At 47.1% G+C, this 72,089-nt stretch overlaps 1 protein-coding gene across 1 annotated transcript; it reads left to right on the top strand.

Annotated features, from left to right (window-relative positions):
- Window positions 1–6,188: 6,188 nt before the first annotated feature.
- On the top strand, window positions 6,189–48,544 carry TUBB3 (tubulin beta 3 class III). Its single transcript, XM_078671135.1, has 4 exons — window positions 6,189–6,299; window positions 43,980–44,088; window positions 44,959–45,069; window positions 46,834–48,544. The coding sequence occupies exons 1-4, from the start codon at window positions 6,243–6,245 to the stop codon at window positions 47,907–47,909; spliced, it is 1,353 nt and encodes a 450-aa protein (XP_078527261.1). The 5' UTR covers window positions 6,189–6,242; the 3' UTR covers window positions 47,910–48,544.
- Window positions 48,545–72,089: the final 23,545 nt, after the last annotated feature.

The following is a 72,089-nucleotide window of genomic DNA, read 5'->3' on the forward strand; positions in this document are numbered from 1 at the left end:
AACGTCAGTGGCTGGTTCCAAGATGTCGGCTTGTGGACGTGGGATGGAGCTGTGGGCGATGCTGCTGTTATGCGGGATGTGGGCTTTGGCGGTACGTGGGGATGGCATAGCTGTAGACGCCCCGAAGGCAGGGGGCGCGGCTGCCCCACAGCCACAGCAGCCGCAAGTCGTCGTGTCCCCCGTGAGGCGTGGGCCCGGCGGATGGAAGCTGTCTGATGATGAGGCCTGCCGGGAGGACGTGAGCCGTGTCTGTCCAAGGAAGACGTGGAACAACAACCTTGCCGCAGGGGCGTAACACAAGCCCCCGCAACCCCCGCGTTGCGGGGGGGCCTCGCGCTCCAGGGGGCCCCGCCGGGGCCCCTCACTGTACATTGATGACGAGTCTGATGACGTAATGTATCAAGAATTATTTTAAAATTATGAACGGACCCGGCCGGTGCCCCGTGAGCCTGGCAGCAGCAGGAATGGTGCGCCCCCCCCTGCCGGGGCCCATGTGAGCCTGATGCAGTTCGGGCAGCAGAATGGTGCGGGGCCCCAGCCGGGACCCGCGTGGCTGGCAGCAGGAATGGTGCGGGCCCCGGCCGGGGCCCGTGTGGCTGAGGCTGAGCGGCTCTGACACTAACTGCTGCTCTCTGCCTCTTGATCCTGCCTGCAGCCTGACTGGAATGGTGGGGGGGGGGGCAGACTCAGTCCTGGGTGGGCTGGCACTGGCAGCACTACTGCAGCAGGCAGTGGCACTCCAGGCAGGAATGGTGCGGTGCGGGCAGCGGGGCCCCCGTGAGCGGCTGAGACTGAGTCTGTTGAGCTAGTGGCTGCTAGTGGCTACTGGTGCCGGTGCGCACTGAGAATGGGTGTGGGGGCCCCGGCCGGGGCCGGTGAGTGAGGCTGGCAGCGGCTGAGGGTGAGCGGTGGGCTCTGCTCTCTGCTTCAGTGCCTGGACTGACTGGTGCGGGGCCCCGGCCGGGGCCGGTGAGTGAGGCAGCAGCACAGCACTGCACTCACTGCAGGAAGGCTGGCTCAGCTGCTGGCACTGCCCCTCACTGACTGGCAGCACTGCAGTTGCTGCTGCAGGAATGGTGCGGGGCCCCTGCCGTGGCCCGTGAGTGAGCCGAGGCTGGCACACTGCCACTGACTGGCAGCCGCAGCACTGCAGGAATGGGGTGCGGGGCCCGGGCCGAGGCTGGCAGCAGCAGCACTCACTGCACTGCACTGGGCTGGGCTGGTAGCTGCAGCCTGCAGGAAATGAATGGTGCGGGCCGGGGCCCCGGCCGGGGACCGTGACGTGAGGCTGGCAGCGGCTGAGGCTGAGCGGTGGGCTCTGCTCTCTGCTTCAGTGCCTGGACTGACTGGTGCGGGGCCCCGGCCGGGCCCAGAGTGTGTATGACAATTATTTGCAGGAATCAGTGGATGGTGCGGGGCCCCGGCCGGCACTTTTTACTAATGAAGCACTGGTGGCTGGCCCGGTACCACCTGCAGGGGCAACTCTAGGGGAAGCCTTGGGGCAAATGTACTGAAAAGTCCTGCACAGCAGTCACCAGAGCCGCCGTGCTGCAGGGAGAGCGCAGGACAGCGCCTCAGCCTCGAAGACACGGGGCTCTGTCCACCCCCCTGACCTGGCACACTTAGGTCGCCTTGCACTAGTGCAACGCATTGCACCTGACATCCAGGCAGTTGCCTTCACCCCGGACAGCGCTGCTGACACCATGCCCATGCCCCAAGGGTGCTGGGGGTGAGTCACCAGGACATCCCAGGACTTGTCTGGAGTGGGAGCCGCGTGTCGTGGGGGGCCTCCCCTTTCTTAGAAGTCATAGCGAGGGTGTCCGTCCGCCTCCTCTTCCTCACACCCCTGCCTCACACATGAAGCCTTCAGGGCGCTTCTCTCAGGAGGCTTGTGTTTGCACGTCATGTCCAACCCCTCACAATCTCATCATTTGCTCGGATCTGCGCCTTTACTCCTGTATCTACAATATTCACAGTTTTCTCGTGTTGGTCCCATTTCAGGCCTGCTCGCACCTGGTCATCTTCGGATGTCACCCACCTCCCTCCTAAAGCGTGGGGTCTGTGCCGCCTGGACGCAGTGACGTGTGCACGAGGGTCCTGGGGAGACCCCAGACTCGGTACGAAGGACTCTGGGGCTGGGGAGAAGCCTGCTCAACCTACACCCCGGCCACCAGGACTCACTGACAGCTTGTCACTCTCTCCACAATCTCTGCCTCTTAAAGTTCATTCAACAGACCTCACTCTGGACCTGAAAGTGCAAGGTGGCACTCTGCCTCTTTAAGTGTTGTTGAGCGAGCCATGACACTGCAGCCTGAGGATGAATGGTTATGGTGCGAGGTGCGTGTGGGGTCCGTCCCTGCCGGGGCCCCTGGAAATTGATACAAATGGGTAGGCGGGCCCCGGCCGGGTGACACGGTGTGTGACTACTACTACTACTAGTAGTAGTCTGGTCTCTGTCTTAATGGTGGTGGGTGAATCAATGGCGGCGGGACAGCAGCAGGGTTGTTTACTCCTCCTGCTAACTTTCACTTTCCTTTCCACCCCTGGCCCCGGCCTTGCTTCCGGGAAGCGTATGCGCGCCGCGCGGGGGCAGGGGGCAGGGGGTGCTGGCTGGTAACCAAACGCCAGGGACAACACATGCGCATTGCGCAACGAGGCTCATCACGAGACACACGCAATAAGCGCGTTACACTAGTAAGGAGGTGTGGCATCAGGGGCGTGCTGCGCAGCAGAAGACAAAGGAAGCCACTCTGACCGTTGACGCTCAGAGGTCAGGACTCATCACCGGCGGGGCCTTTATTTGCAAATTGCAATCATTGAAAATTGAAATTGCCCGGCCCCTACTACCACCTGACTTATAGCCTTGAGGCTTGCGCTGCCCCCCCCCCCGCCCCCTCAGCTGCCCTGCTGCCTGCCTCCTGCTTCTGCCCACCGTCCCCTCCAGCTCGCCTTGCGACGCACGCAAGGCCCAGCAGGCCCCCAGCCTGTGCTGCCCGAGTAGCACGGACTGGAGCACAGGGCTGGAACCGTCACAGCCTCACATCAGAGCAGTGATTGGCGCACTAAGAAGGAAAGGGTGGGCATTTCCTGTTAGTCAAAGCCCTGCCAAAGAAGTGCAGGCTGCCTCGAGCCTTACCCATAGGTGCTTCAAAAGAATAGGAAGTGTCAGAGATCGAGCTCCACCCCTTTTATAATGAACTGTAAAAATGTACATAAACTTCAAAACAGCACGGTACAGCCCCATACTGTCTGCGAACCACTGTTACCCAAGTAACCGATGACCCCCTGGCCTCTGAACTTCAATTACGAAGTGTGTGTGTGGCTCTGGGTGTGTGTGGCTCTGGGTGGGTGGGTGTGTGTGTGTGTGTGTGTGTGTGTGTGGCTCTGGGTGTGTGTGTTGCTCTGAGTGTGTGGGTGGGTGTGTGGCTCTGAATGTGTGGGTGTGTGTGTGGCTCTGGGTGGTTGCGTGTGTTTGGCTCTGGGTGTGTGGCTCTAAATGTGTGTGTGGCTCTGGGTGTGTGGGTGTGTGTATGACTCTGGGTGTGTGGGTGTGCGTGTAGCTCTGGGTGTGTGTATAGCTCTGGGTGTGTGGCTCTGGGTGTGTGTGTGGCTCTGGATGTGTGTGTTAGTGTGGCTCTGGGTGTGTGTGTGTGGCTATGGGTGTGTGTGTGTGTGTGTGTGGCTCTGGGTGTGTGTGTGTGGTAGTAATTGCTGTCTGCTGAGCTCGTCCGTAGGGTACAATAGGTCTCACATTTGCAAGAGATTAAGCTAATGGCAATGTAAATGACAATGCCATTTATTTATCTGTTTTCAAAACCAACACATAAATACAACATTTGTCATTTACAATGCCAATAGCTCTAACTTTTTCCAAAGGCGAAACCATTGCATTGTAAATGCTTGTTTAGAAGGTCTTTTCAGGAGGGAAGGGGTTTGAACAGAATATTAACAGATAATGCAGGGAAGTTTTGCTCCAGGATGTAAAAGATTTTCTGGTATCATATGAGGTGGGACGTAAGAGATCAGCCTTATACTATCCCAAAATTGCAGAATTGTGGAAAGATTTCACAGGACACTGAAGGAAATTGGCTAAGAACAGTGGGTTCGACTGGGAAAGGGAATCACAGAATTGTCTAGTATCATATTGTCTTTCCCCTCATATGATGACTGGTAAGTCTTCATTTGAACTGTTTAGAGGATGGAAGCCCAACTACAAGTTGGTATCAGGATGGATGGACTGGAATTAGAGATGGGTGAATGTATCAGTGAATGATAACTGGGGAAGCAAAGGTAGTTGCGAAGTTTGCACTACTTCGCACTATGCAAATTGCACGTAGCACAGTGCAAACACCCGTAGCGTAGCAGTCATTTTTTGCTTCCTCGCGGTCCTCAACATCAAGTTGGCGACAGCGAGCTAGCAAAATGACATCCCGACGAGACTTTTTCCTTGTTCGCGATCAGCAACATCAAGTTGCCGATCGCGAGCGTGGAAAATAAACCTCCCCGTAAGATTCTCAAGGCGGGGAGGTCAGGTTTCTCATTGCGAGTGGTCGCGTATGCTCGCGACTGCTCGCAATGAGAAACTACCAGTCCGCGTTGAGAAAGCTGCCACTCGAGTAGAAATCTACTCGAGCGGCAGAAAACGAATGCTTGCACTGTGCAAGATGCAATTTGCACTGATTACACACTGCGAACAAGCATCCGGCACTGTGCAATCAGTGCGAACAGCATTTTGCACAGTGCACTACGCAGTTCGCGTAGCTACGCATAGCTCGCGTAGTGCACTTCGCTTAGCTACGCGTAGTGCTACAACGCGAACTACACCCAGGGTTAGTTAAAAAGAAGAAGGCTGGTGATACAAGAAATGTAGTATAGAAATGGATGTTGTTGAAGGTGACTGGGTGGAAATAAAAGCTGTGGTGCGAGCTCAGCCTGGGTCAAAATATACTGAGCCAAGGAAAGTGATCAATCTTTTCAGAAAATGCCATTAAAATAGAGGATAGTAGGATGTGAAATCTTAGTAGAGTGGTGCAGTTGAAAGATCATAATTCTTAACACACACTTTCCGATAGTGAACCTACATATTGTGAATGATCTGCAGAATCTTTTGGCAAGTCATTCAAAGGAATAGATGATCATCATGCTAGTAGTGGCAAGTAGTTGCCAGGAAGGTGGCAAGCCAAAGAGGTTCTGTAGAATTCCTGATTAACTCAATGATTATATAAGAATATATAGGTTCATTCATTAATATATAATGTGTAAAGGTTCATGCATTTATATAATATCACGGTAAAATTGTTTGTTACATATTGATGCTAATACATTTTCTAATTTGGGTCATTAATTTGTATATATGCTCTTTTTCTGTTAGATAGCATATTATGCTTTGTCAATTGTCTATTCTTTGTTTTTCATTTTGTATAAAGGGAAGATGTGTTGTATTGGCTGTGTATAAGAAGCTCGTGTACATACATGTTCTGCCTTTCTCTGATTTTACATGTATGTGTCTATATGAACGTTCACACACAGGAACGCTATTCATTTAATGTTATATGTCTCTGAAGTAGCTCCCTTCTTCTACTATCAGCCCAAAGCTTCACTGCTTGGGAGTTCGTGTACATGGCCGCTTTTCTGTTCTTTTGTTGTCAGGGGAGCGCGAGGCTGTTGTCCAAGGGTCACCAATTTGTATTGCTCTTCTATTGTCGAGGATTTGTGTGGACTTGCGTAGACCAGCTGCTGTTATATCACATGTTATATAATTCCACTGACTGTGCAGTCTCGTGCATAGGGATAGAAGAGCCATTCTATTGTCCTTCCTATGAACTAATTTGTGTGAGAGGCGTTTTCTATGTCTATGACTGTGGAGATGCTCGTTCACAAGGAGCTGTCATTCTATTGTCCTTCTTAAGCTCCTGTGCCGAATTCCGTCTTCTATGTCGGTAGCTTTACCAGACTGGTAAGGGTTACATCTGCCTCTTGGGCACTGGGGGCGCGCGGAGCTAAAAGCGGGCACGCGCTCGCCGAACAGTGACAACGCCCTGCTCGCGCCGGCTCCCGGGTGCTGATGCTGCAGAGATGCTGCAGCATTTCTCAGCAGACCGCCTCTGATTGGCCGTTGGCGGGCGTGACGTCAATCTCCTTTGCACAATCAGCCTGGTATAAAAGGCATCGGGACTGGAGCAGCCCACCTTTTGCACCGCGCAGCACCCACTGCTCACCCCACCACCACCACACCAGGCACTATGAGGGAAATCGTGCACATCCAGGCCGGCCAATGCGGCAACCAGATCGGGGCCAAGGTAAAGCTGCAGGGACGGAGTGTAGTGCAGGGGCGGATTGTGGCTGCACGACTGAGCTATTAGCTGCAGGAGTGAGACGTGGAGGGCCGAGGGGGCGTGACGCAGTGCTGGAGGGCGCTAGGTAGCGCCATGCAGCGTTTGAGGGTCGGAGCACTGGAAGGAAGCTAGTCTCTGGTGGGGGCGTGGCATTTTGTGCTGGAGGGAAGAGACGTGCAGTCACCAACTGAGGGGACTTGCAGTTCTATAGAGGCTATGCGAACAATGCATAATCGACATGAAGTGAAGACCGAGTGCTATGCAGGCAGTGCTGTTGGGAAGAGGCAGCGTTGATTAAAGATCCCTGGGGCGTTGATTAAGGGTCCCTGGGGGTTGGTGTTGATTAGAGATCCCTGGGCGTTGATTAAGGGTCCCTGGGGGTTGGCGTTGATTAAAGATCCCTTTGGTTTTGAAAGAAAGTGTATTCAGGGTGTGGGAGGGATTAAAGGTCCGTGAGGTTAATTAAAGCTCCCTGAGCTTCTGTGAAGATCTCTTGTGTTTATGCGGTTGTTTTAGGATCCTTGGGGTTTTGCCGATGATGAGGTATCTCTGGGGTCCAGAGGTTGATTCAAGATCCTGTGTTTCGGGGCTGAGTAGAGATGCCTGGTGGACAGAGGTTGATATTGGGTGGCTGGTTTTCTGGGCGTAAATGGACCCTGAGGTTTTGGAAATGATGAAAGACCCCAGAAGTCTCCAGTGGACTTACAAATATTATGGCCCTGGAGTGGAGCGGACATCCCTGGGTTTCTGGGTTTTAATAAGTATCCCTGGGGTATTCATGGTGATTGGGAATCCCATGTGTTCTATTATTGATTTGTGGTTATTGAGGGGAGCCTTTGTTTGTACTAAGGTGGATTACGAATCTGCAGGGTTCTGTGGTTGGTGAAGAACCCCCTGGGGCACAGGGGCTGGTTAAGGGCCTCTGAGGCTCTGACTATAGTTATGAATCCCTGGAGTTCTGGCAGTGATTTTGATATCCCTTGGGCTTCATGGTTGATTGAAGACTTCTCAGGTTCAGAGTTTCACTATCAAATCCTGGGGTTCGGATACCTATTAAGAATCCTTGGTGTTCTATGGCTGGGCAAGGCCCCGTCGGGTTCTGGAGTTGCTTGAAGATTCCTGGAGGCACACAGGTCGGTCTGCTGGGTGACAGGGTTTTGGGAGAGTTGAGTCGCCAATGGAAGACTGAGGGTGTTAACAAAGCGACTGGTCAGAACTTGTGTGAATGGGTAGTGGTGGACGGTAGGGGCTGCGGGTACAGCTTGGATTTGATTTAACTGGAGGTAGTGATAGAAGGTGTATTTGTGAGCTAGGAAGTAGTAGGGCTCATGTGCCTGGCGAGCTGCAGTAGCAGATCTGTGGAAACTGAGGAGTGAGAGGCCTAGAATCACACATTGTTGGGATAGAGTGGATGGTTTGTTGGTGCACCTGGACTCTAGGAGCTAGGGTTTAGAATCGCTCTTTGTTGCGTTGTTTTGACTGTGGTGTCTGGGTGTCAGGTCTGTGGCCTTTGGGATGGAGGTTGCATGGAATCACAAGATCTGTGGGGTTGGTGTGACTGGGGTGCTTGTGTGTCAGGCCTGTATGTGGGTACCAGGGTGAAGGGTGCATAGAACCATCACAGCCTGTGTGGGGCTAGTGGGGCTTTGGGTGCTTGTGTGTCAGATCTGTGGGGACTGGTGCAAAGGTTGCATGAAATCACCAGCTATGTGAGGATGGTGTTGCTGGGGTGCTTGTGTGTCAGGTCTGTGGTGTGACTGGTGTGCTGGTGGACACGCTGGAGTGTAGTGCTTTGTTAGTTAAAGTTGTCTTGCTGTTTTGACGTTTCCTGGGTGTGGTGCTTGCTTTGTCTTAGTTGAGCTGCCCATGCTGATTTTCCAGGCAAATCTGCTGGGCCGTCTCCATGCTGGGCTGGGCATGGAGAGGGCCCTGTGACAATATTGGAAGGAGATGATGTGTTTGAGACACGCCTAGTCTGGGTGGTATTTCGTCTGACACTGATTTGTCATTGACGGTGGGCGGAGCCAGCCTTTGTGCCTCTCTGAGCGTCAAAGCTGTTTCTACAGAGGGTGTGAGGGCTTGCAGTGTGATCGCCTCAGTATGGAGACTGGCGTGTTGAGGCCTCGCCCTAACCGTACTTGATGTGCATAAGGAAGGCATATTGCAGTGTGCACTGTCTGCAGATCAGTGCTTGCCTCGTGCGGACGTGCCTGCTCAGCAGCAGTGATCTGGGGAGACAGGCAGACGATCGCCACACCCCCTCCATCATTCCATGCTCCGCTGCTTTATAACGAAAGGTATTCAGGCCCTGGCCCATGACGTCATCCTCATCCCTAGACAACTCCTGGTGCTGGTGAGAGGGGAAGACTTTCTACATCTTTCTCATAACCATGAACGTGCAAAATTCACATAATGTGTTTTCGCATAATTAAGCCAAATTCCACAAAAGTTAAGCAAAATAATGCAAAACTGTTATTGAGAGCTAAATTTTGGTGCGAAATGTGTCCTTCCATTTTGGAAGTGAGGTTGCATTTCACGCTAGAAAAATTGCGCATAAAACACAGGTGCCGCAAACAAGGGCAGCTCACTTTTTGGTTGTTTCCGCTAAAATGTAGCTGCGAAAGCAGCGCAATTAACCCACTCGCTTAATGGGGTGGTTTCGGAAATGTTGCTTAACAAGCATAAATCAGAATTTTCGAATCTAAGTGAGATTACGCGGGTGTAATTGAAATTTCGCCTGGGCCTACTCATAGCTAGATCTCCTTTCACAGTTCTAGACCCGGTCTCCTGGTGCCCAACAATCACCTGTCAATCATCCTCAGCTTTGCTATGCACTCGCGTACAACACCCACAATTTTGAAACGGTCTGTCCCTGTGTCGGGGCCACTGACACACAGACCACCTCCAATGCTGTGTTCAGCCTCCTTGTAATGAACATTCACATACAGACCACCTCCTACTGTGCTCTGCCCTGTCTCCTGGTATCCACCATTCAGATACAGACCACTTTCTACAGTGCACTGTCTCAGTCTCCCAAGACCCACTATTCGCATACAGATCACCTCATCCAGTGCTCTGCCCTTTCTCTTGGTATCCACCAATCGGACACAGACCACCTTCTACAGTGCACTGTCTCCCGGTACCCACTATTCGAATACAGATCACCTCACCCAGTCCTCTGTTCCCCCATTATAGTCCCCTCAATCACATACAGACCACCTTCTTGTATGCTCTGGCCTTAAGTAGTAGTATCCACCCATTCTCGCACAGGCCCACTATTCACATGTAGGCCACGTCCAAAAATCTGTTGTCCCTTGGTTACAAACCCCATTCAGTACACAAAATGTCCTGCCCCTTTACCCCGGTACCAACCATTCTCCAAAAGTACACTATCCACGGGTTATAAATTACCCCCTCCCCCTTCCACACACAGACCACCTGCTACAGTGCTCGGCTTCTGGCTTCTGTCTACCTCTCGCCATCTCTAACATACAGATCACCTCATACAATGCACTCCATCTGTGTTGTAGCCCCCACCCATAGTCACACCTTCTGCAGTGCGTTGATGCTGTCTTCTGGTACCTACACTGCCTTCTCCATGGGCTCCAGATTCTGATCTTTCCTATTGTGACCCCTCCCGGCCCACCACCACCACGAGCTTCACCCATCCTCCCCTTCCGAGGAGCCGGGCCTGCCGCGCGCGCTGGTGCAGTGGTGAGCCACACCCTGAGACTGCAGCAGAGGCCTGAGAACAAAGGCCTGAGCTCAGCTCTGCAGCAGGCTGGGCCCGGCACGGTGCAGGCCGCACACGCAGCCCTCGACCCCGGGCCTGCACGGACATTAGACAGTGCAAGAAGCACTGTGCAGTCCCGATGTAGCACCCCGAATAAAAGGCTTGGGGTCTTTTTCAAGAAAAGGTTTGCCCTTCTCTCAGCCTTGATGTTTTCACATTTTGATATGGATGAATTTTGATTTTCTGGCCTTGTATGGGCCCAACATGTATCACGTTCACCCCAGCTCGTTATTGACATCAAGGAGAAAGTATGGCTCTGGACAGGAATTAAATATTTTATAAGCTCGTTTTGAACTGTAAGGCAACTTGTTGATTCTACTGTTCATGTGTGTTACCTCGGTATTGCTGCGATGTTTTCATTCATACACACGAGGTAACTCGAAGTGGGTCTATTTTTTAAATGAATAAAGCCCCGTTTGGCACACATTCTTTTTCTAGGTCTGTCAGATGACGACAGCGAATGACGTTCAAATGAATGATGTGTTTCGAATATTAAACTACGAGGCTTCTTTCAATGTTTTGGGAGTCGCCTCTTGAACCATGAAGAGGGCTGGCACGGCCCTTAGTGTATAGGATTATGTGTGAGTGGAAAAAGGAGGTCGGGCATGACAGAGAAGGACAGGAGGCCTCTGCATAAAATAACTCTATAAACACAAATTAGAAGGAAATGTGTATCTTGGAACACATCTGGACGATTTATAAGTAGGTATGCAACACACAGGCTGCGGCAGGCCTGCTCCTTGCTGCTGCTCTGCAGGTGCTTGGACACCTTCTTTTGGAATTGTTCCTCACTCTGTAGCTCTTTCACCAGTGCAGTGGGTCAGTGCTCGCCATGCATTTCAAACAAGGGAGTAGCTAGAAAAATGAAATACCCTCCACTCTGAGTCTCTGAACCATATCCAGTTTTGAGCAAGTGAGGCTAGTGAGACCGGCATTCGCTTTTCTCTCTGTTTTTTTCTCTCTTCCAACCATCCCTTTCCTGTCTGTCTTTTTCTCTTTCATCCATCTTCTATTCCACCTGTCCATCCTTTTTCTCCTCCATCCTTCCTTTTCCTGCGACATTTTGCTTTCCATGTAACTGCCATTCAACCATCATCCATCCTTCCTTCTCTCCATCCGACCATTCATCCATCTCTCTTTCTGTTCCCTCATCTATCTTGTTTCCTTTATTTTTCTTTTACATTAAACAGATAAGCCCAATTACCCTCTCCGGAGAGATCAGTGGCAACTCTGTGCCTCTCTGATGTGATATTACTAGCTGCCACTGCCTTACGGTTCACTCCCTGCCTATCTCATGTCATATATAGACCAGCTCCTGATATGGGATGTCAAGTTTCGTGCATAATTTTCCCCTAGGAAAGAGGCCTCTTTACCTGCAGCTTAGGCCTGGGCGTCAAATTCCACCCCGCTCGTGGAGTTTGCAAAGTTCTTCCCACTCAGCACTCTGCGTAGCGCGCGGACTTCAGAAAAACTCGGTTTCGAACAGCAGAGTGAAGTTTTTTCCAAACTCGCCAACTTGGCGAGCGCACTCGAGGAAAATCTTAATCCAGACCACCTCTCGCCGAAATTTCTCACTGCGTTCGGTCGACAATGGTTGCTACCGCTCACTTTGAGAAACCTTCTGTTCGCTATGAGAAAGCTGCCGCTCGAGCAGAACATCTAATCAAGCAGCAGAAAGAAGCAGTGCCCTCTTGCGCTGTGTGTGGTGCCGTTCTCGCTGATTTTACAGGACGGGACAAACACCTGGCACTAAAAAGCAGTGCAAACGGTGCAGCGTAAAACACTCCGCCACTTGTGAACTCCGTGTACCGCTGCAGTGTTTTTTGGTCACTTTGCAGCAGAACTCCGCAAACTCCGCCCAGGCCCACTGCAAATCCTAATCACACATTATCACCCCAGGAAATCGGAGGCATTCCCGTGCTTCACACCTCTTCCCAAGCAAGTCCAGGGAGGAAGATTCCTTAACCCCTTCCAGGCTGATGACGAGCTCAGCTCATCATGAGCGTAACCTGCCGTGCGCTCATGACGAGTTGAGCTCGTCATGTAACGCGGTATTTTAAAAATTACCGCGCACAGCGGGAAAAGCCGCCGCAGCGATGCGGTTAAAGTCAAGGCTGGTCCCCCTCTCGTTAGATTAAGAGGTATCTGCTGGTGTGTGAGCTCTTATCATCCATGCAATGACTGACAAGTGGTGCGGTCTCTTCCTAGGATGGTTCTTGTTACAGAAGAAGCAGTGACAGTGGTCCATCAAGAGACGTGCATAAGAGTCAGGTTCTTATCTGCACTCAGTGATTGAGAGATGTCGAAGTGTCTGATTGTTTATGTTATTTTCTACAGGCCGTCAGTGATCGTGACACTCAATGATCTATATGCCTGTGGATAGTGTTCTTTGAAGTCTACGCTGTGACTGTGACATTTGAAGTACGAGCCGTACGTCATATATTTTACAGATCATGCAGTAATCAAGCCACTTTGTGCTTGTGGACAGTCTTTGTTACAGGCCATGCAGTGATTGTGACACTTGAAGAGGTAGGAGCCTGTAGATAGTGTTTTAAGAGACCATGAAGTGATTGTGACCCTTAAAGAGGTAGAAGCCTGTAGATAGTGTTTTAAGAAGCCATGCAATCATTGGGACACTTGTAGAGGTGGGAGGTTGTAGATAGTGTCTTAGGAGGCCATACGTGAGTGTGACACTTGAAGAGGTAGGAGCCTGTAGATAGTGTTTTAAGAAGCCATGCAGTCATTGGGACCAGGGCCGGACTGGGAACCACAACCGGCCCTGGCAGAGTGCTCGGCCGCCCCCCCACCCCCGGGGATTTGGAAGTGCTGCCAAGCTCTTTGCCAGGGCCGGTTTCCCCCCTATTTTGGTACTGGGACGATTTTGCAGCTATGCTGCAAAAACGGCCATGTGACAAAAACAGCCCCCAGGGGCCCAAAACCGGCCCCCACAGTGTGGCCTACCAGGGGATTGCCCGATTCACGCTACGGCCAGACCGGCCCTGATTGGGACACTTGTAGAGGTGGAAGGTTGTAGATAGTGTCTTGGGAGGCCATACAGTGAGTGTGACACTGGAAGAAGTGAGAGCCTGTAGATAGTGTTTTAAGAGACCATGCAGTGATTGTGACACTTGAAGTGGTAGGAGCCTGTAGATAGTGTTTTAAGAGGCCATGCAGTGATTGTGACAGAGAAAGAGGTAGGAGCCCGTGGATAGTGTTTTACCAGGCCATGCAGTGATTGTGAAAGTTGAAGAAGTGGGAGCCTGTAGATAGTGTTTTAAGAGGCCATGCAGTGATTGTGACACTTGAAGAGGTAGGAGCCTGTAGATAGTGTTTTAAGAGGCCCTGCAGTGATTGTGACAGAGAAAGAGGTAGGAGCCCGTGGATAGTGTTTTAAGAGGCCATGCAGTGATTGTGAAAGTTGAAGAGGTGGGAGCCTGTAGATAGTGTTTTACCAGGCCATGCAGCGATTGTGAAAGTTGAAGAGGTGGGAGCCTGTAGATAGTGTTTTACGAGGCCATGCAGTGATTGTGACACTTGAAGAGGTAGGAGCCTGTAGATAGTGTTTTAAGAGGCCCTGCAGTGATTGTGACAGAGAAAGAGGTAGGAGCCCGTGGATAGTGTTTTAAGAGGCCATGCAGTGATTGTGAAAGTTGAAGAGGTGGGAGCCTGTAGATAGTGTTTTACCAGGCCATGCAGTGATTGTGAAAGTTGAAGAGGTGGGAGCCTGTAGATAGTGTTTTACCAGGCCATGCAGTGATTGTGACAGAGAAAGAGGTAGGAGCCCGTGGATAGTGTTTTAGGAGGCCATGCAGTGATTGTGAACGTTGAAGAGTTGGGAGCCTGTGGATAGTGTTTTAAGAAACCATGTAGTGATTGTGAAACTTGACGAGGTAGGAGCCTGTAGATAGTGTTTTAAGAGGCCATGTAGTGATTGTGACACTTGACGAGGTAGGAGCCTGTGGATAGTGTTTTAAGAGGCCATGCAGTGATTGTGACAGTTAAAGAGATAGGAGCCTGTAGGTAGTGTTTTAAGAGGCCATGCAGTGATTGTGAAAGTTGAAGGGGTGGGAGCCTGTAGGTAGTGTTGTAAGAGGCCATGCAGTGATTGTGACACTTGAAGTGGTAGGAGCCTGTAGATAGTGTTTTAAGAGGCCATGCAGTGATTGTAACAGAGAAAGAGGTAGGAGCCCGTGGATAGTGTTTTACCAGGCCATGCAGTGATTGTGAAAGTTGAAGAAGTGGGAGCCTGTAGATAGTGTTTTGAGAGGCCATGCAGTGATTGTGACACTTGAAGAGGTAGGAGCCTGTAGATAGTGTTTTAAGAGGCCCTGCAGTGATTGTGACAGAGAAAGAGGTAGGAGCCCGTGGATAGTGTTTTAAGAGGCCATGCAGTGATTGTGAAAGTTAAAGAGGTGGGAGCCTGTAGATAGTGTTTTACCAGGCCATGCAGCGATTGTGAAAGTTGAAGAGGTGGGAGCCTGTAGATAGTGTTTTACGAGGCCATGCAGTGATTGTGACACTTGAAGAGGTAGGAGCCTGTAGATAGTGTTTTAAGAGGCCCTGCAGTGATTGTGACAGAGAAAGAGGTAGGAGCCCGTGGATAGTGTTTTAAGAGGCCATGCAGTGATTGTGAAAGTTGAAGAGGTGGGAGCCTGTAGATAGTGTTTTACCAGGCCATGCAGTGATTGTGAAAGTTGAAGAGGTGGGAGCCTGTAGATAGTGTTTTACCAGGCCATGCAGTGATTGTGACAGAGAAAGAGGTAGGAGCCCGTGGATAGTGTTTTAGGAGGCCATGCAGTGATTGTGAACGTTGAAGAGTTGGGAGCCTGTGGATAGTGTTTTAAGAAACCATGTAGTGATTGTGAAACTTGACGAGGTAGGAGCCTGTAGATAGTGTTTTAAGAGGCCATGTAGTGATTGTGACACTTGACGAGGTAGGAGCCTGTGGATAGTGTTTTAAGAGGCCATGCAGTGATTGTGACAGTTAAAGCGATAGGAGCCTGTAGGTAGTGTTTTAAGAGGCCATGCAGTGATTGTGAAAGTTGAAGGGGTGGGAGCCTGTAGATAGTGTTTTAAGAGGCCATGCAGTGATTGTGAAAGTTGAAGAGGTAGGAGCCTGTAGATAGTGTGTTTTAAGAGGCCATGCAGTGATTGTGAAAGTTGAAGAGGTGGGAGCCTGTAGAAGGTGTTTTAAGAGACCGTGCAGTGATTGTGAAAGTTGAAGAGGTGGGAGCTTGTAGATAGTGTTTTAAGAGGCCATGCTGTGATTGTGAAAGTTGAAGAGGTAGGAGCCTGTAGATAGTGTTTTAAGAGACCCTGCAGTGATTGTGACAGAGAAAGAGGTAGGAGCCCGTGGATAGTGTTTTAAGAGGCCATGCAGTGATTGTGAAAGTTGAAGAGGTAGGAGCCCGTAGATAGTGTGTTTTAAGAGACCCTGCAGTGATTGTGACAGAGAAAGAGATAGGAGCCCGTGGATAGTGTTTTAAGAGGCCATGCAGTGATTGTGAAAGTTGAAGAGGTAGGAGCCTGTAGATAGTGTTTTAAGAGACCCTGCAGTGATTGTGACAGAGAAAGAGGTAGGAGCCCGTGGATAGTGTTTTAAGAGGCCATGCAGTGATTGTGAAAGTTGAAAAGGTAGGATCCCGTAGATAGTGTGTTTTAAGAGGCCATGCAGTGAGTGTTACACTCAAAGAGGTGGGAGCCTGTAGATAGTGATTCAAGAGGCCGTGCAGTGATTTTGACACTTGAAGAGGTATGTACCTGGGGGTTGTAGGGCAATGGCAAAGTTCCATCTGGTGGTCAAATGTGATGAGGCTTTCGATTAGTCAGCTTACAGGAAGAGAAGGTAATGGAGGGGGCTTGGGGCGTGGCTGCCAGCCTCTAAGAGCAGCACTCAGTAGAAATCACAAGCCCCCAGGGGCGGCCTAATGAAGGTGACTCATCGCTGGACCCGGCCCGGGTGAGGTCATTTCATATTCTCAGGGACCTTTAAAGAGGATAACTCCTCCTCCTCCTACCCTCCAGACTGAAACCCAATTTCACATCTGTGGCCACTTCTTATAATGACCTCGCAGCTGCCTCACCCTCAGACTGCTGCAAGCAGTGCTTTGTGTTTGACAAGGGGGTGCAAGGGCAGGGCCAGCTCTGAAGAGCTGGGCTCAGGCGCCCGAGCTCCTCCCCTGCTGGACCAGCATTCAGCCTGAGATGGCGCCTACGTCATCCCCTCGAGCCTCAGGCTACCCTCGAGAACAATGGTAATAAATGAATCCTATGGTCTGGCTACAGGGGACATATGCTGCACTCGCCTCTGCCACACACACCCAACCTGTGGCTAATACCACAAGGCCACAGCCACAATCAAAATGCCATGTTTTTAAAAACTCTTCAGCTGCTCGAGGGTTTGGCTCCAAGCTTAGTCTCACGCCTTCCTCCTGCACTGCTAACATCTGAGCTCAGCACCATCAAATGCATGCACGATGGGGCAGAAAATCACTGTACAAGGAGAGCTGGCACACATTCTCATAGGCGGCAATGCACCTTGGAGTATGCTTGTAACAAGCCGGTGACATCTTGGTGAAGGTTTGAGTGGCTCTAACCACAAGCATCATACTTATCTCGACTCAAAAGTAAGGGTGAAGTCAAGTGTTTAAAGGGCGATCCAATTAAGGCGAAAGAATGGACACCTTTTTGGCAGATTGATATATGTTTGAAAAGCAGGTGACCCCACTAAAGTCTAGGGCTGCATTTTGATTGTCTGGTGAGGAATGGATGTAAAAAGAGGGTGACATGCGGCTGATTTGACATTTATGAGACAATGTACATATGAGCGCATTGAAAAGGGAAAACCACATTACACGCCTTGTCGTTTTTCATTAGGTCGAGCCTGGGCAGCGCATGCCCTGCTCCGTTAGGCATGCTGTATTCAGGTATGGAATAGAAGCTCCGCCCAGTTCCCGCCCATCTTCTCAATTGGCTCCTGTTACTGTCCTTTGGAAATTATTGCTTTTCATTTGTGAATAGGCTTAGTAGCCCCTCCTTGGTACCACCTTGTCTGCATCTGTAATTTCCCATAAGGACTGGACTTTTTACTTGTGTTACACGGTCTGCTTTATACAATCGGTGAGCACTATTTTCTTTAATGATCTTCCCCTACTCCACCCACGACATCGCAGCACGCCGCCCACTTTTATATTGTTATTAGTAATGTATTTATTTAAATTACAGTGTGGTCCACTTCAACTATAGCAGCTGTGCTTATTTAATTAACGGTGCAGTGCGCTTTCACTTTAGCAGCAGCACTACAGAACCCTTCTTTCTTTTTTTCTTTTTGGGTGAAAGCGTCCCATACCGCGCTTTCACTTTAATGTTGGCCGCGCCCCTTCTTTAGACGCTGCTCACTGTAACCTGAATAAGATGAGCAGCGACTAAAGAAAGGGGCGCGGCTACTATTGAAGAGGTATCGCATTTGCGAGAGTTTGAGCTATTGCCATTAGAAATGACAATGCCTTTTACATGTGTTGCTTTTAAAAATACATAAATAAAAGGCATTGTCATTTACAATGCCACTATCTTAAACGCTCGCAAATGCAAGACCTATTGCATTGAAAATGCTTGCAGAACGGAAATAACCTTATGATATATCCTGTCACAAACTGTGATTTTCTAAACCTAGAGTTGGCTTGATATCTCATGTGTTTATAGAACCTAAATCAAATAATCTGGGGTCCACCTCAGAGAGAGTATATGCGAAAAGTGAAAGTGCACACAGGAGAATAATAACCTCGTCCTCTGTCAGTGTGACATAATTTCTAACAGCCTCACCAAACCGTGTGATGGTTTCATTCCTTTGCTTATTGGCATTCTCGTGTAAATTATGTCATAGATGAAGTGGAGGGCAAGATAATAAGTAGAACTGTGTCCGAGAGGGCGTGACATGATATTCCTCAATCTAGCTCATTATATTTCTGTCGCCCTATTCCGATAGGTCTTGGCTTACTAGTCTTTCTTCTATTTCCTTGGAATTAAATTTGCTTTGTATGTCTTCTGTTTCTGTTTTCTGGAACCTATCATTATTATCCTTTTACCATTTCTATGAATGAATTTTACCCAATTGGTGCATCTGCCCCACCGATGCAATTTTAGAAAGCTGTCGTGTTAGTCTTTGTTATATTTCTATGGGTAGGAACAAACGCTACAGCCCTCCAGACTGAGAAGGACTTGAGTGGGATGCAAGCATCTACCAATGTCATATTGGGTCATACTTCCTTCTGGGGTAGGTTGTGCAGAATCCTGTGTTAGAGAAGTGAGATTATATGTAATACTTGGTTATGTTAGATCCTCTGTTTGGGTAGTGGAATAAAGATGTTAATGTAAGATGGATGGTTTGGGGGGAGGGTCTGGGGACCTGCCCTGATGGTGGGTGGAGCTTTGTTTTTGCATAGGGACAGATGCTAGAGCGGGAGAGGTGTGAACCACATGGTGTTCCCATGGCGTGAGTTGACTCTAAAGCTAGCGAGGCGCTTTACTGTCAATTCAGTCTATGGGAGTGAAGGACTGGCGAAAAGGGAGCGATTTCCACTTCAGCTGTTGTCCTGTGAGATGCATGCTGTTGGCCAAAGGAGTTTCTACTTTGGGTCAACGAGGGTGCTTTTGTGGCTAATGGACAGTATAACGCCCTATTGCCACATGCAGTCTGGGGAGTCTGGGACATACTACACGTCAGTAAGTGGGGCCAATATAGTGTGTGGAATCTTGGACAGCCTGCGTGAGGTTACTGGGGCACTTGGGTACAGCTCTGCGAGCTTGGGTCACATGACCAGGATGAGGCGCTTGGGGCACGTGGGATGTGTGAAAAGCTTGGAGGACACCAGTGTGAGGCTCTGACTGGAAAGGAATGGGAGCAACTGGCGCTATCATGGCGATACAGTAACATGAGGTATACCTATAGTCTGAGAAATGTGTTGATAGGCATAGGTGGTGTGTCGCTCAAAATGAACCACAAGTGAAAATGTTAAGGGGGAGACATCCCTTAAGGATAAGAACCCTCACTCACCCGAAGGTGACATGCTTCATCATATGGGTCCTCCTTACCAATGCTGAAAACCTAGTCAACATTGGGAGCTACTACTTCGGGATAATTAAAGAAGGAGCTCAGAGATGTTTTGGTTTGTAAGGAGTGGGATGGTAATCCCATATGAGGGCTGTGAGGTGTAGTGAGGTATGCAGCGCTGTGAGAAGAGAAGGTGGTGACTTAAAACTATCTAGAGCCCATGAGAGCCAGTCCGGGACTGGCTCACGTGGGCGCCGAGGTACCGACGGAAAGCGCGGGGCCTCCTTCCAGAGCAGTTCGCCAGGTAGAGGTGAGGCAGGAATATCCTACACTTGCGGATACCTGGGTATGACCTGACAGACAAAGACAAGCAGGAATACCGGTTCTGTATAAATAATCTTTATTATCTCCTTTTATGATTTACACTTTATTGTGCAGCAGCATTATCACGTAGTCAATCTGGTCCTGAAGAAAGCCGCTGATACACTAGCAGTGATCAACAGGCTGAAACATGTTGACCATAAAGTGACGGTGGTTTTAAATCAATACCACTGTGCTGTTCCTTTTTAATCCTGTCAGGTACAACACACTATTAAAGCATTCTCCTGTGATTCTACCTAGATAGTTTTAAGTCACCACCTTCTCTTCTCACAGCGCTGCATACCTCACTACACCTCACAGCCCTCATATGGGATTACCATCCCACTCCTTACAAACCAAAACATCTCTGAGCTCCTTCTTTAATTATCCCGAAGTAGTAGCTCCCAATGTTGACTAGGTTTTCAGCATTGGTAAGGAGGACCCATATGATGAAGCATGTCACCTTCGGGTGAGTGAGGGTTCTTATCCTTAAGGGATGCCTCCCCCTTAACATTTTCACTTGTGGTTCATTTTGAGCGACACACCACCTATGCCTATCAACACATTTCTCAGACTATAGGTATACCTCATGTTACTGTATCTATATTAGGGAATATATACCTAGTGGTCTTTAAACTTTCCCTCTTGACCCTCAATCTACGGTAGTGTTTGGGCTATCATGGCGATACCAGCCCTAAGCACCCTCAGTGCGTCACCTGATAGGAGCAACGTAATCCAAAGCGCCTCGCAGCGGCGCTACATGCAAAGTATAGTCTCTGTATTGTAAGGGAGGCGTCAGTGTTGCGCGGAAGAACACTAACCCGTCGGTAAAAGCTCTTTGTATATAACTCTATAGATATATCCCCCCCCCCCCTTGCGGGCGGGGTGCCTGTCTCCTTAAGATGCAGACTTTCCCCCAAAGCCTGTAATTGCCGCACCTGCTGCCGCCGAGCGGCTAATCATCCTATCTCCAGGGCGACATCTGCGCCTCCGTGATTACAGGGCGCGCGCACAGGCTGAGGAACAGAATGTTTCCGGCCTGGTCCCTGATGGGGCGGGGGCAGAGGGAGCGTCTGGGAGGCGGAGAAGGGCCCTGCCGATGCCAGGTCGGAAAACACTCGCCTGCTTCCTGAACACGGGACCCGAGGGCAGAGCAGGCCCCACCGGCCCTGCCAGTGTGTGCATCATCCCCTGTCTGCGGTTGGCACGCAGGCCCTCTGTCACCAGCTTTACTCCTGCTGGTTCAGGCGGTGCAGTTGCTCCTTAGTGACTGCTGAGGTCCCTCCCACCGGTTTTGTGTCTGCGGCACCTTTGTTCCCATCTCTGCGAGATTGATGCATCCCTTCAATAGGGGGGCGCACAATAATAAACACATATGTACTATATATATGTGTGTGCTGGGAGCGAGGGACTTGAGTCAGGCACATGGCAGGGGCCCTTGACACGACTCTCCTTGAACTTCTTTTCAAAGGTCCTGTCCTGGCACATCTCCAGAAACTACCCATAGGCAGTATTGCTGGGAGTTGGGCAGGCCCGATTTTAGACTCCACTGCCCTATCTGGACTAAGAAGGAAGAGCTGGCTGCTGCTTTTTGGCCGTGATGGAGCGAGAGAGGGGTTGGGCGCTGTGTCATCCACCCAGTGGTACAGTCAGAGATGGGGGCATTACTTTTTTTCACTTCCCACCTCCCCTAAGCAACGCAGGGGCTGATTCCTTAACCCCAAGAAAAGGAGGTGCTCACCCATCAGGCTCCCTCCTTCTGACCCCCTCACCTCCGTTTTACACAGGGGGGTGGAGGGGTTGGTGATGTTGCTGCGCCGGTAAGCACAGCTCTCCAGGGACCGGGTCCAGCCGGGAGGACCTGTTACCGCCTCTAATGCGGAGATGGACAGGCAGCGCGCGCGTGCTGGAGGCAGACTTCTGAATCAGCAATTAGCGGTGAGCGCGTGCCAGCATCTCCAGGCTTTGTCTGCTCCGGCGCCAGCGCTCCAACCAGCCGCGCGACCAGCGCTCCAACCAGCCTCGCGACCAGCGCTGCAACCAGCCGCGCGACACGCGCCCCAACCAGCCGCGCGACCAGCGCTCCCGCGACCCGCGCACCAACCAGCCGCGCGACCCGCGCACCAACCAGCCGCGCGACCCGCGCTGAAACCTGCCTCGCGACCAGCGCCTGCATTCACCCCGTTATAGACGTATTCCACTTTACCCAAAGTACGATGTCTTTCTAAGGCGGGTCATTCTGTCTGCCCACTACACCCCACAGCCTCTGGTAACCTCACGCCGCGCTACCCTCTCCCACCAGTAGAAGACTGGCTCACTGAAAAAAATGGTTTGTTAAGAGCCCGGTCTGTGCCTCTGAACGTCCCGGGAGAGATGTGCTGTTGGGCAGCCAGCCGCATGACAGGCTGTGTCTGACGAGGCCTTTCCCATTCACTGTGGCCTTCCGGTATTCCTCTTGAGGCCCTTTGAGGCCTACGTCAGTCACCCCTAGTGGAACACAAGGCCTGCTGACGCAGACCGGATACTTGGAATCCCCTGTAAACAAGGCCCGGAAGAGGACAAAAGAGAGCCCAACAGAAGGCGAATTGTCTGTTGCCGCTAACACACAAAGTGCATTTAACTTCTCACAGTTATATCAAGCCGATCATTAAAACGTATTTACCATTTTATCATAGACAGTCCTGCCATCATATCATTGGATGAATGTCAGAAGAGTTTATAATTGGGTACATTTAAGAGTTTGGGAAACTAAACTATGCAAACATTATTTTTTCAGTGTTACTAGGTTAAATTGCAGAAAGGAAAATATAAAATGATTTAGTAAAAATGTGCTAAATGGCATACATTGCTGTCACCATGCGTAATATTCATCTATGTGTTGGTGTACTGCTGACATCCCAGACAGCAGTTAACAGAAGTAAACATACGTTTTCCACAAAAAATTATTAATGTAAACATTATACAGCCGAATAATATAAGTGTTTTTAAATGTACACATTTCTCTTGGCACCAGCTTCCTAATATCTGTGCTCTAGCAGACAACTGATTTCCATCTGCACCGGGAGCTCAACAACCATGTGGAATGGATCAGCTTGCCTTACCAGTATGCCTCTTGGCTATTGCCAACACTGGGGTACCATTTCATCTAGGCTGCAGTGCCGTCATCCAAACTGTGTGCTCTTTCTAAGCCCTTCTACATAATAAGTGTATGCACCCTCCATTTCGGTGCAAAGCCTGTAGCATTGAGGGCAGAGAAGCAGAGAAGTCTTCTGGTGGTGTCTAGCTCTGGTTGGAGAACTGTCCCTCCCTCTGAGATTGGATTCTGATGAGGGCAGTGACTGAGTTTGGGGTACTGCGTCTCTCCATCCTGTACCAAGTCAGAATAGTTTGGTTGAGTTGATGTCATCCTGCAAGGAGAGAAATACAACAGGAGGCCCCTGTACTCTACTACCAAAGGACTAGTATAGGGAGTCCAAAAAATTACCAAACAGATGATAATGATGGGCATTTTACTCAGGCATGCACTTCCTGTGGTCACAAATGTGCATATAATGCAGGACTATTAGCAAGCAGCTTGGGGGTTAATGCTGTTCTAGTTTTATCAATCTAAAAATGATCTGTGCGTGGAGGAACTCTCCAAGCAGGCTGGATAAAGACCAATGGCAGGAGATTTTGGCCTAAAAAAATATACCATATTTATTAAGAAAATGCAACCACCTAAAATACTCTCTATAGCACCCCAGAATGCACATATGTTTATTAAAGAGGATACAAGCCTTGCATAAATGAGGTGGTGTCGCCCTAATCCACAACTCCACATGGACAGCTACCTTTCCCCCATTCAACCAAATCGATTGTATAGAAGGCCTGCCTTTTAGCATACAAACCTCTCCGACCTCCTCCTGTTCAGGAATACTCATCTATCGTCCCCCCATTCCAATCTTTCGCACTTACCGGCCTTGATGGACTATATCATCCAGCTTAGCACTCGATACGCCAACTTCACCGCCTTAGGAGATTTCAACCTCCACGTTGACAACGAATCCTGCTCGTACAGCAGGCACTTTATCGCCACGCTAATGGCCTGCAACCTAGTCCAAATAATAACCCTACCCACACACAAAGCGGGTCACACACTGGACTTAATCTGCTCCAATCTCCACTCCATCCGGGCCGGACCCCCTATGCCAGTTATTTGGTCGGACCACTTCATTATCTCTTTCAAGATCGACATCCCCCGCCCCATCAGACCTATTATCAATCCTAAAACCTCAGGCAGAAACTGGAGCCGCATCACCCTGGACGCGCTCCAGAAACACCTTAAAAATTCCCAACCATGCCCGTCGTCTGACCCTGACCTAGCTATCAACCATCTGGATACTTGGATCGGTCAGGCCTTAGATGCCCTGGCCCCCATTAAACCCATCAAAACTAACAGGGCGGCACCATCAGCCCCCTGGTACTCCGACGAACTTCGGCAGAAAAAGGCTTTCTGTAAATCTCATGAGCGCCACTGGAGACAGAATTACTCTCCGGACAGCAAAACCACCTATAAAGCTGCCCTTAAAGAATATTGGAGAATGATAGAGAAGCATAAATGGGACTTCCTGGCCTTCAAAATCAAACTCGCTAGCAATGGCGCCAGGGAGATCTTCAATATTGTGAGATCCTTCACAGATCCTACCTCGCTGACTCGTTCTCAGCCCGCCTCACAGGAGCTATGCAACAAACTCTCACAATTTTTTGAGGACAAAATTGAGATTATCTATTCATCTTTTCCCCCCTCCAACAGAGAAGGAGGTAACCAGCGATCCATCCCTCTCACACCGCCACTATCCTCCCTGTCCGAATTTGCAGTAATATCGGAAGCCGATTCTATGACAGAGCTACTTAAATGCAAATCAGGTTCTCCTAACGATCCTTGGCCTGCCAAGGAATACAAAAAACTGGCACCCCTACTCAACCCCTATCTAAATCACATCTGGAACGACTCCCTCAGAACAGGAAGCTTCCCTTCCTAATGGAAACATGCCTCCTTAGTCCCCATTCTGAAGAAGCCCAATTTGGACCCCGACCTTCCCAGCAACTACAGGCCCATTTCCCTTCTGCCTGTCCCAGCTAAGATCCTGGAAAAGCTGGCTCACTCTCAATTGGCGAACTTCATCGAGTCCAATGGGCTTCTCCATGACTCCCAGCATGGCTTCAGGTCGGGCCACAGCACGGAGTCGGCCCTTATTGAAAAGGCCGACTCTGTGAGATGGACGCTTGACCGAGGGTCGAGGGCGGTGTTAGTGCTGCTGGATCTCTCAGCAGCATTTGACACCGTCTCTCACAAGATCCTGCTGAGAAGGCTGGAGGACTTAGGGCTGGGTGGTTCTGTGCTGAAATGGCTATCTTCCTACCTGTCCGACCGCACACAGCAAGTTTTTACCCCTCCCTTCACCTCCTCTGCCAGACCGCTCAAATGGGGAGTCCCACAAGGCTCTTCCCTTAGCCCGCTTTTGTTTAATGTTTATTTTACCCCCTTGGCCAAGCTGATTGCTCAGACTGGGATTAAATGCACATCCTATGCCGATGACATTCAGCTACTTTTTACGTTCGACACCCCCTCCGCCTCTGCTTTCGATCCACTGAAATCCTGCCTTAGAGATATCTCTAATTGGATGGACGCCAATTCCCTCCGTCTCAACGCAGGAAAAACGGAGATCCTGTTTTTTAACTCGCCATCTCCCCTGGATTCTAGTCTGTGGTGGCCCGAAGACCTGTGCCAAGCCCCCACGCCCAAAGACTCGGTGAGAAACCTAGGAGTACGCTGGGACAACCATCTCAGCTTCAACACCCAGGTACAAACAGTAGCAGCCTCCTGCTTCGCCAAAATCAGAACAATTAAACGGCTCATTAACTATCTGCCGGAAGACTGCCGTAAGACTGTGATCCAGGCATTAATCATTTCCCATCTTGATTATGCCAATGCCCTCTACCTTGGTATCACAGCTGGCCTGTGTTACAAACTACAGACGCTGGTGGAGAGAATCCCTGCCAGACATCATATCTCTCCACATCTCCGTAAACTTCACTGGCTACCCATCGCGAAAAGATGCGTCTTCAAAGCAATGACGCTGGCCTTCCGTGCATCTAAAGGCAACGGGTCGGCCCATCTGAAAAACACCCTACGCCCATACGTCAAATCCAGGGCACTACCCTCCAACTCCCTACTTTTCCTGGAAACTCCCCGATTTAAACGTTTCCGTGCAGGCGGAAAAACCTTCGAGGTCTGTGCCACTCAACACTGGAACAAGCTCCCGCTAGCTCTTCGCACCTGCCAAGCAGAACCAGCATTCCGCAAATCCCTGAAAACCCATTTCTTTTCCTCCTAGTCTGGTTCCCCGACCTAATTCCTCCTGTTGTCAGAGTTTTCAGCGCCGGGATGCCCCGTTGGGGCCGCTGCGCGCTTTATAAAATACACAAATAAATAAATACATTTTCCATAAAGTGAAATTTCTACCAGCCCATCGCATGGGAAATGAGTGGTGTTTTGGGAGTGTGTTCCATGGGAGGAGGTTGAATGTGGGGGTGTTAGTCGGTATTAATAAATAGAAGGCACACAACTCTACTTCTCAGAAAGATCTCTACTGGTAGTAAGTTCTGTTTTAGAAGAATTTGGTTTACCCCACTAAGGCATGGAGGACCATCTTCATAGAATGTCTTGGTGATAGGGTGTTCAAAATGCACATAAGAAGATGAGTGTTGAAAATGGATGGGTTAAGGTTGGCAGAAGATCGTGACTTTCCTGGGACTCCACGATGATGTTGTCATAGCTAATTTGCATGGTTATGATGGGTATCAAGAATCCATCTACCTGGAGGGAGTGGTGCTTAAGTCTGGTCCCAGGCACACCTGGTAGTGTAAAGATTTTTTCCAGAGTGAGCCATTTGTTCAATGCATCACGTTTGTAGGCTGATTGCGTTCAGCGTCATTGGTGTTCCTCAGCCTTGCAGCAATCCCAGGCAGCCCTCTCTCGCAGCTGCCTTTCGGCTACAAAGCATTGTTGGGCATGCCTTGTTCGCCAAGAAGAACTGCCTTTGACAGGTATCCCTAGGCAGCCCTGTACTACAACTCTTGGCATTTTCCACCCCTCTTCTCGTAGGTTCATCTGGCCGGCTAAACGTACTCTCCTCAAGGTCAGTCCACCTTTCATGTGAATGGAGGAAGGACGTTGGATTGCCTGAAATAGAACCCTGACTTACGACTCTCTAATGTCCACTGTCCCTTGAATTATTGGCCCTCAGGCAGAAAACCACCATAGAAAGTCAGAACAAGGAAGCAACCATCTGAAGACAAAGGAGTTGTTAAAGTGGCAAACAGCTGACTGTAGCTAGATCACATCCTCCCAGACCATAGAAGCTGACTGGCCTCTAGAGCAAACATTGGTCCAATTCCTACCTAAGACTTTGTGGGTGCCATTGCCTCATTGGCAGAGACACACTGCACCCTCCAGTTACAGGCCTTCTGCGGCAGCGAGGCGTGGTGACCTTTCCTGCAGCACTCGTCTTTTTACAATTAGAGTACTATTTACTCATCTTTAACATTTGTCGCCACAGCACACCTAACACTGGTCTTTACTACCTGAACTGGAGACTTGGCATCTTGGGAGACTAAACCCATTCACTAAGACAGGTGGGAGTTAGATAACACTTGCTTCTGCACGCAAGCTTTTATAAAGACCGGCCTTTGACATTAAAACACACCCTATAGGATCTTGTAGAATCCCCCTGAATATTGAGTGACAATACATATGAACATGACAGTCTTCCATCAAGTCTTCCATCTTCCATCAACTCACCGCTGAGAACTTCACAGATAACACAAAACACTATCCTTATTGGTCACACTGCATTCACACACACTTGCAGCCACATATACATACTTCATCCTGAAACAAAATGGACAGGGTGAGCCCGGACTCTAACACAAATGGTATTAATACACTATACAAATGTTGTCAACAATAACATTGCTGGTACTGGCTACGACAGGCTGCCACAGGGGACAATGTCAGTATGACTTCCTCTTATCTGGGACACCACTCATCCAGTGATTGGCTATCCTTATACAGGCTATTGCAGTGATTCTTAACCTTTTGACGGCTGTGGACCCCACTTAATCATTACTGGAATTTGGGGACTCCTACTGAATCATTACTGTAAGCCGGGTACAGAAATAAGCACCCATCAAACAAATACACCAATGATGGAACATTTCATTTAATTCACAAACAAATATAAAAAAAGAAACGTTTTCATGGGAAGATTGGATTTTTTTCTAAATTCAATAGAGCCCACTTATTGTCCATACTATATTCTGTTTGATGCACCTGCACTCCTCCCAATCAGAGGAGACTAACTTAATTTTTTTGCCTTCAATTACAAATTCCTTCACATTTAAAAAACGTTTTACAATGTTCAGTTTTACAGATTGCTTCTTTATTTTTATACATTTTATTAATCAATTCATATTATTTAATTTTTTAAGCAGTCACAAACCCCCTGAGTAGGCTTTGCGGACCCCCAGGGGTCCCCAGACTACAGGTTAAAAACCACTGGTCTATTGTAAGCAGCTATCTTAGTCTAGGTGGTTTGTGAGCCCAGACTACAACATCCAGAGTGCATTAGGTTGTTAAATAAAAACCCAAGACTGTGGGATGGTGTCCCTTATGACGTAGAATCACTTAATAAAGGTGGTTTTAAAAGAAGCAAGCACCATGAGATCTTAAGACCCTACACATGCACCAAGAAGCCCCCTCTGTCCATTCCCTCTTCCTAAACCACTGTCCAGTTCATTTTTCAGGTATTTAGGCTGCCAAAAAAATTAATCATGAATATTGGAAAGGACAGTGAAGAAGATTTAGAAATGGAGAGACAAGGGTAACGTTTTGAGTCCAAGAACCCAGAGTTTAGGGTCTAAAGGATCACCATTCACAGGACTACAACTCACAGCATGCATTTGGTGAGAGGTTAAAAGGAGAAGGTAGGACTGACCTCTAGTCATCTCGCACCATCCATTTTAGGTCATCATTGGCTCTCATTGCTTCTCCTCATCGTTAAAGTGAAAATAAGGGGGGAACAGCGAGGGCTTCCTAAAATGTAGAGTGCAGGCACCTTTTTAGGTGATCCGTGCCTACATCAAAATAGTTTATTTGGGTTCGAATTTCCAATAAACCCTACATTTGCAGTTTATAATCCATCATCGTTCGCACTTGTCTTAACTAATGTTAGGAACGGCAAACGCAGGTGAGACCTAGCAAAGACCAAATGAAGGGCCTACACAAGTGAACCATAGGGCATAGTCACAGATATCCACTGTGTTCTCTATATGGTATATCGTATATGCCATTTGTCAGACCGTTTGTGGAGCCACAGGGCAAGCATCGTCTACTGCACTTGAACAATTGGGGCTGGAGCTATTCACCTCTTATGTCCAGGGTCCACCCTACTATGGCTCTGCAAACTGGGCCAAGTACAACACCTTCAGCACTTGCCTGTCATGGGTAGCGATGAAGAGCAGACACAGGCTTCTCAGGGAGTTAGTGTGGGGGTGCTTCAAGCTCAGCACTCAACAGTCAGCCAGCGGTGCAAAAAATTGAATGTCCAACCCAGTTCTTGTCTTATAAAAATAAACTACCTTAATACACAGAAAACACAATACTACACACTACAGCATAGAGTTACAGACATTTCACTGGCTTGTGGCCTCTGTACCCAGGGATCTGACATCTGTTGCTTTACTTCCTCAGCCCACTCTCTCCAATATTCACAGATTCAAGTCTGTCTGTGGACAGCTGCAGGTATCAGACACTGGTGCAGTACTACCCCCTGCCCCCTTAGAGTGCATGTGCTCAGTTGCTCTTAATGGTCCTAACAGTTTGCTAATCACTGAGGAGCTTCATACTGTTCATGGCAGGGACCTAGAGCACACATCTGGCTCTCCCTCTTCTGAGAGGGGTCGCTCCGAATGTGAGAGCCTCAGACTCAGGTCAAATTCACTGGGAGCTGCAGCAGAGGCTGTCACCCAGAGTCTGTGCAGGTTTGCAGACTCCAGCGTCAGTGCAGGTCTCCGGCTGGTCACAGTCCCGGTTCTGGGCTTCGGGTGAGTTGAGTAATGTACCGGGGCATAAGAAGTGACGGGCCTGCCTCAAAGCACTGTTCTGCAGGCAGCGCACTCCCAGCTCAGATTACAGTGCAGGGTTAGCAGTCATCACAAAGTGCAGTCAGTTGTCATAGCAGCTACTCTGCACAGGCACACTCCAGTCTGTTGCAGGGGCACAGTCCACTTAAGCACAGGGTCACAGCTGCACAGTCTGCTCGGCTACATCTTCAGGATCACATGAGCACAGTGCGTTAGTCAAATTTCAGGTCAGTGCCACAGTCCAGGCCACTCAGACACCACTTCAGGATGGCAGCGGCACAGCCTGCTCGGGCACAATTTCAGGACAGTACAGCGGCGCAGGCATCTTGGCATCACTTAAGGATCACAGCGGAACAGTCTGTTGCACTCTCTTCCTGGGTCAAATTAAACTTGGAACTGGAGCAAAAAGTGGGTCTGCAGCTAACACTTCTATGTTATGCAGTCAAAGCAGAAGGGGTGTGGATTCTCTATCAGCTCTCTCCAAACTGGTGCTTCTTCTTTCGTGTGTCATCTTCAGGCTATTCTCCAGACACAGCCTTTGTGTAGAGTGATGCTCCTCACAGGAAAGCTGAGACCAGTTTAGGGCCCTCACAACAGAGGTTCAAAGAGGTGTGAGATTTCTACACCTGATTATCAACAGCCACACCTTAAGGACCCTTCACACTCTCAACACCAGAGACAGCAGTCCCACCCTTCACCCCCACCATCCCTCAAATGGCAGTTCTCAGGAAGAAAAATCAGCAACACCGATCAGCAAGAGAACGTAATCATATATCTAAAGGAGCCCTGTCTCCATTTCCCCCTATTTCAGTGTATGTGTCTCCTCCCTCCATCTTCAGGAATGTGTCAGCAATACACTTCTACTGTCTCTGAAAGCAACCCCATCTCCATCCCGTAAACATGGGCAGGCCAGTCCCTTCCAAATGGAACCCACAGGACTCATGCATTCTTGTTCACTCATACACAGAACGGATGCACCTGACAGGCTACACACATAACAGACACTCATAACGTGCGCTGTGATGTTAGTGTGAGGACTTGGGTTAGCACATAAGTACAGATCCCGTACAAGAGGGCAGAAGGCCTCTACTCCAGTGACACAGATTAAAAAGTCTGGCCAAAAGTACTGATTCACAAAACACTACCACTCTATTTGCTAAACCAATTACAGGGACAGTATTTCACAGTGAAACAAACGATGGCATGCTTGATATGCCCCTCCAGGTCAAGGACCTCACTCTTGTCAAAGGACACCCCTAGGCCCCCAGACACACTCGAGATTAGTGTGAGGTTGGGAACAAAATCAAAATACTAGATACTCACAGCTGGGCTCTCCGGGCAAGGGAATACAACTGTGCACCATGCAAGGGGCATCCAATTTCGAACACCACTGTGGAAGCGCCAGATTAGCCTGGGTTTATTGGGACAACCACAAAACAATGAAATAGGTCCCCTGAAAACAAGATTATGCATAAAATGACTGTGGCAAGGGGTGAGGATGGTGCAGGCGAAGTTCTCATTTGATAGAAAAAAGGATATATACATGTTAGCCACTTCCAAAACTGCTATGTCAAGTGACTCAGAGTGTGAGCGTATAAATTGTAGGAGGGATTTAGGAAGTGAAAGAAAGAGAAAGCAATAGAAACTATGTTCATAATTTAGATTTCATTCAGACATTTATACACATGCATTCAGATAATTGTACACCTACATTAACACGTTATAAAATTAATAAATATATGTTCAAAGTATATCTATAAACAATTTATGCAAAAATATATGTTAAAATGAAAGTATGGGCGTTTACTCAGATGACAAAATAACAATTGTTATAACAAATAGTAACTGAAATCTCCTTAAGAAAAACAGTAGTTGATGGCCCACTATAGTTACAATGTAAAACCGAAAAAACTGTGGAATTTAAATTTCAAACTCCCCCAAACCAAAAACTGTGCTCATAATCTCAACCACGAGGTCACCGATGGCATCACAAATCACAAAATCGAATTCCACAATAAAGCGGCAAGTTGCTTTGGAGTCAAGGCCAATCCCTGGAAGGTCCTGCTGAAAGCCAATCCCTGTGCCCAGAAGTTACTAGCCAAAGGAGCACTGTAGTGAGGCATGGGAGAAGTTTTACGCGTTGGCCTTGACTGCATGGCCTGCGTGTGCTGCTTAGTGGACACAGCTGAAGGCCATGCCCAGTGGGCTAGTGGAGGACGGGTCTCACATAACAATGTGACCAAAATCCAGTCCTTGCACCTAGAGACCACTGGACACTCTTGTAGGCCATGTCCAGCAGGTTCTGGGAGTAGGAGCTAAGAACAGGGATCTGGTTGCAAAGCAAGAACTGAACACTGGCCAAGGCCTGAACACACTGGTTTAGCTGAGAGTCATTCTCACAGAATTTATAGGGGCGTGTTCAGCAGAGGGTTACAGAGCTTGCTTGTTGATGTGAAAGTGGGCCCTGGACTCAGCAACGTCCCACACTTTACTCAGTGTGCAAGGACAGTCTTTGCTTCCTGTTTACAGCCTAGAATAGAACCCATTGCATTTTGGGTGAAACACGGTGTCGCCTGTGATGACATCAGTGTTGTCATCTAAGTCATCGTGTGTGAAGTCATGAGCAGTACATGGGGTTATGGTTGTGCATCTATAACAGGGAGATGTTCAGTGGGTATTTGGTTTAGCATTGCAACATACTGTTCCTTTTAGTGAAGTTTAGTTTACTGGGCAGACAGGTGTACTTGCTACTGCCATACTAAAAACCATCAAGTTTATTTGAGCCATTGCATTGGAAACAAGCTTTGTTTTTTCCTACTGTCAGCAGCATGTCTAGCCAAAGATTGCTTCTGTGCGAAGCTGTATTTTCGTGACAATCCTCACATAATACAATTCGGATTTTCACCTTTCGGAATATGTAATACTGCTTTCTATCGAGCTGAAGCTTCGTTGGCTAGAGCTATCTGTTTTCAGTAACTTGTCTATCTCCTTTGAGGGGAACTAGCACTTTTCGGGGCCATGGCTAACTTCTTCACCAGTAACTATCGGTTGTCAGCATTTTAGATTGCTCGTTTGGGTAGAAATATACCTGTTCCTCACCAAGGCAAGTTCCTTTACTCTAAACGTTCGCCCTTTACCTTGGCCAGCTCCCTTGGAAAGCGTCATTCCTCTTCAGCACCTTGGCCAGCCCCCCTAGATTGCGTCATTCCTCTTCAGCACCTTGGCCAGCTCCCCTGGAAAGCGTCATTCCTCTTCAGCACCTTGGCCAGCTCCCCTGGAAAGCGTCATTTCTCTTCAGCGCCTTGGCCAGCTCCTTTCTGCAGAACAAACCTTTGTTTAGAACTTTGACTAACTTCTACATATAGAAATAACCTTAAACACTCACCAGGGGTAGGTCTTTCACTCCGATCTGTTACTATTTAGCACCTTGGATAGCTCATTTGGACAACGCTTTCTCCTTCCGCATCATGGATAGCTCCTTTACACAGAACTCTCACTTGTCAAAACTTGAGATGGCTCGTGTAGGTCAGCACCAAGGCTTGCTCGTTGACACTCAACCATTGCTCATTAGCACCAAAGTTGTCTCCTTTGAAAGGCGCTATTCAGCACCACGGATAACTCTTTTGTATAGCACTAGCATTCCTGGACACCTTGGTTAGTTCTTTTGTATAGAGCTATCATTCCTCAGAACCTTGGCTAGCTCCTTTAGAAAGAGTTATTTCCTCCTTTAGCATTAAGGGTAGTTCCTTCACACAGAATGATCAGGCTTCAGCACTATATATTGCTCCTTTTGGTAGAACTAATCCAGTTCAGCACAAACGGCAATTCATTTCCACCAAACTATTTCTCCATTATAATGGCTAGCTCAAATTGAGTCCCCCACTCCTGTGTGGTGCAAACCACTCCAGAACTCAAGGTTAGATGTAATTAGGCAGTAGATTAGTAAAGTGTAATTCCCTGTCTCCTTGTAGCATTAGTTATGGTAAATTTGTTAAGTTTGAGGTCTTCGAGCTCATGCTTTTACTCTACTGTTTTGAATAGGTATGGATCAATTGAGGTTGATTAGTAACCGAAGATTTAGGTGGTTATTGGCAGTGGTGGACAGGGGCGCCTGATATTTGGATTGATTGGATAGAAAAGAGGGAAGTGCTTGAAAAGATGTTTTGGTGTCCATAGCAGAAAGATTTGGTATCAGCCAGAGAGTGGTAGAGAGGCAGAGGTGTACCAAATCAAAGTCGATGTCAGAGCACTTTAAACATTGCATACACATGCACACATTTGATGCAAAGCTACACAATTCTTAAAACATAGTTAAATGACGGTACCATTTTTTCTGTGTTAACACAGACGGTTTTTACTATGTTTCGCAGTGAGCGATACGCTCCTCTTGAATTATATGCATTCAAGTACAATATCTTACAAAATAAGGCAAATACAAAAGAGGCCTGCAGAAGAAATACAAGGTTATAAAAGGCCAACATTATATCAGTTTGGGAAAGGATTTTGCTTGTTAATTAAGAATTCAGTACTGTGAATCGCTACGGGAAAAGAGAGCCTTGCCACACTACAGACGCCTTTTTGGGGTAAAGACTTACCAGCCTCAGCCTCTGCATACCCTGCCCGCCTCCCGCCGCTCGCTGGTCCAGCCGAGCCGCCGAGTGGAGTGCGGGGCAGGAGACTACAAGCCCCATCAGCCCAAGCGGGCTGCAACGTACCAAGCCGCGCCAGGAGGCGCATAAATCCAGCGTCCGCCCTGACAAGCGTGGAATCGCTACGGGAAAAGAGAGCCTTGCCACACTACAGACGCCTTTTTGGGGTAAAGACTTACCAGCCTCAGCCTCTGCATACCCTGCCCGCCTCCCGCCGCTCGCTGGTCCAGCCGAGCCGCCGAGTGGAGTGCGGGGCAGGAGACTACAAGCCCCATCAGCCCAAGCGGGCTGCAACGTACCAAGCCGTGCCAGGAGGCGCATAAATCCAGCGTCCGCCCCGCCTCGCGGGACGCGAGCGGGACGCCGGGCAAAGCCCGGGCCAAGGGCGGGCCCGTTTCAGCCCGTCCCAGACTGAGCAGGACTGGACTGGGCCACGGTATTTATAATCACATTTTCTGCCCGCTACTTCTATCTGTGATCCATTGTTGAATGTTGACAATACACTTGACCCGCATTTATTATTAATTTTGTTGTACTTGACGCAATTAACCATGAATAAGCGCACTAGAAGTAAAAAGGCCTCTAGCCTAACCGATATCACTGGCCCTTTAGACTTATTCATTACTAAGACCCACAAAGTCATAGACAAAAGTATACTCATCCTAGAACGTAGGGTATCCCATGAACTGGAGGTTGCAAGAAGATCGTCCATGGGGCCCCTGGCTTCTGCACAAACTCCTACTCAACAGGGACCTATTATCCCACTGCTTAAGCAAGTTGACAACACGAACGCATTAATACACACGGTTCCAAATTTTGTCGATCTATCTGCCACCCAACTCTCACTGGGGTCTAACTCCAGTGAGGATTTGGAAAAAACACCAGACCTACAATTTTCCCATAATGAGGTGGATATCGTAGATTCTAATTCTACGGGCAAGCGGGAGGGTGCCATAGCTAAGAGGCAAAATACAGAGACGACCTCACATGAGACCATATCAGCTCTGCATAACAACATGACCTCCCTCAACCCAACTATTGATACAACCTTGTCAGATCAACTAATCCCTTCCAATAGTGGTGCGGATTGTATATTGACCCTACATGACGCTGGTCTCCAAGAGCTGACAGAGAATCAAGCCCTCGGGGGTGGCACACAGAAACCATGCACCGCATGTGTAACATTACATGATTTCATCACAAAAAGTATGGGGTTGTTGCTAAAACACCATCTGCAACCTTTGGAAAAGAGCATCATGATTATTGAGAAGCAATTAGCTAAATTAAATACCCCAGCTTTCAAACAGACAACACTGGGTACACCTGCCAAGGGCCTGGGGATCGCGAAAGACACAAATAACTCGGCCCAACCCCCGTCTTTACCAGTTACTCGGCCCAAGCGCCAGCCGCTCGAAAGAGTTGTAAACTCTGAAGCTCAAAAAAACGACAGGCAAAACAATCAAACTACCTCAATATCTGCCCCAACAAAAGGGATTGAAAAACGAAAAGGCATCACAGATAATCCTCAAAAAACCCCGGCTCCTTTGGAGTCAAACAGCCAAGCAGCGAAGCAGAAAGATACTCCACAGACATCACAAAAAGTCCAACCACCCCAGCCACAAGCCAATGAGAGGAAAGGCCCAAGGTACAGGCGTCCGATACATCTGCCGCCCGAGGCGACCCCATACACTGTCATACTTACTGGGGTCACCGAGCTGGCAGATGGTACGGACGAACCCCCTTGGTCTCTGCGCAACAAGGTACTGCAGTGGTTGAGCCAAAACAGACCTCTCCATCCATCTAATCATAGCAGAATTATTTCAATGAGAAGAGTGTTCTGGATTGGCGATACCAAAAAAAGTTTACAGGGCGATTGTATTGTACTTAATTGTGAGGATCCCGCTACAGCTGATTATATTTCCTCATGGCCAGCTTTAGAAAAAAGGGGGGGGGTCGACGTACAGCGTCTCTCCTTCTTCTACCCACCTCTAAACACCCTTAATTATGGCGACGCTAATAGTTGGGAGGAAGTCCAGGACTGGCCTTGGACACAGGTGGGGCACTATAACAGAAACAGAAATAGGAATAGTAACAACCACTGGAATAGGGGGTGGGATAATCGTCCCTGGCCACTGAGAAGAGAAAACTCACACCCTGACTATTGGAGGGGGGCCCCCACAAGGAACAGGTACGACTGTTTGGACATGGTCGATTGACCAATAAAGGTAACAAAACAGAAAGGGATTAATCTAGGTAACCCAGTTGAGACCTATAAAAATGAACATCAGATTACCATTGCTAATATCCTGCCATTAGGGAACACACTCGACTCCCCAATAGGGGAAACACCGCTTACTCCCATAATCCTGCGGAACACCATACAAACTCATAGGGAGGTAGAACACAATATAGAGGGTGCTGAGAGGTTAATCCCTCAGACACTGGCATCAGAAGACAGTCAACATAAATTCACCCTAAAAATAACTTCCTGGAATATCGCAGGGCTGAACAATAAAGCAAGGGCCCAGTCATTCCTATCCTTTATGGAAAAACAGGATATAATATGCTTACAGGAATGCTGGGACCAGGAGGAGACTCACATTGAGGGCTTTAGCACCTTCTATATCCCGTCGATACAGGGTAATCGAGGCAGAGGGTCGGGGGGTTTGTGTATCTTCGCCTCCAATTTGTGTAATACAAAACTGTCTACATATAGGGCAAGCGGACCCAAAGTAGAGGTGGCTAGATCAATGCAAGGACTTTTGGTCAAAGTAAAGGGGTGGTCCCTTTTCGTGGTTAACATATACATCAACGTGCCAAAAGTAGATCCCAAAGCTTTAATAGCGGAGCTCACTACAATGCTCATGAGGGGTGGCCAGGACGCAGACTGTATTTTATTAGTAGGCGATTATAATTGCCATCTATGTCCTTATAGTGCCACAAAAAATTGTGGCATTCATAACTTAAGAGGGGACCCGACCACACACTTTGAACACTCCATTATGGGTAACATGCTAAACCAATTAATGCATGATTGGGACATGGGGTTTGCTAACGAATTATGCGAGCCTTCTGCAGCTTTCCAGACAACCTTTTTTGGTCGAGGGTCAGGCACTGTAATTGATTACATCCTAGTGTCCAACAGGAATCAGGGCTGTTTGGAGGAGTTTAACACGGAAGATCTGGCATTAAGTGATCCCTTTCCGATTAGTACCACTATTTCTGTCGGGAAGACTGAGAGCCCTGTGTCAAGCATACCTAGTATTCTTCACGGTCACTCAGTGTCACTGGCAAGAAAGAACGGATATGCCATAAAATGGGCAAAAATCGATGCTACAATTTTTTTGAAGGATTTAGTCCAGAAAGAATTGAAGCAATTTACGATCTGCCTAGAATTTAATATTAACCCTCAGTCAATTATAGAGGCTTATGGAAGGATAACTGCCACCATAAATGATAAGTTAACAAAAAAACTAAAGATAGGGACAGCAAAGAGAGTACATGGTTGGTTTAACTCCGCCTGTTCCAAAGCACATAAAGATCTGTTACAGGCATTAAAGACAGTCCCTAAAGATACTAATTTGATTAAGGAGGCCAGGCGAGTCTATAAACAGACCCTACGCGATAGACAGGACGAATTGAAAAACCAGGCCTGGGAAGCTCTAGTAAAGGCAAGCGCCGTAAGGGATAATATTTCTTTCTGGAAAGAAATTAATGCCCCCTTCTTCTCCACGGACAGCAAGGCTGATTCGATGGAGATAGCCATAATGGAAGACGCCTGGGTTGATTATTTTACTTCCCTATATAAAAAAGACCTAACAACCCTGACCCCAGAATATGATTCTAACAATAGGCAGGGGGATCAGCCAGCGATGCAAGATAGTTTCCCTTTAAATATAGTCATTACCCCCCCAGAGGTCGAACTAGCAATTTCCCAGAGCGCAAATTTAAAAGCCCCCGGCCCAGATGGAGTCCCCATTGATTTATTTAAAGATAATGTAGATCTGTGGGCTCCCCTATTAGCAAATGTAATAAATGCGTATAGCAAAATGGGTTTCCCTGACACATGGCATGAAGCCATAGTAATTCCTATATTTAAAAAAGGGGATAGACAGGACCCAAAATGCTATCGCCCTATTTCCTTGCTAGATACACTGATGAAAGTGGCAGGCAGAGTATTGCTAACTAGATTGCAAACCTGGTCTAAGAGCAAAGGGATCCTATCAAAATTACAGTATGGTTTTAAAACTGGCGTAGGCACTGTAGAGCAGGGTTTAAACCTGGCCTTAATAACAGATAAGTATATTGGAAGGAAAAAAGGGAATCTGTTCCTAACATTCGTCGACCTAACCTCGGCTTTTGATTGTCTAGACCATAGTGTGCTATGGAAAACCTTGGTTAAATTGGGGATAGATAAAAATATTCTATACTTTATACAGGAATTATATAGAGACGCAGGTGCCACGGTCAGATACGGCAAAAATGGTGAGCGAACTAAAAAATTCCCTATAGCAAAGGGTGTTCGACAGGGCTGCATCCTTGCGCCATTCCTTTTTAATCTATATATTAATGAGATAGCAGACTTTTTAAAAGACCTTGAAGTGGATTACCCCAAAATAAATGGCACCTCAGTACCACTATTATTATATGCTGACGATGCCGTGATCATGGCTCGCACGCAGTTGGGTCTCCAGAAAGCACTAACAGGATTCTCAACCTTTATGACCACGAGAGGCTTAAAAATAAACGAGGGAAAAACATTCACAATGTCATGTACTCTGAGGAAAAATATACCAGATTGTAAAACCTTCGTTAATAACACTAAGATAGCCATGACCAAAACTTTTTCTTACCTAGGCATCATATTTAACAACAGGGGTACATGGTCAACAGCAATAACCTCCCGGAACCTGGCCTTTTCTCGCACGATAGGTGCTCTTAAACAATTTGCTAAGAGACTGGGCAGGAAACCTGTAGACATATTACTTAAGATTTACGCAGCCAAATGTGTGTCCACCGCTGTATATGGGGCCGGCATTTGGGGTTTAGCAGATTGTACACAAATTCAGACAGTGGAAAATGCTTTCCTGAGGTACTTATTATCAGTCCCCCGCTCCACGTCTACTACCGTTTGCCACAACGAACTGGATAGAGTCCATATCACCGACCTGATAAAGATAGCGCCAGTGATGTTGTGGTTTAAGATCTGGACATGTGATGATACAGGTTTCAACAGGGAAGTAATTCAAGACTGTTTAAACCATTCCGCTTCTAGTAAGCAGCCATGGTTAGCCTACGTGAAAAAGTTTTTGTTTTCTATTGGTAAACCAGATCTCTACTTAAATCCCACATCATGTTCACAAATAGCAAAAAAAGCTTTAAAAGTGGCATGCCTTGACTTACTGGAGGAACGGAGATGGTACCTAGATGGGCATAAGTCCACCATAGTAGCCCATCGTAACATCCTACATGGTACAGGCCTCCACGCTTATTTAGCCCCAATCTACTCGTGTTATCACAGAATGCTCCTGACTCGAATGAGGACGGAGTCATTTTACATGTTAATATCATTTCCTGCCCCGAATGATTGGTCTGCTAATTTGGAAAAATGCCCGTGCGATGACCTATCCAAACAGTCAAATTTACATTGCATTTTCTTTTGCAAGTATTACCAGTGGGGGAGAAAAAGATATCTGTTACCATTGTTAAAGTCCTGGGGTGTGAGAACCTGTAAAACTGCACTGGTCAGACTGTACATGATGCAAGATGAACTTACCATAGTGACAGCGATAACATTTTTGACTTTTACCGTAAAGTGTAGAGGAACCATGGGAAATGATTAGGACTCTATGGACAAACAAAAAATTGTAAAATCGTATTATAGTGTACCTTATTACATCAGATAATACGTAATACAGCAGACTATATGAATTCCAAGAGTCTTTTAATTAATTTTTAGAAATTTTTACGTATTTTAATGAACTTCATCTGTTTTGTCTTCATGATATGTATTTTTGTAAGAAGTTTTTTAATGAGAAAAGCTATTTAGTCTGTCTATGTTTGTACTTTGTATGCTTTTATGGTTTTTTGTCAAAATACCGAATAAAGCTATTTTTTGAATTTGAAAATTTGAATTTGAAGAATTCAGTGTCTTCTCATTAAAAAGTGGTATGGATGAGCTATCCGCGCAGCAGTCTGGCTGACTCCCTTCACTGGCACTGTCCTTCTTCAACTTCAATACTAGCGCCTCTTCGTGGTACACACAAATTTCTAGGGAGTCTCCGAAGATAAGCTTATTAAAATGGAGAACCCCTACTTTCAAAGGATGTTGAGTCCAGATTTGGGGCATGGGCTGCCGCAGCACATAGATTCAGAGACAGGGGGTAGTTGGTGGAGTGAAGGCTTCAGATGGGGTCGGGACAACTTTCTCTGAAGGTTTGGGAGAGGTTGTTCTAATTGGAAAATGATGGAAAGCCGTGGCGGCTCCTACACCAAGACGGAGGAGCATTGCCCCACTGCTCTCAGAGCAGGAAAAAGGTACAATAAAATGATTATAATAGCATTATTATCATTTTATTATTCTTCGCTAAGGGGCTAGGTTGGGGTGGGGCTGGAGTCACATGGAGAAGGTAATGAGCACACTCTAAGTGCGCATGACTGTTTGGCTGGTGAGGAACATGCACAGGCTTCCAGTCCATATCTGAGCGCTGAACAACAGTGCTCAGACCAATCACAACGCAGCATTGTGATTGGCTTAGGGGAGCATGTGTGCTTCCGGGTCCGAAGCTGAGGAGAGACAGCATTGCGTTAGATAAGTGGGTTATTTTTTTGTACCCCTCGCCTGCCACCCCCATTCCCTGCCAGCTGCCACTGCTGGAAAGCAGTGAGTTTGAACTTGATGTTACCTGCAGCTCGAACAGGAAGTGGGCACACTTTGTGAGGAATTCAGTCCATCTTCAGTAAGTCGCTGCTGTCTCGATAATGGATACTCTGCTGACATTGAGATTACACTTGGAACTGTAAAGGATTGCATTGACAATGCAAAAATGTGTCCAGTTTTTAGCGCACCTTCCCAAATGTCTGTTTGCACAAGAGTCGTGAATACAAATCCGTTAAACTTCAGTAAGACAAACTTGCTGAAATTTAACAGGTCTGGTAAATATTAAGACCTGCAGATTTTGGTGCAGAAACAATTTGTGATAATTATCGCGTAACCCTTTGTGGCAGTCGAAATTAAGTACAACATATTCCTGTTACGCGTGTTGTATGAGATTGAGCTTCCTAATTAACTGTGATCAAAAAGACACCTATGCATTCAGCAACTTGGCCTCAGTGCTCTAACACCAGACCCCGCCCCCTGGTGCCCTACCACTAACTGGCATTTGCTTGTGCCAGATTCCACGTGCTACCTTTAGATGCTTTAGGCTCTTGTTGGGCCAGTAGCATTTTCATCCCAGCAGGCAATGCGTGTACCTGGGACACTCTTTCAAGGGCTATGCCTACTTTCAGACTCATGCTCCCGTCGTAGAGAGCCTGCCAGTGGTGGCCGGTAATATTACCAGGGAGAGTGGCGGGGGAGAGGCACACACCACACATGCACCTCTTTCACACCCATGCATTCACACATGTACACACACCCATTCACAACACTCACTAACAAATACCCATACATTCATACATACACGCACGCATGCACCAAACATAAAAAAACACATCAAACTTACTTACTTTAACTGCAACTCTCCGAGCGGAAAGCCTTGGAGGTTCTGGGAGGGTTGGCAGTGCTGCTTCCCCTCACAGGCTGACCCTAGGTCAGCCAATGAGGGAAGGCAGCAGTCCCAATCTTATACAGAGTGGGATGGAGTCAGGGATACTCGATACCGCACCCCAGTCTGTGATGAGGTGTCGCTGTTTGACACACAGCCCTGGGCACTTCAGAGTTTAAAACTGAAGCACTCATGTTCGAGGCAATCAGTGACACTACCCCTCGTCACAAGGAGGAGGGCCTTGAGGCACTTTTGCCAGTCTGACAAGGTCACGTCCACAGGGCTGTAAAATGCTCAGCCCGGTAAAGTTCAGCTTTGGCAGCCTGGAGCCTGAACATTTAGCCTGACCTGAACGTGAAGATTGTCTGTCAAGCTGACATTTTTTCAGCATGACAGGCACTCTACTTGCCTGGGAAAAGGTGGGGGTCATGGCCCCTCAGCCCATATGGATGGGCCGCTGCTGCAGCCTGCAGTACCAGCATACATCAGTAGGATGATCTTATCAAGGGCGTAGCTTCCATTGGTGAAGTGGCACCGGGTCCCAGAGGCCTGAGGGGCCTACTGAAACCCAGTGGTCTTAATGGCCGTTACTCACAGGTACTGAATACCTGCACTTCTTAGTTTTATCACTCTGAGTACCAGCACTTCTCTACTGCTGAGGAGAGTACCAATACTCATGAAAGGTGGGCTCATTGGAAACTAGTGCTGGTGAGCACTAGTCTGTCATAGTGGAACCTGTCTCTGACAGCCAAAGAGCTTCTGTAGCCCTGAGCTGAGCGCCAGCTGAACTATTGATCATGGGCTCATTTGCATAATTTCTGGGTGTTCACCATCACACTCTGTTTGACAGACCAGGGTCCATTCAGGCCCTGTGCTGTCAATCGCATTCACACTATCATGTATATTTGTGCAAACACAAGAATCAAAGCAGGCCTCTGACAGCGGCAAATAAGAAAGCAATGGGAGGTAACGAGTTTAAAATGGCTTTAATCTTACCTGAGTCTTTGTGTGATTTTCTGCTCATGTCTGCATGTTTGTCTGCTTGTGTGTGCATGTTTTTGTGAGAGAGAAAAGTGAGAGAAAGAGGTAGAGAATTTGGACACTCCTGGGAAGTATTTTAACCCGTTGACTGCTGCCGCTTTTTTGCAGCAGTGCGGCCATTTTAAAAAACGGGCGCGGTCGCGTCGGCCATTGGCCAACGGCAGCACCAGCGAGGTAGTGCTGCCGTCGACCAATGGCCGACCGCAGCAGCCAACGGGTTAAAGGAAATGTGTGAAATGCTTTGTGTGTGCATGCCTGCTTGTTCCTTTGTGTGTGCACGCTCGAGTATATATAGTTTGTGCCAAATGGCAGCAAATAACTGTATGGCATTAAAAAGCTTCAAGTCTTACAAAACAAGAAAATGTTAACATATCATCACTTTTGGTTTTCATTCTGGGTAACGAGTTAACCTATTTTGTTTATCTAAACACATTTCTCATGTGTTTTTGTATGTGCTGTACTAGTATAGAAGCCATGAAGTATCATCATGGATTACCCTAAGCCCCACCCTTAGCCCCGCCCACTCAACACAATTCTAGCTCATGAGTAACTGCACTTACTTTTTCCCATTTAAAGCACTGCTGAGGCCTGATTACTGATGTATTTTATAATTCAAACAGCAGACATGGGGCCCATTTGCTTCCTAGCTCTACTGGACCTACGCTACTGATCCTTGTGGGCACTGCTCAGCAGAGACCCCCCCCTCCCTGCAGCCAAGCTCGCCCATTCAGATATCTGCGTCGAGTCTGTGGCCCTTGTGCCCTTTCATGACTGTTTGTATCTTTTTGTTTTGCTCCTCAGTTCTGGGAGGTGATCAGCGACGAGCACGGAATAGATCCCACCGGAAACTACGTAGGAGACTCCGACCTGCAGCTGGAGAGGATCAGCGTGTACTACAACGAGGCCTCCTGTGAGTACCGTCCGTTGATGCCCTTCCTTCGACCTCCAACCGGCCTCACACCTATTCTGTCTGTCTGATGTGGAGCTCACCTTTCCCTCCCGCACCGATGTGCTCTACATCGTCCTGGCCCAAATAGAGACGCCTCACCTGCCCTGACACTCCAAGGAGCTCCTCGCTTGCCCTGGTTCCCAAAGGTCAACTTCACATTCATTGCTGCCAGAGGTGCTACTAACCGGCCCTGGCCCTTAAAAGTGCGGCACAAAGACTTTTTCCACTTACTCTGACCCACTACAGGGCTCTTCACCTACTTTCGCCCACAATAGCGCTCCTCACTTGGCCTGGCCCAGAAAGATGCATCTCACCTGTCTTAACCCCCAATCATGCGCCTAACCCTCCCTGGCCTACAAAAGTGTCGCTAGGGGAGGGCAGAGTTCATGGAGTTGCACTACGCGGAATTCCACGATGTTGCATAAAAACTCTGTGGAATTCCATGGAGTTCTGCTGCGCCCTTTACCTACTGGTCAAGTTGTGTTAAATGAGCGGCATTAACAAACGATAAGTAAAGGCAATGCAGCTTACGTCTGCTTCATACAGAGAAACTTAAACCCATAACATTGCCCCTTGTTTAGGTTCCCACTTACATAGTATGGACCATCCAGCGCATTCGTCCTACATGTCTCTCCCGTCCGCAAAGTTATTTACTTCTGAGAGTACCCGTGTATTTATAGGCAGGTGCTCGCCCATCATTGCATCTGTTTGCAAATCCCTGTAGATCACCCTTCATAGTTCTGTGCCAGTGCAGTGCTTCACTGTGCACACATAGACCTATCTCCCTCCTTTAAAGTGCACACCGGTGTAACACATTCCTTTTCCATGCAGCTCACAAGTATGTCCCTCGAGCAATCCTGGTGGACCTGGAGCCTGGAACCATGGACAGTGTACGATCTGGGGCCTTCGGACACCTCTTCAGGCCGGACAACTTCATTTTTGGTACGTATCTATAGCTAGATGCGCTGGTTTCCTTCTGATGGATACTTCAGTAGCACCTCTTGGTATAGCTGTGTCTGTTTTTCCGAGGATTTGCTAGCATTAGTTCCTGTCTTATCTTGCTCTTTGTATTATTTGGCTGCCATTGAATTCCCACAGGCATCTCTTTAGTGGCGGGAAGCAGCCCAGGTTTGGGCCAGGTGAATGCGGTAATATCTCTCATAGGTACCGGGTTTGTGTTTTAGCTGTAACCCAAGTAACAAAAGGGAGATTCACTTTGGGCTGGCCTAATTAAGTGTGGAGGGCATTTTGTGGTAATCTTTACTATTCAAACCTCTTCCTTCTGTCTCAACTGGACCCAGGTAAGCGGACCCACATCCCATGATCTTCGCATCACAGGATATGGGATGAGAGAACAGGTCTCAGTGCTCCTCAGCCTGGAACCAGGCTGTACACGCTTCAGGTCTTGCCCAGAGTTCGACTTTGTGTCTGTGCACAGTTAGCAATCTCTTCCCTGGCCTTTTGAATCCAGTTATTGGAGCCCCAAGCACAAGGCCTTCATTCCTGGACTACTACTAGCCTTGCGTTTCCCTCAGCAGTTGGGCTCTTTGCTCCCTCTCTTGTCTCACTTTCAGCCTTCTGTTGAGGCAGATCGATCACACAAATGTGTCACATGCTCCCACGTTAGCCACCTACCAGCACTCACGCTGCTATGTAAACAGCAAGCCTCACAGGCATGTCCCAGAAATCCGTCAGTAACACAGACGATACATGTATGCATCCATGAGCAAATCCAGACCCGCACTTCCCATCGCATTTACATTTACCTGTACATGTACATGCATCACACAAGACCCTGTCTCCTAGTCAGCACAGGGCCCTCCTCGTCTGAGGAGATTGAGGGGCTCTGGATAGGAGAAATCGAGTTTTGGATTAGCCTTGCTTCCACTGGGTACATCACAGGCAGAATTCACTAAGGACAGACCAACTCTACCCCACTAGGTCCAGAACACCTGATACCAGAGAAATACATGACCCAAACACTAACACAGACCTCATCATGAGTTGGGCGGTGCAGGGGCCTGGAATTGCAGAAGGACACTTCGATCCATCATGATGCTGGCATCAGAGACGGGCAGGACACCAGAGCAAATTAATCATGTGGGAAAATTCCAAAATTTAAAAGAAGATCATTGCAACCTCCATCCTTTCAATCAGTGTACACCTGTATAGCCCTTTTTCGAGTTGGTCATTAGCTGCCAGGGAATTATGACCTTGCCCCAGCGGCAATTACTTCAAAGAGAGAGGCACAACTAAGTTAAATTGCAAGAAGACAAGATAGCATTGTAGGTGAATAAATTATTAGCAAAATCGGTTGGAGAGGTAGATCCATGAAAAGATGGCAGTGGATAGACTGCTCAGTAAATATAGCTGTTATTATTATTCGATAAAGAAGCGAATATCCATCGGGCATTCAAGGTCTTTCTTTTCGGAAGGGCTGAAATATATTGTAGGAGAATGATGCCTTAGGAAGGTGGCCCTTCTGTTGCTTCACTGATAGAGCACTCCCTAAAACATCTAAGACACATGGTAGGGGGGGGGGGGCTGTGTAATGTACTTTAAAGATCCTAAGGTGACATCTGGGGTACAGCCGTGAAAACTCAATCAAAGTCTTTTTCCAGCCCTAGATGGACTCATCTGTTCTGATGAGCTAACTCATGTCATTCAAGTCCTAAAGTTGTATGTTTCTTGTTCTTGACTTCACAGGGCAGAGTGGTGCTGGTAACAACTGGGCAAAAGGTCATTACACAGAGGGAGCCGAGCTGGTGGACTCCGTCCTGGACGTGGTGCGGAAAGAATGCGAGAACTGTGACTGCCTGCAAGGATTCCAACTGACCCATTCCCTGGGTGGCGGCACCGGTTCTGGCATGGGCACGCTCCTGATCAGCAAAGTCAGGGAAGAGTACCCTGACCGCATCATGAACACTTTCAGTGTTGTGCCGTCGCCAAAGGTGTCCGACACTGTGGTGGAGCCCTACAACGCTACACTCTCCATTCACCAACTGGTGGAGAACACAGACGAGACATACTGCATTGATAATGAAGCCCTGTATGACATCTGCTTCCGGACCCTCAAACTCGCTACCCCCACCTATGGTGACCTAAACCACCTCGTGTCCGCCACAATGAGCGGAGTTACTACCTCATTGAGGTTCCCTGGTCAGCTCAACGCTGACCTTAGGAAGCTTGCAGTCAATATGGTCCCGTTCCCCCGGCTCCACTTCTTCATGCCTGGCTTTGCCCCACTCACAGCCCGTGGAAGCCAGCAGTACCGGGCCCTGACTGTTCCTGAACTCACCCAACAGATGTTTGATGCCAAGAACATGATGGCCGCATGTGATCCTCGCCATGGCCGCTACCTGACAGTCGCTACTGTCTTCCGGGGACGCATGTCCATGAAGGAAGTTGACGAACAGATGCTGGCCATCCAAAGCAAAAATAGCAGCTACTTTGTGGAGTGGATCCCGAACAACGTGAAGGTGGCAGTGTGTGACATCCCTCCCAGGGGTCTCAAAATGTCTTCCACCTTCATCGGAAACAGTACTGCCATCCAGGAGCTATTCAAGCGCATCTCCGAGCAATTCACTGCCATGTTCAGGCGCAAAGCCTTCCTTCACTGGTACACCGGCGAGGGCATGGATGAGATGGAGTTCACCGAGGCAGAGAGCAACATGAACGACCTGGTGTCCGAGTACCAACAGTACCAGGACGCCACTGCTGAAGAAGAAGGTGAAATGTATGAAGATGATGAGGAGGAATCAGAGGCTCAAGGCGGGAAGTGAAGGCCCACCCTTGTCGCTAGTGTCTTAGGCATCTCTTAACATGATGCATCAACTTCACTCATGTCTTACAGGTCCAAGAAGTCCATTGTCGTCTATACTCATCTAGCTGACCATTGTCCATAGCTTCTTGTCGCTTATGATTTGGCGTGGCAATAGTTGCAATATTCTGTTTTTTACTGAATTATAGCCACTTCCTAAATTACTATAGTCCCAGATACTTTTTTAACTTAAAGAGTTAAGTAAAAGCTTTTTTTTATGGTTTCTGTCATTTTGTTATTTTTCGATCGCGGGATACTTAATATATCGTTTTGCTCTCCAGTGCTTGTCAGACCTAGACATTTCTTGTGGCAGTATTCATTTCTGGAGTAGTCTAGCCCAATGTGCCCAATGTGAAAACCTGTAAGTCACATTCGATTCTGAGGAGTCGTCGGCACGAGGAGGTTTCAAGATTTTCCATTAAAGCAGTGGAACTACCAGAAATGTAACACATTTTTTAAATACATGAATAAAAACAGACTCGTTTCCATGATTGTTTAATATTGTTTGGACATAATTTATTATTTTATATAAAACTTTTTGCATATTATACAGAATATTAAAATAGTTGCATTCTCTTGCCAGAATGTGAAACTGTCTGTATGGGTCTCCATTTATTGTCAGCATTCACAGCCCCACTATTTGTCCAAAATATACAAAGCCGAAAAAGAAGCCCAAAACATTTAATTGCCTTACTTTCCTATATTTACTTTCTTTTTTTCTCTCCGGTATTTGACTCTTTTGCACCACCACTTTATTTCTTCTTCGTTATTGTATTTTTGTTACATTGATTGTCATTATCACATTTTTTGCACATGCTTTTTCTGCAGTTCTAGATTATTTAACCCCTTCTTTTTTTCTCCTCTTGTGTCATTTTTCATTGGTTTTCTTCTCCTTACCTTTCCTCCTCTGTTGATTTTTTTACAACCTGCTTACAACAGCATTAGCACATAGTCCGACTTCATTGTTGCAGTCCTCATGTTAAATAAGACAGTGCTGAAAATGAAATAAGTATACTCAGAAAATTAATAAATGGGGGGGCAGTGGCAGAAGGGGGCAGAGTCAAGAAATGCAGCACCATGAGGAGGGGAGTGAATGTTCATATAACCCTGTTGTTCACTGCAATTGAGATATTTGTGCACTCTCTGGGCACAGGTGTGAATCATGATAGAACTGCTCAAATCGTACATAGATTTTAAAGCATGGGAGAGTTCTGTAGGTCACAGATTTGTATTTTACCCAAAAAGGTTCCGTTTGGTGATGATTTTCCAGTAGCAATCCTGGTGTTACCGGCAGATCACAAGTTACAATTCTAGTAAAAAATCTCAGCTATGTGACTGCTGCAAATATCTCCATGTAACCTGCAAAACATACATTTGACACCTTGGTGTTTTTAACTCAGAGATTCATTATTGTAAAGTTGGTAAAAATCAGTTACGATGGGAAGTAACTTTCTACAAAGTGCCAAAAATGTTCAACTTGTGTTATTTATGTACTATACTCATGGTGTACTAACACACACGGATGGATACAACAGGTGGTTCCACAGGGCGTGCACAGATCAGCATAGTTTACAAAGACTCAGAGTTTGAAAAAGTAAAAACACGTTGAAATCTCAGATCATCTGTTAGTAACTTGTGAAGTTACACACAGCAGGTGTATCTTTCTTTTTCTTGATGGGCTGCTGCTACTGGTGGCAAAATGTGATGCTCAAGTGTTTCTTTGGACCTCCAGCTACGCCCAATCATGACACCTTTGACAGATTTAAGATTTAGGGTGAAGTGAGGCATTTGCTACCTCTTGCACTGGATATTGTGAGCCTTCTGCTGCTCTGAAGGGAGAAGCAGGATGAAAGTCTGGACACGCCTGCCTGTTTCCCAGGGTCATCACACTGTGCCAGGACATAGGCGGGATAAGTCACTGGTACCAGCTGAGAGCCGGATTCCCTCTCTAATCAGTACTGTAGTAAGGACCCAGACAAGGAAGCCTTGGACTAACCAAGTTTACCAGTAAATGAATTGGCCATCACTATTTTAGGCAGCGAGCTCTGGCCTGTAGTTTGGTTGTAGTTCCAGTCAGGGTGTGCTGATGGTAATCCAAACTGAAAGCACGTGTTCCTTACAGCCTTACCCATCGTTTTGTGGCCCTCCTCACTTTCTGGACTCTATCTATGACCACAGACACTCACGGCTAAAAGAGTAGTTTTTTTATTAAACATCGGTCCTAATTCGAGCACAGCCAGGCACAATATCCCTTCCCAAAGGAAATTAAGGGTATTTTGGTAATCCTAGGGAGGAGCTCACCAGGTTCCAAAACGGCCATGTTTTTTAGGCGCTCATGGTAGTGATTCTTCCTTCACTTGGTGTGGCGCCCTTTAGACCTGGAGAACCCTGGAGACTGTGCATAGAAGGGGCGGGAAGGGAGCTCCCCTGCAAAGTACTCCGCATCCCTGAAAAGATTACCCCAAGGTATAGTAATAGCAGCTTCTCTCTAACCTAGCGAGTACTAACAGTCTCATCCAGTCTCGCGCAGCCAGGGTCTGGCTACTACCTAAGTCTTTGAAGTGGAAGCAGTGGCGGCTGGATTTGGTGTACACAAAAGAGTTCCTTGTGTTAGCTAACTGGACTCTGGACTTTGAAACCAGGGCTGAAGGAGTGACCCACATGGACTGGGAGGAGTGGCTAGGGAATTCTGATGGTGAGCTTGGCTGTGGCAGATATTTCAGCCTTCGGATCCCATGGAGGGGATTGTGGAGCCAGCGTGTGGGCCTGATGCTGTCTGCCCTCAGAGTGGCATTGGGGCATTTTTGGAACATGGAGGGCTTCAGCGTCCTGTGCGACTACCCTCAACTGGCGTAGTACACATTGCTCAGTTGGGCTCTATGGCAGCCATTTTGGAATGGTGTACAATATAGACATTATGGCAGTCAAGAAAAAGAATACTATTCAGGAGAAGATTTTTAAGACCCCAGAGATGCAGCGCAGTATGTAGGCAGCAGGAAGTAAACTCCCAAGTGTGAGTAGAAGACAGAGACTTTCCATCTGTTGGGAGGGTGGTTGGGAACGGCGAAGGTGAAATCCATCAACACGTTTCATGAGGGTATTAGCACAAAGGCTGATGATATTTCAGCTGCTGTGCAAGCCCTGCCAGCAAAACTAGAGGGACCGTCTTAGAGAGTATAGGTGGTCGAGCAATCTCAAGTGTCAGCAGATATGCAATTTGACTCCCTAGAACAGAAAGTGAATACTCTACACGTAACCCCACAAGAGGCAGAAACATTCAGTTGATGTCTGGCAGAGAACATTATGTGAATGGAATCCACTATGGAGATGTTTGCATAACCTGCAACCAGGGCAGTGCTCAAGGCCTAGAAATAAATGCTATAGTGTAGATCAATGTTTTACAAGCTGATTTAGAGAGCTTACTGATTCCCTCTAACCAAGATATGTTTACCGACTTCCAGGCAAAGGCACAAATCTGGGTTCGATGCGAGATAGCTATTAGGAAGAGGAATTCTTCTTACGCTGATAACAGTGTCTTATTGTACCAGAACATAAGCCGATTCACTGAGCAAGAGGGCTTGGCTGGCTACGAAGAAAGAATTTAATGAGCTGAACATGCGTGTTTCCCATACTTTCCCTCTGAGATTGAGGGTGGATTACCACGGGAAAGGAAATTTGCTAAGATGTTTTTTGCGAATGTCATATACGGGAATGGACATATTCGCTTCTGTACATAGAGAGGGATGTTAATGGGTTGCTTGGTGGAGGGTGTTGGTGTGTTCGGCCTCTGCTTCTCCGAGAGGGAGTGGGACACTTGTTGGGTTGGAGGGGATTATTGATTTAATACACTGTGGCCATTTCTCTTCCTCTTCGTAATTGGTTGGCCATTGGCGTAAGTTCATTGTTAGTACTTCTTGTTGGGCAAATTGTTTGTGATGGATGTGGTCTCTTTTCACAGTATACCTTATCTGTGGAGTTATCCTTCAATAAAAAGATTTAGCCCATACTTCAGTTTTCTTTGTGGTGTTTTGTGAGGTTCCTTTAAAGAAATAGAGATAATTTTGCTCCCATGCGGCTGACATTCCAGAAGCAACATTGGCCCAGCTATGCCACTCAGTATAGATGCAAGTGAATAATTCAAGATTGTAATATATCAGATTTGTATTGCTATACATATTTTTACTTTCTACATGAGATCTTTGTATGGTGTTTTTTTTCTACAAGGCCACAAACCTGTGTCATTTAACTAAACACTTATTTCACATTTTGATGATGGGCAAGTATCTATCTCTAAACCAAGAATAGTTAGATTCATTCCTTGCAACATTCCTTTTCTGCAAAGCCATATTGAAGTCTCTATATGTTAAGACAAGACCTTGGATCTTGGCGCCACCACCCCTTTATGTTAAATAAAGGGACAAGTATCTCATAAAACCAACAAGAAACCTCTCTTGACTTCCTATGTTGTCACCTCGCCTCCTCGCCCGAACAATTTTAGTCTCTGCTGCTAACAGAAGTCTTGTTGACATAACAAAAGGCCATTTTGCTGTCTCCAATTAGGCAATGATTCAGAGTGGGAAACACCATCCCTGTGTCTGGATCTGGAGGGGGAGTCATTGTAGGCGCTGGTGAAAAGCCTGATTGGGCCTGAAGGACCCTCAGGGTTGTATGATGTTACAACGCATGCCATTACAACGCATGCCGTTACAACGCATACCTTTACCGAGACTTGCTGTCGGGGGGTAAGCTGGAAGTTGGAATAGTATAATTTACTATTCCAACTCCAGTGTGTGCAACAGTAGGGAAGGTGTTGGAGTTAACTCCAACACAGCCTGCAACAAGCCTTTTGCGATGTAACGACATGTGTTGTAATGGCATGCGTTGTAACGCTTACATTGTAAAGGCTGTTTCCCAACTCTCAGGCCTCCACTCTCCAGAGGTATTATTCACAGGATTATCAGCTAGTGCTGTGTCTCTCAAAGAGACCAACCAGCTCTTAGATCCACTCACTCTGACATACAGCTCTGACATCACTAGAAACAATCCATTCATCTCCTCTGCTGCCTCACCCACCACATCCAGTCACCCATCAGGAAAGCAGGAAGCACCCCTGAACCAGTAACTTAATGATTCATCCCTGGACATCTAGGAAATCGACATTTACAACTAACCTGAGCACTGGTAGCCAATTCACTAGCATTTCAGAGTCCAAGGAAAACAGTATTTTCTCCACACAGAGTCCATTCCTTTCAGTCTGCCCCATTGAGAGCACTTGATAAATACCACCTGGAAGGGGGAAACAGCAAATACTACAACCCCCGAACAATGTGTTCCCTTTGCAACGCAGGCAGAACAACTAATGCGTCTGAACCGCAGACTCCATTTACAACGCAAGTCGTTACACCAACATGCCTTATCTAAAGCGGCGTTGTACTTTAAAGTCCAACACTTTCTCCACTGTTACAAGACCTGTAGTTGAAATTGTAAATTATACTATTCCAAAGTCCATCGCACCCACCCCTAAGGCAAGTCGTAACAACTTGCGTGTTAAAAGGAATGCGTGGTTCAGACACATTCATTGTTCCTCCCACGTTGTAAAGGGACACGTGGGAAAGGAAAGCGTGGTTGTGTCATACAACCCCTGTAAGGATTTCAGACGCAGAATGAATTGGGAATGGATCACAGAGATAGGTATTCACTACTAGACTGATGGTATGCAATCAATACAACGCCCGATGACTCCTTGTCTCAGTCATAGAATCACACGACTCAGACAGAGTGGGGACTAGAGACTGTGGAAGACTGGGCAATAGTTTCTGAAGCAGGGTAGTCCACTAACCACCATAGAGGAGGGCATTTCCTGGGTCAGAGGTTCTCATCCAGGTCAACAAATCACACTGCATACACCTCCTTGTCTTTCAGCATTTTGTGGTTGTATTGGTTTTCCACTTTCATTCAGTTTGTACACTCAACCTCGTATTCTATCAGCTTTGTTGTTTTACTCCTTCCCAGCTCCCTCTCCGGAAATCCTTGCTCTTTCTTTGCGGGCTTGTAATCTTATCTTGTCTACATGTTGGTTTTCCTGCCACTCGGCTGTTCTTGGGCTGGAGCCTTCTGCTCCTTGGCATCCTGGGGATCAACACTGGTGTTCTGGTTGACGTTTGATGTCATTATCACTGACCCTCCCCTGGATCAGGGTAACTAGCCACCTCTGAATGTGGGTAGCTTCTCTCTAAACCTAATCATATTTGGTGATTCTTGTGCACTGACATATTGGATTGTACTGCACTTATTTAGGACTCTCTCCATCTACCACCTGAGGTCACGGCTGCACATCAGACCACTAACACATATAATCCCATGTTAGGTATACCGGACAATGCAGCAGCTTAACAAGCACCCTGGTGTCTTATCTACCCCTTCCCTGTTTGCCCCTTTTTTCTCTGGTGACGTAATTGAGGTCCCATACCTGCCAAGTTTCTCAGGTCCATGCTTGATGTGCCGCTCCAATCCAGGTTTTTTCCTTTGAATTCTGGCACTTGTAGGCTTGTTTCAAAATGAAATAAACAAGACTACAAGTCCCAGAATTCAAAGAAAAAACCTGGACGGGAGCAGCACATCATGCATGGAACTGGAAAACTTGACAGGGCTGAATAGCTTCAGAGAGTCTCAGTGAAGGCAGGGATTCTCATCAGATTTACATCTTCGGCCAATGTTGGACATCTCCAAACTGAGGGTGCGCAGCCTCCTGTTTCCTCCATCCAATCCTGGCCCAAAAAATGCGCCCCAAGTGCCCATGGCTACAAACCTTACAGATGATCCAACTGATTTACACAAAATTCCTCTGCTACTAATCCTATAAAAAGTATCTGGTTTTCTGACATTCAACCCAACCTGTCAACTGCCCGGTTCTTACCAAAGGGGCTGAGTCAAGGTGCCACTCATGCTTTCTTCCAGTTAAGTAAAGAGAAGTAAGTGCTTGCTAAATTCCAAATGTCTACTATGGCCTTAGAGCCAGATGTAGTGGGCACTACCGGCCATTAAAGGCTAGCTCCAGCATTAAAGGCCTGAGCAAAAGCCAAGGGCCTTTAACAAGGGAGCAGGCCTTAAATGGCCAGTAGAGCCCACCACGAAGAGCTCTAAGGCTATTAGAACATTCTGCCCCTAGAGGGCAGAATGTTTTTATTTGTAAAACAAAGGCCCCATGGAGCCTGAGGGGGTTGAAATACCCTCGGATTTAATGAGGCCTTTGTTAAACATTAGAATGTTGTTGCTCCAGGCATCTACAGGCCATTAGAAGCCTGGAGCACTCCATTGTTTTTAATGGAGCTCCCAACATTCCAATGTTCTAATTACGTATATACCCTGTCACAGCTGTTGCATTAGGAAAGTCAAAGGGGTCTATTGCATCTTAGCAGGGGGAAAACCAAGGCTTTCTTGAACTACAGTGGTCGAAAGGAACACATGGAATGTATTAAACTTAATAATAATCAATCAATCAGGGTTTTTGACGTGCGCTACTCACCCGTGAAGGTCTCAAGGCTCGGGGGGGGGGCAGGGTGGGGGGTAGTTGAGCAGGGTAGGGGGGGTGGGTCGAGCAGCTCTTTTGAAGAGCCAGGTCTTGAGATCCTTTCTGAACAGGTGCAACGTCTGGCATCGTCTGATGCAGAGGGAGAGTTTGTTCCAGGACTTGGCCGCAATGTAGGAGAATGATCTGCCAACCTCTCTGGCTCTCTGGCTCTGTGGATGCGGGGGATCGTGGCCAGTGCTAGGTCGGCAGAGCAGAGGTTTCTCTTGAGGGCATGGAAAAAGATTCTTTCATTGAGGTATTGGGGTCTGGTGTTGTGGAGGGGTTTGTAGGCGTATGTGAGCAGTTTGAAGGTTATTCTTTTTTCTACTGGGTGCCAGTGGATGTCACAGAGGGGATGGGTGATGTGCTCATGTCATCGGATGTCAGGCACAAGTCTAGTTCCGGCGCTCTGGACAGTCTGAAGTTTGTGGAGGAGAGTTTTGTTGATTCCGGCATAGAGCGCGTATCCCTATTCCAGTCTGCTGGTGATGAGTGCGTGGGCCTTCCTGGAGTCGGAGCGACCCATTTGAAGGTCTTGCGGAGTATGCGGACGACGTTGATCTGGCGGTTCATGGTGAGCGAAGAGTCAAGTATGATGCAGAGGTTGCAAGTGTGGTCCGTAGGGGTGGGTGAGTGGGTGGGTTTCCGAGGGCGGGGGGCACCAGGTGTTGTCCCATGCAGAGGGGGTGGTGCCGAGGATGAGGACTTCTGTTTTCTCTGAGTTGAGCTTCAGGCAGGTGTTGCTCATCCAGGTTGAGTTTTGCAATGCAATATGTCTCGTATGTGCGAGAGTTTGAGCTGTTGGCATTGTAAAGGACAATGTCTTTTATTTATGTGTTTTGCTTATGAGAAGCAAGTCTGGCAGTAACAATGCCTATTTTGCTGCCAGTCTTGCTTCTCGTAAGCAAGGACAATAAATACAATGTGGGTGTTTATGCACTGCTTGTAGGTTTTCAAAACACATAAATAAAAGGCATTGTCATTTACAATGGCAATAGCTCAAACTCTTGCAAATGCAAGACCTATTGCATTGCAAATGCTCTTTTTTCGTTACTAGAGTTTTCGTAAGCGCAAGCGCCATGTGGGCGAATCCTAAAAACAGGCCAACATCATGAGAAAGCCAAAATGATGACAAAGGTGCAGTAAACAAAATTAGCCACTAAATGGGGGTATATACCAAGAGTACCGGATTGAGGCGCAGCCCTGAAGGGAATACATCTGGCTCAGAGGAGGCTTTCTGTTCTTTCTGGTTGCATTTCTGTGTTTATGATGGTCTCCATTTTAAAGACATAATGAATCTGCTGTTTAATTACTGTTACTACAAGCAGAGACAGTCCTAATCTACTCCATTGAGTGTGCACATGTCTATTGCTTATGGAGCTACTTGCTATTTTGCCCCCATAACCCTCCCCTTCCCCAGACTAGTTCATCCTGTCCCTGTCAGAAAGTGGGAGCAGAAAGAGGCAGGGAGCTTTCTGTTTAATTTAGCAAGTCTCTTCTGAAATGTTTCCTTTTCAGAGACATTTGAAGAATGCCCATTATCATAGTCTGCTATCCTGCACTAGCACACATGGGTATCACGGCCCTAAAGCCCAATGCTTTCACCCCTTGCCTCTCTCTCTATTGTGCAGAGCGCGCTACGTTCTCTCTGGAGCTTTCACCTGTGTCCTTCTGTTACACCTAGACTGCCTCGCGAAAGTGTGTGCTTTTCCAAAAGTCTCTCCTCAGCGGGCGGCGGGTGCCATTGGTGACGGTGCGCACCCGTGTTGACATAAAAGCGGGCACCATAGTTGACGATGCACACTAGTGTTACAGTGAAAGCACGCGTCATTGGTGATGGTGCGCACCAGTATTGAGATAAAAGCGGACGGCAGGCGCCATTGGTGATGGTGCATGCCCATGTTGAGATAAAAGTGGGTGATGGGCGCCATTGGTGAAGGTGAGCACTAGTGTTACAGTGAAAGTGGGCACCATTGGTGATGGTGCGAGCCCGTATTGAGATAATAGCGGGCAGCGGGTGCCAATGGTGACGGTCCACACTAGTGTTACAGTGAAAGCGGGTGCCATTGGTGATGGTGTGCACCCACATTGAGATAACAGCGGGCGGCAGGTGCTATTGGTGATGGTGTGCACCGTGTTGAGGTAAAGGCGTGCCGCTGGTGCCATTGGTGAAAGTGCGCAACCATGTTGAGATAATAGCGGGCGGCAGGCGCCATTGGTGATGGTGCGCATTTGTGTTACATGGAAAGCGGGCGCCATTGGTGAAAGTGGGCGCCCATGTTGAGATAAAAGCGGGCGGCGCGCCCCATTGGTGGCAGTGCGCACTAGTGTTACAGTGAAAGCGGGCACCATTGGTGACGGTGTGCGCTCGTTTTGAGATAACAGCAGGCGGCAGGCGCCATTGGTGATGGTGCGCACCGTGTTGAGGTAAAGGCGGGTGCCACTGGTGATGGTGCATGCCCGTGTTGTTAATCTAGAAACAGATGATTTTGCAAAGGTCTGCACGTAATTTAAATATATAAAAACATGTTTGGTTGCAGGATGCACAACCAGAGTAAGGCACAAGGGTGCCATGTTAAAGATAAAAAAATGTTTTACTTACACAATGACCCCTCGCATCGCGTTTAAAAATGAAAAACGGTTGCAGAAGAGTATGCCCTGCCTGCAAAGTCAGGCAGAGACAGTTGTTTAAGAAAATAGTGCTCAGATGCTGTAATTCAACCATACTGTGTAACAACACATGTAACGGGGTGTCCTCATGGGAGGTTACAAAATGAGACAAGGCGGTACTAAGGAGGGACTACTAAGTCTATTGACCAATGAAAAGCCACCATTTACAAAGGACAGTGACAGGAGCCAATTAAAAACATGGGCAGAAAGTGGGCAGAGCTTCAAGTCCATACCTCAATACAGCATGTCTCAAAGAGACAGCACAAGCACAGCCTAGGCGAGACCTAAAAAGGTACAGTCTTTCACACATCGATAATATTTGATTTAAGTAACAATGGTCTTAAAATGAACCACAATAAAGTACAAAGTATTTCACTTTTAGTCCACATAGTTACAGAAGAATGTTTAACTGCCTTTGTTATGAAGTTGCAGAGGTGGGGAGGGAGTGACTGGTCCCGAGCTAAAATGTTCTAAGTAATGTTTAATATAGCTGGACAGGAAGAATCAGTCCTTTCCTTGAGTACTTAGGGGAAGCACACTGAGGAGCGCATTGCTATAAGGGCTGGTACATTTATTTAAGTATCCACTAAGTTTTTATTATTATTTACATTATATGATGCATCATGGCTTCTGGTGATTCCCTTTTTTAGGAGAGAAACTGGTGGTTTGAGATTTCATTGCTTGATTTGTTTATATACAAGTTTTATTGTTTCATTAATGAAAAGCATTACTATCATATATATATAGTTTAAAACCATAAAAAGTGAGTAATGAAGTAACCAAAGATAAAAATGTATAAGCAAAAAGAGAACTGACGCCCTGAGCACATACTCCATTAGTGTCCAAAGAAAGAAAGTAATCAAGTTGTTGTTCTCTTGTCATCACATCTTCATTTTATTTGAGTATACGTTTCAGCCTCAAACCAGCCAACACCTGTTTCGTCTTCAGGGTTAGTCACCCTACGACTTCTTCAGGGCTGTAATATTCAGGCCTCTGCTTGGATGGTATGTGCTCATGTCCACAAATTCCAAAGCTTGTTTGTTAGTTGCAACAAGGGATAACGTATAAAAACTATGAAGGATCCTGTTGCCCCCGCCCCCCTTCCCGCCCACCCCACCCAAAGCAGTGATCCAGTAAGAAAAGGCAGCGCTGGTAGTGGACACTGTACCCTTTCTACCGCTGCCTCTCGTGTTGATTCGTGTTCGGGAGGAAGAGTGATGCCCCCGGCACAGATCAAAAGTGAAAGCAGACGGCGCCATTAGCACAATCTGCTTTCACTTTTGTTTTGATGTGACATCAGCGCACAGTGCATGCCAGCATTACAGCAAAACAAAAATAATCAAACTTGGAAGTGAGGAAGCTGATTCCTCGCATCCCAAGTTTCATTAATGAAAAGAAAATGCTTTCAATGAACTGTGCCAATATTTCCAGAGAGTGAGAAGTTTATCAATTATTTATACATAGTATATGGACAAATGATTCTGGGACCGATCTGCAGACAGGGTCTGAGTCGCCTGGGGTGTGCCATACCTTTATGCCTCTAGTGGAATCAGGCTGAAACTTAGATGCATTATGTCTCTTTTTAACTTCAGTACACGAGGTAGTGGGAGGTATTTTGGTGTATTCAGTGGATTGTATAGCTATAATGCTGTGTTTGTGCTGAGGACAACATTTTGGCTTGCTTCTTAATTAACTTAGCTCGCTGTTTGTTTGGCAGACTATTTTCCCATATTTTCTTTGCTTCAAGTGTGCTTCAAAGTAGGACCCAGTCATATGCCCCATGTCCACCTGCTAGTCGAAGATGAACTCGCAAGTTGGAACAACAAGGAATAATCGAAAAACTGCCCAGGCCTGCACTGTGGGTGTTCCACATGGTTGTAGCCCCCTAAGCCGAAGCGCCCCAGGGCCATTCCCCTGTTCAAAGACATTAGGGTCCCCGGAAAACCACCAAGACCAAAGCAAGGCTTAGCTTCAACCTTTGGTTACCCGGCATGAACAGTCTGGTGGAAGAGAAGACGAAGCTATGGGGACCCTGTTAAATCACAAGGAGCAAAGAGCTCTGCTTCTGCCCATAGATAAAACATGGATTTTGGAAGTTCCCCCAATGTCCAGACCATAAGAGTGATCATAGATAGTCACTCATATACCCGATGGTCGAACTGACATTGTCAACTGCTTTTCAGAAAATTAAGCCCATCCTGGAGGAATTGTTTCACACCTTTGGCCTTCTTTCTGAAGTCAAGGTGGACAACCGTCCACTGTTCCAAGGGACTACCTCAATGATTTTAGGATTTGATGCTGGAAGATCACCTTTTAGTGGCCCCAAGCCAATGGAGAAGTAGAGCACTTCATGCACACACTGAATAAAGCACTCTGGACTGGGGTGGATTGAGTGAATGATCTAGAATGGTGTCTCCATCAATTCCTGAGGGTATACCGGCATACCCCCTACATACATCATGCCCCCCTATCGATCTGATGTTCAGGTAAGCAGTTCAAGACAGCATCCCAGCAGGACCATCGTGGAAACCCAACAGGTTAGATGCGGAACGAACACAAGCATAAATGCAAGTGGAAAGTCATGAATGACCGTGCAAGCTGAGCGTGAAGAGCCCCCTTAAGCTGCAAGTGGGCAACTAAGCCGTCATCAAAGACAAACATGCGGTGTGGACATTTTGGACAACCTTTGAGAGAGTCCCTTGGCTTGTAACCTGAAACCAGGGCACCATGGTCACTTCTCAAAGAGGTCAGTAAGTTGTAACCAGAAATGTTTCCTGGTTCAAGAGAATAGTAAAACTTGAGAAACAGGTGGATAAAGACCCACTTGCAAACTGAGGAATAGGTCGAAACCCCGAAGACCCAGATGACCAGGGCCTGACTGTACCAACAGCATACGGCAACTAAGCCCTCGTCTCCAAGGGCTTGGTCGCCCCCAAGGAGCGTTCCCACTCCAGCCGAGAGAATCCGATGCACTGAAGAAGACAAGAGAGAGGTCAGCCATAAAGCCACAAATATCGTTTGCAATCCAATTCAGGTCTGAGCCAATCCCTGCACAACTACCTATGTATTATCCAGACCAAGCAACTAACAGGGGCCTTGTGGGATGTAAGGGGGCATCCAGCCACTACCATCTCAGTTATGATGTCACACGCAACCCCGGGCCAGGGTGAGATGAAGGGGATAAATAAATGGGATGTGGACAGTTCGAGGCCATCCTGTTATAAGCATTATATTTGTGAGTGTGTGTCAGCTATTTGGGGTGCCATTGTCCCCTAGGCCCATACTTCTACAGGGAGGATAGAAAGAGAATGCCAAAGAAGAAAAGGGAACGCTCCATGGAAGTGAAATAAGGAGAATGGTGGGTTACAGACATCCAGAGATTGAAGGGTCACGAAGTTGTACAGGAAAGAGGCAGAGTAAGAGTGAAATGTGGCAGAGAGAGGTGCAGGGGAGAGAAAGGTGTGGTAGCTTCATGGCTCTAAGACCTGTAATATAGAGAAGGGAGGAAGAACGAGATGGTGAGGTGGAAAAGTGGTGCTGTTTCAGACAGGCCGCAAGCGGCTCCATTGCAACAACAAAGGGGATGTGGGACAGTGGGCAAACCTGCTGCCGTCCCACGGGGCACCGGAAAAGGAGGCAACACCACCCCATTAATTCGCAGGCGGGCGCCCGGCGAGGTGTACAACCGACGGATGAATCTAAAAAATTGAGGACTGATACCAAGGCGCTCAAGGAGGGAATAGAGGTAGGGCCATTCAAGTGAATTAAAGGCCTTGGAGGCATTATGGAACGCAGCCTGCAGATTTGGCTTACGCGTATGAAGAATCGTGAAAAAGGTTCCCAAATTGTGGGCAGTAGAGCATCTGGGTACGATTGGTTGATCTGGTAGATTGGGGATTTTAGGCAATAAACAATGGCAACCATTTTGGATAGAAATAGATTTAAAGATAAGTCATGCCACTGATCCAAGAGAATTGCAGTTTCTAGAATTGGCCAACATGGGAAGAAAAACTCCATGTTTGACATTGTTGCTCTTTCATGCTTTTGCCAGCTGATTCCTTAGTTTCCCACTCCAGATGACATTTGGCTCAACTTTCCAGTTGACTGCAGCAGTGGAGGCCTACACTGGCTGGTGGCTAGTGATTGAACGAATACTCATCCCCTCTCACCACGTGCTGAGCACGAAAAGCCAAAATACTTGGTGCACCTTTCTAGGTCACCCATCAGGATTTTGACCTTGGATTTATTATGGACAGGCCTAGGTCTCAGAGCACATATTAGAGTAGTTGTTAGCTGAGCCAAGAAAATGTCGGGATTCATGTAGTCGAGTCACTCAGGGCAGGCGTACATGCCTGTTTAACATGCTGCTGACATTTCTGTCCCAACAGCTTCTTCTCAATGTTCTTCAGAACAAAGCTCTTAGCATCCCTTTTGGGTTGCTTAAAATAAGTCTCATGATGCTATGGGATGCAAGAGGTAAAGCACATCCTACTAAAAAAGGAGAAATTAAAGAAAGGAAATCGATCAGTTGAAGCACATGGAGGAATGGTCGGAAGAAGTAAGTAAGTTTTATTGTTTGATTAATTAAAATCATACAAATAAAATAATAAAGGAAAATGCACATCTTTTTATAAATTAGTTCCAGTGTTATTGATGTGAAATATAAAATTGAGAAGTACAAAAACTTGCTAGAGTCCTAGGGTCAGCCACCCCTGAGATCTGTGATTGGAACATCTAATATGTATAAGTTAGGACGAACACGCAGGGTTGAAACATGGCAATAACTAAGACAGTCGGTCTAGTACCATGACAGATGGGGAAAGCTCAAAGTGCTAGTGTTAGGAACATGTAAACTGTCAAATCACTTTTGGGCTGGACAAAGTGCATGTACGTTTGTATTCTTTTTCCAGTATGATAACTGTCTTTTTTGCAGTAGATGGCAGCTTTTAAGGCTCGAACCAGTCTGTTTGATGAATACGCCTCTCTGCATTTCTTGCTTCTGTTCCATGGCATCATCTGGAGAGTAAAGCGAGAGCGGGGGAACATCATGGCAATAACTAAGACAGTCGATTAGTACCATGACAGATGTGAAAAGCTCAAAGGGCTAGTGCTAGGAACATGTAAACTGTCAAAGCGCTTTCGGACTGGACAAGGTGCATGTACATTTGAAGCCTCTTTTCCCTGTATGTTAGGAAGAAGAATAAACAAGACCAGGAAAACGCAGAAAGACATGCTGTGCTGGTAGACTCTTGTTCCAATCATGGAGCAAAAATGTTGCAAATGTTACAAAGGAAATTATTTTGTGAAGACCTGCAAAACATGTAGAGGCAACCTGAGTGTGTTGCTGTAGGAAAGTGCCCCTTTTTGCATGGTTGCCCCCCACATTTTGCCTGATGTATGATGCTCCTTGACGAAGTGTGCCCTGGGTTCCTGCTAATCAGATACTCAGGGCCTGTGTTCTTTCCCCAAAACTGTACTTTTGCTCCCACATTGGCACTCCTCTGGCCTACATAAGTCCCATGTAAAAGGTAACAGGGGTACCAAGGGCCTTGTAACCAGAGAGAGATTCTGAGGGCTGAAGCATATATTATGCCACCCTCAGAGACTCCTCCCCTGACCCATATACACTGCCAATGCAGTGTGTGTGCTAGGGGGAGATCCAAAACTACAAGTCGACATAACACACATCCCTGTGTGTCATGCCCACCAAAACAATGCCAGCAGAATAGGTCAGTCACCCGTCTATCTGGCCTTATAGCAGTAAGGCTGGGTGCACTATACCACAGGTGAGGGCAGAGTGCCATTCACAGGTATTGTAGGTGCAGTAAATCAATTTTTAAACCGTGGGCTGGAAGTTTGGCACCCCGTACTCCACAGCTTCATGATGGCTTTACTGAAGACTGAGAAGTTTGGTATCAAACTTCTTAGCCCATTAAACCCACACTGATGCCAGTGTTGGATTTAATGCCAAATGCACTTAGAGGGCATATTAGAGTTGCCCCCTGAAAAACGACTTAACTAAGGGTGTCCTGGCTGAGTGGCTGCTCGCCAGCTGCCACCCCAGACAGGATTCTGGACCCCTGGGTCGAGAGCCTCCAGCTCTAGGGCTCCTTAAACAAAGCACATCCTGGGCAGAGGTGCCAAGCCTCCTCCCCCAGGATGGGCAGGGTCCACGAAAGGGAAGCTTCAAAGGCTTGCCGCCTTTGTAAACAGGACCTGCCTTTTGCTGCTCCCAGCAACTGCCCCACACCGGTTCTAACCCCCACTTTGGTTAGGAAGAATTGGCGGGAAAACCAGGATAGGAGGAGAGGTGTGCCCACCTTTGCCAACTCCACCCCTTAGATGAAGGAGGCGAGGTGAAGCACAACTCTCAGTCCCCGCCATCTTAAAGATGGGGGACCCAGCCAACCAGAGAGAGGATTATGCCCCCCTCCCACTTGAGGGTGGCATAATAGAGGGTGTACCCACCCCAAGGAAGAGGCACATTGGTCCTGACCTGTACCTACCTGAAATGCCCCTAAATTTACTATTTAGGGGTGACCCCAAACCTTGCCTCCTCAGACAAAGAAGAAGAAGAAGAAGGTCTATAGAGCCGTGCTGAAAGAAGAAGAGGAGGACACCAACTGCCTTGGCCCCAGTCCTACCGGTCTGTTCTGACCGTGACCTGCTCCAACGGAACCCCGGGGAGTCCGGCAGCCAGCAGCCGCCAGAATCAGGAGGACCTGCCCTGCATTCCCTGCAAAGACTCTGTCTCCCGTGAACAGCGAACTTGCTCAAGAACCAGACTCTGGCTGCTGCCAAATCCCCGAGTCTGCACCACTTTGCATTCGACGTCCACAAGCTGAGTTTGAGTGGCCCAACACCACGAAGAGGTCCCCCCAGTGAACCTGACCTCGGATCTGGTGATCCCTGATCTACCTCAAGCCTCCCAACGATGCCTGCAGCCCCTACCATGAGGGTCTCCCCGACCGCCGACCGGAGCTGGTAAGGAAACCCAACGTCTAAAGACACCCCTTCACCTGATGCCCCACAGCTTTGGGCAGCTCACCCGACGGTGTCCAGGCATCCCCCTGCATCCCAACTTACCTCTCCAACTGTGGTTGCCTCCAGGAAGCTTCCCTGCCCGAGCATGCAGTCTTTGTTCTGATTGGAGATCTCCTATTGAAAACAACAGGGCACACAATGCCAATTCAGCACCCGGCCGCCCCTATGCCGCTGTGGGTGCACCTTGTGTGCTAACTTGGAACCACCTTTGCCCTGAGCTTAACCCTAGGACCTTTTCTCCCATAAGATTGCATTGACTGTTTTTCCTCTCAAAAAGTTGAGTTGTGTTTGTATGGAAACCCAAGCAACTGTGTTTTAATGTCAAAGTGCTTTACTTAACGTTGTTTAGGAAATGTCCCAGTGTGATATCGAGGCATACCAGAAAAAGTAATCTAAAAAATAATCTCAAAAGTAATTACAACCTAATGTCAACTGTCTTTGAATGATTTACAAACCTGTGACAAAGTCAATGTCATCCAGCTTGCATACTCTTATCAGTCAGTTTTGAAAAGTACAGCTTTACTTACCTGTACCTGGTTCTAAAAATAAAATACAACTAAAGAAATATTTTTTTTACAATTGGTCTGAGTTCAGTCTTTGAGTGTGTGACATAATTTCTTGCCTGAGTGTGTACAATAAATGCTTAACACTACTCTCTGATAAAGCCTTACTGCTCGCCCACACTACCACAAATAAGTAAGGTATTATCTACTTTTACCTCTGTAAGCCTTTGGGGATCCACTGGACTCTGTGCACACTATAACTTGCTTTGGTATAGTATATAAAGTGCCAGCTTCCTCCAGTTGCAGCAAGAGAAAAGAGACAAGAGATACTCCCAAAAGGTTTGCTCAATAGCTTCTATTTCAAAAAGGTTATGGATGACTCATGCTTTGGAAAAGGGTCATGTGGACATTTATAAGGATGATGTTGGCAAGATCCTCGAGTGCAACCTCTCTGGGTCAATAAGCATGCTGGCCACAGGAAGCATTAAGAGGACAGCTTCCACAGAGCAAACGGTTAGCCCAAACACAGATGCATTCACTCGGCAATATGCAATATATTGTGCATATCGGAGGATGTGAAGATAAATAATAAAACCATGGCTCTTACCATTCACTGTTTACGTATCTCAGTGGGTGCAAGACCTTCTAACCAATATTGGGAAATTCAGTGACACAATCAAATATTGGCCCACATTTGCATAGGAGGGAATTCATGTCCTCAAAGTGAAGCTCCTCCTCTTTAACTTCTCAGGAATGCCAATGCTCAAATCATGGGATTCGTAGCTATGACCATCAACCTGGTTTCCAACATCATATTGTAACAAAGTACAGAACAGTCGTCCATGGGTTAGGCAAGCCCAAGAGCCCCCTGATCTCACTCTACACCATACAGTGCTCCCAGTGCGACAAAACCATTGGTGGGTGCCATTTCATCTACATCATGTAAGACAAGAGATAAAATGGTGGTCATCTTGGATATTTGGGTATAATTTCCCTAATATTTGTTGGCATTTTTGCTAGGCAATCATGATACAGTTTTTTTTTTCCCTTTTTAAAAAAAAGTTTTTATTGACATTTTGACATTTAATACAGTACCTTCCCCCCTCCCCCCAATTGAAGACCAAGGTCAAGAAACAAATTTGGTTAAACCACCTGAAATATATAAATAAAAAGAGACAAGTTTCCAGAGCAAATTAGATCATACATAAACTAACAAAATTTGGCAGCAAAAAAAGAAGAGGGAAAAAACAAAAAAAACAACATAAAAAAAAGGAGGAAGAAGAGAGAGATTTACAATCCATCTTACATCTTTCATCTTTCTCCTACGGGATACCCTCTTTGTTATATTTCCTTTAAGTGTGAGCTTGTATCCAAAGTATCAGTGGTTCCCAGATAACCATCCCTTTTTGTTTCTTTTTTATGCCCTTATTTTTATATATATTTACAACAAGGGGTGGTGAGGGACAGAGTCTCTGAATTAAGCAGAATACTCTCACCCAGTCAAGAGATCAGGGCTAGATCCAACACCGTTTTTTAGCTCATTGCACCATCCCAGTTTCAGAACCTGGCTGTATGCAAATTAGTCGGTCCCTGGCCCAGTGCATCATGGGAACAGGGCAGACCAGACTACAAAAGCCAATTCTTAAACTGGGAAGGAAACAAGCTTCCGGGGACCGGTTTCTGGCATTACAGCCGTCTTCGGCCCGGCTTGCTTGAATCCTGATGGTGCAATGAGCAAGGGACTCATGTCTGAGTATACCCTTCCACGCTTAGGGTGGACAAAAATATTTACAACAAGGGGTGGTGAGGGACAGAGTCTCTGAATTAAGCAGAATACTCTCACCCAGTCAAGAGATCAGGGCTAGATCCAACACCGTTTTTTAGCTCATTGCACCATCCCAGTTTCAGAACCTGGCTGTATGCAAATTAGTTGGTCCCTGGCCCAGTGCATCATGGGAACAGGGCAGACCAGACTACAAAAGCCAATTCTTAAACTGGGAAGGAAAAAAGTTTTTATTGACATTTTGACATTTAATACAGTACCTTCCCCCCTCCCCCCACTTGAAGACCAAGGTCAAGAAACAAATTTGGTTAAACCACCTGAAATATATAAATAAAAAGAGACAAGTTTCCAGAGCAAATTAGATCATACATAAACTAACAAAATTTGGCAGCAAAAAAAGAAGAGGGAAAAAACAAAAAAAAAACATAAAAAAAGGAGGAAGAAGAGAGAGATTTACAATCCATCTTACATCTTTCATCTTTCTCCTACGGGATACCCTCTTTGTTATATTTCCTTTAAGTGTGAGCTTGTATCCAAAGTATCAGTGGTTCCCAGATAACCATCCCTTTTTGTTTCTTTTTTATGCCCTTATTTTTATATATGGCCACCTCCACACTACATATTGCAAGTAATCTAGCCCTCCATTGTGTGAAGGACGGCGGATGAGAGTCGAGCCATGCGGAGGCTAAACACAGTCTAAGAACTGCCATGGCTACAAAGATCAGTCCCTGTTGGTTTGTCGGCCGCTCAGTTCCAGCCACTCCTAGGATTATTTCTTCAGTGGAAATAATAATTTCTACCTGAAATATATCCGATATGAAGTTGGATAATTCTGTCCTAAGATTGGTAAGTGCTGAACACGTGGCGAACATGTGAATATCATTGGCTGCAGCCAATGAACAACGTGGGCATGCAGTTCCCAGACCGCTGGCCCATTTGGCCATTTTATACGGTGTGTAGTAAAGGGAAAAGAATGTTTTATAGAACTGTGCTTGCAATTTTATTGACATTAGCCATGTTTGTGCAAGCTCTAGTGCGCGAGCAGGTGTTGCTTGCTGCACCACTAGGTTAGTCTGCCATCTAGCGAGATGCTTATCTAAATCATCCGGAAGAGTGCTATTAAGCTCTTTGTAAATTTCCCCGATTTTAGGAGAATTTTCCAAACACAAATTATCTATGACTGCAATATTTTGAAATTTGCATCGCCCCCCCATTTTCTTTGACAAAAAATCCCTAACCTGTAAGTATTTGAAAAAATCCCTATTGCTGATATTATAGTCATTGCGAAGTTCTGAGAAACTTTTCAATTGATTTGCGGTAAAGAAGCTGCCTAGTTGGGTAATCCCTTCCCTAACCCACCTAGACATACAACCATCTTGGAAAATCTCTGGGAGATCAGGGTTGCTGCTAACTGGAGTATAGCAAGAAAAACGTCCCAACCCTAGGAGTTTACGAATACTGATCCAAGCTTTCCAAATTCCCGAGATAGTCTTGAGTTTTGTTTTCTTAAAAAAATTGTCGTTAATATGTCGCCATAAAACCCTTTGCTTCTATCTCCTAGAACCATTTCCTGAGGGGTCGGGATTGCAAGGTTATTTGAATCGATGGCTATCAGATTTGTGCAGTAATTTGCCACTGTTGCCCAATAATAAATCCTAAAGTTTGGCATAGCTAACCCCCCTCTTTCTTTTGGCAGCATAATCCATTTTAGTGCCCTTCGAGGTTTCTTGAATCCCCATATAAATCTAGAAAACAGGGATTCAATAATTTTAAAATAATGCGGGGAAAACTCAAGACAAATTGTTCTGAAGAAGTATAAAAATGTAGGTAGGATCAGCATTTTAATCAAATTGCACCTGCCACCAATCGTCAGATGTAGATTATCCAATCTAACCAAATCTTTTCTGGTGTGCCCTATTAATGGATCAAGGTTTATCTGTACAATTTTGTCTACCTTGGAGCTTATACTAACGCCTAGGTAACTAGCGTGTTCCACTACTCTAACGTCCGTCATCTCTACTTTTTCATTTATAACAACCTGAGTTTCCCCCTATTTAATTTATATCCAGAGGTTTTGCCAAATCGTGTCGCTTCCTCCTCCACAATCTTGATAGCCTCCTTGGGATTGGTGGTAACTAACGCTATATCGTCCGCGTAAGCTAGGACTTTTGTATCATAGTTATTGATCATGATAGATGGCACGCAAGAATGGCCTTCAAGTTTGCGGATAAATTGGTCAATGTATATCGCGAATAAGAGAGGCAAACAAGGACACCCTTGTCTGGTTCCCCTCATAATCATGAAACTCTCGGACATACTCCCATTTATCACAACGCTAGCGCTTGGGTTGGCATAGAGTCCTTGGATAGCTTTAATAAATCCCATCGTTATTCCCCGATTTGCCATGGCTGCCCACAAAAACTTCCAGGAGACCCTAACGAACGCCTTTTCTGCGTCCAAAAGAATAAGGGCCATAGGGCCTCCTGTAGTTTCCGTAAAGTCGAACAAAGAGATTACTCTCTGTATATGATCCGTGGTCGATCTGCCGGGGATAAATCCGTGTTGTCGGACTGATACCATTTTGTTGATTATAGGTGCCAAGCAACCTGCGAGCAATTTAGAGTATACCTTGGAGTCTCCATTAATCAATGTTATCGGGCGATACGAGCCCATTTCCAAGGGATTTTTATTTTTCTTCAAAAAGATCATAATCTTTGCCAATGACCAAGATGGAGGTGGGTTTCCTCCTTGAAATATGGATTTAAAAAGTTGTAGCATGATAATTTTCAGTTGATCTGCGAATATAAGAAAAAACTCTGTAGGGATCCCATCTACGCCTGCTGCCTTACCAGCGGTCAGAGATTTCATGGATAACAATATTTCATCCCAGCTAATGGGAGAATCCAATCCATCTTTATCCTCTTGTCCCAGAAGCTCCCCCATCTCTTCATCAAGATAATCTCTCGGATCCTCTTGCTCTCCTAACGGTTCCTTGTACAAATCTGAATAAAACCTCTGAAAAGCAGTTCTAATATCATGTTCATCAAGTCTCAAAGCGCCATTACTATCATTAATAGCTTTGATCATATTTCCCGTCATTTCCTCCCTTGTACGCACTGCCAGCTGGTGCCCCACTTGCTCGTTAAGTTCATAGGTTTTTTCTTTATAGATCATAGCTTTAGTAATTGCTTTTTCCGTGAAGAACTCAGATATCTTATTTCTAGCTATCGTAACTTGCGCTAATCCCTCAGTGCCCTGGTCTGTTTGTACAGCTGTACAAACAGATCATAGCACGATACAGTTTTGATGCGGTTAGGACCCTGCTATGAGGATCTAAGATGTTCTTTGCCGAGAACAGTTTTGTAGTATCCTGATTTGGAGTATGAAATGCAACTTCATGATGTGGTGGATTGTAAGTTCCAGGCTTAGAGTCAGTATAGCCTGGACCTCCCTGTTATCTACTTGTACATTTGGAGTTCTTCATTATATTCATGTAACCTTACTGGCATCTGAAGACCTTCCTTATCACAATATTGGTGATGTCTGAATCTTCTCCACTGTCACCCACGCATTCTCAAGTACTGTTTATCATGCTGCGCTGTCACAATTGTATCGCCTTTCACCTGTTAATTATTTTGGTGATGTTCCTGACATTTTTGGCATAGTTAACTCTTGTGATTCTCTCACGAGCTACTAGCACAGGGTTCTTTGCACAAATTGTAAGCTCATGCTAAGTAGCTTGCAATTTTGTCCTTTGTTTAACCGCATGCGCGCTAAGCGTCTTCGCGCTGTGCGCTGAGTTTTTTAAAAACCCGCGTTACATGACGAGCTCAGCTCGTCATGAGTGTACGAGAGGCATAACTCATGATGAGCTGAGCTCATCATGAGCGTCGAAGGGGTTAAGACTCGAACATAATCCAATGTTCAAGCACGGCACAATCCCTTTGTGGGGCCTTAGGAGTGTATACCTTCATTCTCAACCTATCTGCTGCAGTGTCTCCTGCATCTGAGAGGGATGTGTCAATCATGAGCTTCCTCATGCATCCAGCCTGAACTCTCTCATGTGCTGCTGGTTGTCCCAGTGGCTCCGAGGCCCAGCATACACCCCAGTGCCAGGGTGTAGAGCTGTTTTATTATGAGTGTCATGGTTTCACCCGATATGTGGAGTAATGAAACCATTAGCTACCAGTAACCTTCCTTACCCTGATTAAGGTCCTCCTTGTCCCAGTCATTATATAGTGAGGGAGTTCCCACCCTCAGACAGGTATGAGACAAACTATTCTTTATTCAAAGTACATATTGAATGTTTTTATAGTGCTTAGTTAGGACTCACTGATGTTAGATTTTAACAGGAGTGTGCGCGTCGACCGCAGCCCCGCCCCCCATTGTCCTGGGATGGGGCGGGCAGCATTGAGTGCGGTCCACGGGTGGGCCAATCAGGAGGTGAGATCATAAGCAGCTCCCTGGCCCCGCGCAGTGTCCTGTACGCGCACTTAGCTGCATGGAGGTGGCACTCCAGTTTTTTAAGCAACCAAGTCCTGTGCTACATGAGATTTGGATGCTAGGGAACCG

The sequence above is a fragment of the Lissotriton helveticus genome, chromosome 12 (assembly GCF_964261635.1).
Source record: "Lissotriton helveticus chromosome 12, aLisHel1.1, whole genome shotgun sequence".
Classification (NCBI taxonomy): Eukaryota; Metazoa; Chordata; class Amphibia; order Caudata; family Salamandridae; genus Lissotriton; species Lissotriton helveticus.

What these genes read in the sequence shown, in the direction of transcription:
- TUBB3 (XM_078671135.1), top strand. Translation starts at nt 6,243, where the DNA reads ATGAGGGAAATCGTGCACATCCAGGCCGGCCAATGCGGCAACCAGATC. An exon ending in GTACTACAACGAGGCCTCCT is followed by an intron (nt 44,089 to 44,958) that starts GTGAGTACCGTC and finishes TTTTCCATGCAG; the next exon opens with CTCACAAGTATGTCCCTCGA. An exon ending in GCCGGACAACTTCATTTTTG is followed by an intron (nt 45,070 to 46,833) that starts GTACGTATCTAT and finishes TTGACTTCACAG; the next exon opens with GGCAGAGTGGTGCTGGTAAC.